General features: G+C 40.6%; 1 protein-coding gene across 4 annotated transcripts; it reads right to left on the bottom strand.

The window, feature by feature from the left end:
• Positions 1 to 55,365: 55,365 nt before the first annotated feature.
• Positions 55,366 to 71,164, bottom strand: MFSD1 (major facilitator superfamily domain containing 1). 4 transcript variants are annotated; one of them, XR_004079643.2, is made up of 17 exons: positions 70,965 to 71,163; positions 70,836 to 70,888; positions 70,540 to 70,652; positions 70,126 to 70,168; positions 69,533 to 69,600; positions 68,662 to 68,770; positions 67,643 to 67,745; positions 66,803 to 66,901; positions 65,952 to 66,063; positions 64,327 to 64,383; positions 63,583 to 63,739; positions 62,409 to 62,506; positions 61,857 to 61,969; positions 61,274 to 61,321; positions 60,481 to 60,541; positions 56,902 to 57,206; positions 55,366 to 56,349 (listed from the first exon to the last, which is right to left on the bottom strand). XR_004079643.2 is itself a non-coding variant. In XM_031042690.2 (17 exons), the coding sequence occupies exons 1-17, from the start codon at positions 71,131 to 71,133 to the stop codon at positions 56,784 to 56,786; spliced, it is 1,578 nt and encodes a 525-aa protein (XP_030898550.1). In that variant the 5' UTR covers positions 71,134 to 71,164; the 3' UTR covers positions 55,366 to 56,783. The 4 variants fall into 4 exon arrangements, 3 of the variants coding, with proteins under 3 accessions (XP_030898550.1, XP_030898551.1, XP_030898552.1); XM_031042690.2 differs by having other exon boundaries at positions 55,366 to 56,843; positions 57,092 to 57,206; positions 70,965 to 71,164; XM_031042691.2 differs by lacking the exon at positions 56,902 to 57,206 and having other exon boundaries at positions 55,366 to 56,843; positions 70,965 to 71,162.
• Between the last annotated feature and the right edge of the window lie 925 nt (positions 71,165 to 72,089).

Raw genomic sequence — 72,089 nt, 5'->3', positions numbered from 1 at the left:
TTGCCTAGTAGCATTGTTTTTCCTCAAAACTTATATACTTTTGGATGGATCTGACCTTGCTAAATGAAAATGTCTCCACATCTAGCTTCTGTCAAATCCAGGGAGAGCAGAGCTGACTTTATCTGTCTTGTGACCAAACTCTAATTAAACTCCCTACATTATCATTGTTTCATTAGAAATTTTTAGACTACATCTGGTGTTGCTGCGGGTGATTTTGCACATTGTATTTACTCATCCAACCTGTTGTAGGAGAGTGTATCTGAACTCAGTTGCCCCTGTTGCTCAGTGGACAGCACAGAGACCTGGGACAAAATCTGGAGTCTACACTTCTATCCACCTGAATTACTGCTTTTCTAATGCTCTGAGATGTGAAAATGCAAGCTTTTCAGATATAAAAATTGTTAACTATTGGTTTTACTGTAAAGCTTACATACAGCTACAAGTCTGTATGATAGTTAAAGGCATTCTGAAATAATATTTCACCTTCAAAGAGCATACTAACAAACTATGTCATTTATTACTGTATTTTCTTTGGGAAAATCCAGGGAAATTACTGTAAATGCAAATATTTTCCTTGCATTTGATCTAATTTTTGTATTTCAAGCTTTTAAACAAAACAAATGATCTAGCCCTTAGGCACATAAATAGCCTTCTTGGTTTTATTGAGATTACACAAGTCCACAAACTACAAAAGTAAGAACCTGCAAAAGTAAGGACCCTCAAGTAACATAGAATCAGAGTTTTAAGAGGCTAGATATTTAGAGCAAGTGAAGATCTCATATAGTATCTGTACTTGGAATGCATAGTGCAAGCAAGCATTTGCCATGTATTTCTTTTGTTTGTAAGACTACCTATACAGTTTCTCTAGCCTATTGGAAAGCTGAAAAAACTTGAAACAGGCAATAAAGGGATCAAAATACATCCAGCTCTAGGTAAATTAGATACTCCTAATGCATTCTTTTTTCCTGTGTAATTTAGCAAATTAGTTTATATTGTCTGACAAGTTGCCCTGGAAAACAGAAAAGCTCAGATTAATTTTAGCTTTGTAGAAATGGTAATTCAATATTTGCTTATTTACATCCACCCACACTAGAACTAAGAACCATATCTTCTAGTCATGTCAGATATATCAATATCAACATGCTAAACCTCCTCCTCTTTTCCCACTGAATTAAGAAAAGCAGCGGATGCTACATGGTGAAGAATTACCTGTGCAGGACATATCCTCACCTGCTGCATCAGAACCCTCACCATAAGATGCCTGAGCTACCACTCACAATTAGCTTTACCTTCAAATGTTGTCTCAGAAGCAGGTTAGTCTGTTCTATCTCTTCAGAGTTAATAGCACCTAGTTTTATTTTTTACCCTGTGGTGTTTACATATAGTCATTTCAATACATTGCTTTCTGATGGATAGCTCTGTAATGAGGCATAAAACATTTAAGCTGTCTGTTTGTAAGCAGAAGAAAATGAAAAAGCCTCGTGGGCTATTTCAGCACTATACTGAGATGATGTACAGTTTATCATCAGGTATAAAGATAACACACTGTTTAAGCTAGTCTTGAGGGAAGTCTTGCTGAAGGAAAATAGGCAGAATTTGCTCTTAAAAGAACTCTGATGCTAAATACAGATAAGTAGCCCCTCCAAACTAAATCTCTGCTTATTACAATTACTGTTCTAGGAACAGAAAAAAAAATTAAAAAATAAATCTGAGATTAATTACTTCAGTCCTTTGACCACTGTCAGAGCCAGGACTGGTCCCCACAGCTTTTCCTGGATGACTTCATAAGAATCTAGGAAGCTGCCTGTACTGCATCCGATGAGAGCTGTGAAATTTTACATGTTGACAAACAGCTGAACTCCTGGCTACAGGAGCCCTACACTGATCTGCTTACTATTCAGAGGCTTCTATTTAGAGGAGCTGAAATGCCTGATGAATACCGAAGCTGAAAAGCCCTGTAGGGTTACCCCATGAACCCATAGCCACGTTATTTTCTAATAATTGCAGAGCAAAAGAAAAGGGCAGTTAAACCTAGGGAAATTCTGCTACAGCAGCATGACCACTGCTCAGCAGAGCCTTCTGAATCCTCAGGCATCCTTTTCAAACACTGTTTTAAATTGTTAGCACATGAAGACGATTCTTTCCTTTCTGAGCCTACAGCATAACACAGCCTTAAATTTCAGTTTCACTAATAAACTTACTGCAGCTCTGTGCACATCAGAAATTTCATCTACTAATCTGTATTTGTTCAAGCTTCCTTATCTAAAGGAAAAAGTGCTGCTTGATCTAAGATTCCTTGAGGAAATCTGCCTCTACATCTCTGGCTGGAGAGTAAAACAAACAGCATCCATGTCCCAGTAGGCATCCGCCACCTCCCGACATCTCTTCATTTAATTAGTTGTGAGAACGCCGGTCTATCCAAAAGCTGACAAAGCTGCACGAGAGGAATGCTTAAGTATTTAGAAAATTAAATACATTACCAGCCGCATTGTGAAGTTTCTGAGTCACCTGCAGGGAAACAAGGCAGAAATCCGATGTTCACACACTACTCCTGACTGTACCGGCGCCCAGGCTGGCTCTTACAGAATAGCAGACAAGAGCGAAGCTGCAACCCTTTGAGTTGAGCTCACTCTATAGGCATCAGAAAAACCTCAAAGAAAAAAAAAAAAGAAAGAGCCAGAGCAGGAGCGAGCAGCCCACAGACAGCGAGATGAGAAACTTCTGGCAAGTCTCCAGCGCAGGAATGAATTTGCTGTCATTCAGAGACGTATAGCGGTGGAAATGAAGGGAAACTTGAATTTACAGGCGGATTTGGATCCTGCTCTAATCGTTCTGCAAAGATGTGCAGGTTGCAGCTCAGCTCATTTCACAAGGCTCATCTAGCAACAATGCTAGATCAGAAATTAAATAGCATGGTAGGTATGTATACACACACATATAAGCCAAAGTGCCAGCACAAACTTCAAATGGCTCATACTATCAGCTATTTGATGTGAATTTAATTAAACCCAGCACAGAGGTACAGTGGCAACTCAAATTCCTGTTATGTATCAAGGCAGATTCACAGGAGTTTAGAATGCTCTTTAGTCACATAAACAAATTTGTTTAGGCTTTTTTTGAGTATTGCCAGGAAGCTAAAATACATTTTACAGAGATAATTCAGATGTGTTCAAGCATGTGGCAAAAGTGTCAGTGCACTGAGACTAAACTTGTCCAAACATTTATGCATTTTCAGCCAACAGAAGGAAAATAAACAACTCACAGCTGAAATAATAAGCAAAAAATATGGCTAGTTGCAGATTTTTTATTGGTTAAAAGACTCCATAAGGTATAAGCAACTGTGATCAATAAGAAAGTGTTTAAATCTGAATTTGTAGAAAACACAAAAATTGGTGGTAGTAAATACGGTTAATTTTGGTGTTGTGCACTGAACCCCAGCTCCAGCATGTCTCAGGGATGTGCTGTCTGCTGTGTTTAGATATTTTGCAGTAGTGTACGCAAAGCGAATGTCAACTCATGAAAAAAAATTGTAAATAAACACTTTCTTGGCATGAAAAGGGAAAAGAGGCTCCACACAGTGTGGGTTAAACTGTGCAACTGAATTCATATTCTTTTATTCCCTACCTTAATAATGCACTCATTTAAAATCTGGTTACATGTTCAGACAGTGTCTTGGTAAATATAGCTCCTAATAATTACAGCTCTCCAAATTAGAAGTAAGGTTCCTGTAGATCTGGATTGTTTCTAATTTAGCTAACAAAGAAGAGTAAGAAGTCAAGCTAAGCTAAATAACTGGAGGGATTCTTCATTGCTTGTTTTCTTCCTATTAATAAATCAGTCCTCTGTGGGAAGAAAATCAAACAGTAACAAACAAACAAGAATTAATTAGTGACACAGAAGGTGATGCCATGGAAGGCAGCAGAGCTCCATGACAAAGAGCAAAATATTTGCCGCCCATTTTTGTATATATAGAAGCAGAAGCATCCTTAATGTCAGTGGCGCTACAACATTTGGCTCATTTCCAGTGTTTAGTTCCAGCCCTGCAGATGGAGCGGCTAAGAGGTGCCAGCTGTGCCCAGCTGTGTGGATGTCAAGTTCAGCAAGGCACCGTATGGCTGTCGGAGCCCAGGCTGTCCCCACTGACCCAGTGCTGGGAACATGGCTGTGTCTGGTAATCACCAGCCAAGTCCATCTGCCATCTGAATAAGCACAAAGGCATTTTTCAAATAATCCCATTTCTCCTCTCCTCTATATATCTCCCTTCACATCAAAAGGCAGTGGCACGCTGCAGCTGGATGGGAGCATTGGTGAGGTCTATGCTGCAGGATGCAGATCCTGAGGCTGGCTGGGTGTCCTGCTCAGGATCTCAGACTATTTTTTCACCACAGACACACGCACTGAAGCCCAGCTGATGCCATGGGTGGGCTGGGACAAGGAGGTTTCTTGGTGGTGGCTGAGCAATCAACCCACTACAGAACATCTCCTAAGATGTAAGATGAAAATACTCTCCAAAACTTCCTCTCTCATTTGCATTGCAAATCTGCATTTCTTAACAGGGAAGATGGGCATTTATAATGGTAGATAACATGTTTTTTTAATAGCATCATTAATACAAGCTAAAGGGGGTGTCTCTAACAAAGCAGGAAACATCAGGCATTTCAGGACATGAAGAAATTGGCCCAAGCCAATTATGGTTGAAGGCAAAGGTGATGATTTGGACACTACCTGTACCATCACACTCAGGTTGGTACTGGACACTTTGTCTAAGCCTGTCAGCAAACTCTACTTTGATTATAGGGCTGATGCCATTTTCTGCCTCCAAGCTGGACTGAAGTTACTGAGCAATCCACAGGCTGGCAACACAAATGTAGGAAAGTGAAGACTGGTGCAGACGCAGAGAGAGCATCAGTGGGATGGCTGAAACCTGGAAATCTGGTTAAAAACTGTGCTTCATTTCCTGGCAGAATCCCAGATTGGCTGCATTGGGGTCAGAGCCCAGGGTGCTGCAGCAGAGCTAGCTGTCTCCTCACCTACCTTGCCTACAGTACAGTCACCCACTGGCTTCTCAGTGGGTATGTTATTGCTGGGAGCAAGTTGGAAGCAGAACCAAGTTTGAGTTCCCAAGGCCAGACTGAGCTTGTAGTGCTTGAATTTAGAGCAAGCCTGCTTTGAGTGGCACACAAAGCAGCAGCAAAACCCCACTCCCCTATTTATTAGTAAATCAATAATGAAGGTGAAGGAATTGGCAGGAGCTGCCCCAGGAGCACACGCCTGAGCCAGGAACAGCAGAGAGAGGTCAGGCAGGTGGGGGACAGCATGTGGCTTCTCACAGCTGCTTGATTTTGTGGTTTTAGTGTGAAACCATGCTGACTTTCAAACAATTCCTCATGCTGTCATTTACACCCACTCCTTTTTTCACATTTCCCAAAGTTTCTCCCCAAATTAATTTTTTTTTTTAGAATTCCCTGAATTTAACCTTTCATGGGAATATTTCTTGTCTCAAGTTAGCTTTTCCACACATCTTCATTCACCTCCACCAACCACCTGAGAAATGTTTTCATTGGCAGTCTTTATTTGCACCACACTTCCAGCCACCCTATTTTAATTTTCCCTCCCTAACCTTATACGATAGCTGCACTCTCCCGATTTTCCTTGCACAGCACCATCAGCTCCCCCCAGCCCTTCTTGTTGCCATGGTAGGAAAGGACCTAAGGACAGAAGCAGCCAGTTTCACCATCTAGCAAGCAACTCCACCAAAAATTAAGAAAACATATCAGGGCTATAAAAATGGAAAGACTCCCTGATTGCTTGGAGGAAGTGAAACCTGGGGAAAGGCAGGAGCATAAATCTTTATTTCAGCAGCTCCCTGACTGTACAGATGCCTCACACTCCTGTGACACAGTGAGTTTCTCAAGGACTATAACACTTGGGTCTGACTAATATCTGTGAGCTTAATACAGAGGCACAGGGGTGAGGCTTAATGGCCTGTGATGAGGAAAAGGTCAGACCAGGTGATCAATGGTCCTTTCTAAGGACTGAGACTGAAAAGGATCTCCTACCACTTGCAGGATTTAACCTGAGGAGTAATTGCATGTCAGTAATTCCTGGGCTTTGTGTAAGAGTCCATCAGGTTTAAAGCATCCCTCAAAAATGACAGCTCCACACCTGGGGGGAGCCGGGAACAAAATCTGTCCCAGCAAAACCACTCTGGATTTTGCAAAACTAAATCACAGAGTTACTTCTTTGCACCACAAGACTTTTCCATGCAGAGCCCCTGACATCTGAGATCCAGCCACACAGACCCAGCATGGCCTCATGAGGAACATGAGTAAATATTTAGAAAGTATCCTGCCCTCAGCTGCATTCCTTGTTGCTACATTTGCACATTTAGAATACCCATTTCTGTCAAATATCTTGGCATGTGGAAAGAAACAGGCACTTTTTTGACTGGGAAGATGCTGAAGCTGTCTTAACATGTTAGAGTTACAGGCTCCAAAGGACTGGGCAGAGGAAGGAGCAGTAGCAGAGAGCCAGTGTGTGAATATTAGCTAGACAAGGGATTTTCCTAAGCTGGATTCTGTCTGAATTATTGCTGTGAAAGTTTGAAACATGTAATGTGCTCAGTAGATTACTATTTAATTTGTCCTCTGTCTCCCTGTGACTAAAGAGAGATCATCACCAACAGGTAATGAAAGTTGCCAAGCTGATGAAGCATATTTTGGTCAGAGCTAATGTCATTTGAGGTTGGGTTTTTTTGCTGATTTTCTATCTGCTGTCTGACAGCCCACTGCACATCACTTCTCTTAGCCAGCGTGTTCCAACAACCATGCCAGCACAGCCATAACTCCCAGCTCCAGCACTTCTTCATTTATTCATGCCATTGTTTTTCTCACAGCAAAGGCAGAACTCAAAACAGCCTGTCCTGATACTGCTTTAAGGTCTCCATTACACATCTTTTCTGTGCACCCAAGTTTGTCTTTTTCTCAGAGCATTAGATTTCTCTCTTTAGACACTTCATAAAGTTCTCTTCAGTTTATAACAGCAGACGATAGACTGGAAAGTCTCCCTTCTTTGCGCAGGTTTGCAGAGAGCTATACAATGGATACAGGTATATATAATATAATAGCAAATGAAAATGAGTTGTTTGCACTCTTTGCATGATGACAAAGCCCAGTTCCAGTGCCAAAAAGTTACAGTGCCAGGGGCTTGGACAACCATGAGGGAGGACAGGACCCTTTCTCTGGGAAGCCTGGGGACACTGCCCACCTCCTCACCCCCCACCCCTCACAGCTTTATTAGCACCAGCGACAGTATTTCCAAATTCAGTCTTTGGTTTACACTTTGACTTCCAGGCTCACTCACTTTTTATAAGAACACAGAAGTTCTGTCCACAAAAAAATATGTGTCTAATCTGGATAATACTGATTAGAGAAAAATTCAATTCTTTCCCTCAAATAATAAGATAACTGGAAAGCTGCTCTTTGAGCCAAGTGCTGTATCAAGATCCCAAATCTCATTTCTGTCATTTGCTTATGCAAAAAAAGGGAGGAAACAAGATACAAGATCTTTGGCAGAGCTGCAGCTGCCCTGACCCACGTATGCTTACCCCCACGCCTGCTGCACTATGGTCAGCTCAGTTTCATACACTCTGCTAGAAGGATTTAGGTTTAACTAGGTTTTGTTCATAATTACTTTTTCACCTACTAAAATAAAAACAATTTAGAAGAAGAAATAGCAAAGTAAACAGCAATCTTGCAACCATCTGCCTACCACGGATGAGCCATCTTGTGCACAAATCCATGTGCAGAGAGGGAAAAAGACTTTCTTCTGGCCTCACTGTGATAAAACTAGGTGCCTCCTCATGGAAGCAAGTTTTTGTCTGGACATCAGCCCTAAATCTTTTTATGCAACTGATGATGCTTGTTGCTTCTTCTTCCAGACATAGGACCTGAACTGCGTGCATTGTCACCTGCCTAAGGCTGGAACCAGTGGAGCTGCTGGGTTCTCCCTGTCCCCACAGTGAGTTGTCTTTGGGGACCCAATTGCAGCATCCACATCCTCCTGGCAGACCTTGCACACCCCATGGCTGCAGGCTGCAGCCCCCTTCAAGAGAAGGATCAGTGAAATATAGTTATGCAAGACCTATGGTGGTAAAATGTACCAATCTGTTCTAGACAAGTCTATCAAAGAAAAGAAATATGGATTTTCCTCTTAAAAAAAGGAAGACCTGGGTATCTTGGAATAATTAATAAGCTGAATTACTCTATCTGTAAGATAATAATGCACTATTAGAAAAAGATCCAATTTTTATTATCCAATTTTTATGAGAAATTAAAATTAATTGTGGTTTAGTATAATTCAAAGTCAGCTAATTATAGCTCAGGCAAGGAGGAACTATTTTCTAAGAACATACCAGTTCCATCAGGCACAGAATGAACTGCTTCCCCTTGCTATGTCCTCCCTCCAGCCCTGCCTGGGGACTGTCATACACTAAGCCTCTTGCATGTAAAGGTGACCACTGTCTATGCAGTGCAATTAAGTTCTCCTTTCTATCTAAAGCAAACCTAGTTTTTCATAATAAACTGTGTGAATTAGGAAATAAATATCTACACATTCCTGCAAATGAAGCCTGAGCACTGCTGCTTGACAGCCACTGCAAAAGTTCAAAGTTTTTTTTAATGCCCAGTTTGTTTAAAGGAGGAATGAACAGAATTACTGAGCAACTTGGATTTTCCTGTGGCTGCATGCTGCCTTTCTCTGCCCTGCAGTCACCGCAGGAGTTAGACATTGTACAGGTGCTGCAGATGATGCCTTGCAAGAGTTTAGTTTGCCACATTATATCTTGATTTTAAAAATTAAAAGAGAGAAAAAATCCATCTCTAATATTACATCTTTAAGCCTTTTTCAAGAAAGTTTGCAAGCCACACCATGAAATACTCCCCAGCAGGCTGGGCAATTGCCTCCCACCATGCCACACAAAAGGTACATGTGCATCCATTCTCAGCCACAAACCCTGATTTTTGAGCACAAAATAAAGCTGGAAAGATTGACAGTTCCCACATTGGGCAGTACATTTCTTAGTTCATTCTCAAGTCGGATGCCAAGAGGAGAAAACCAACCCTCAGTGCTTCTTCACGCCTCCAAAAATCCAGTTTTCCACGGAGTTGTTTGGTCTCCTGTGCTTCAGCCTCTCTTCCTCACCTCTCCATGCACGAAAACTCTCACTGCTTTCCCCAGGAGTCATGGTTGCCCTTCCCAACATTCCCAAGACCTGGTGGGTCAGCAGCATAACCACGGTGAGAGCTTGATGAATGGACTTGGGACAGCAGATGGAAATGAAGAGCTGTTTCCTGCTTTGTGCCTGGTAGAGCAGAAAGGATGCAAACAGCTATAGCTGTGAAAATGAGGGTCTGTGCAAGTTGCTCGTACCCAATCTGCTTAATTCCTATTTGCTTCTTTAAATAACGAGGGATTTCTGCCCAACAAGCAGATTTTAAGACAGCCAGTCAGCCAAAATCCAGGAGCTCCTGCATTCTTGTGCTTGTAAACCCTCTTGTAAATAGCCTTTAAACCAGGAGTTAAATTAACAAAGCTAAAGACATATTTTCCTCACCCAACTAATTAGTCAGATAAGAGATATGCAATGTGGTCTACAGAGCTAGTACTAAATATATATCCATCCGTACATGTATATACATGTAATTTAACTAGGGACAATATGGTTTAACCAGCTTTTTATGAAGAAGCAATTCCCATCTGCTGAAGTTAACTATATTTCTGCTATGTTTTACAAGCCATGGTGCTTTGGCCCTCACTGCCTAGGCAGAGCTAGAGCAGGGTGATCCTGCTGGAGCAGGATGCAGCTCCTTGGCATTCCCAGGCACATCTCATACCTCTTCATCTGGGCATATCTGTGGCGCAGGTAACTCCTCCTGAGCCATAGCCAGGGCAATCTGTCACATCTCACAGAAAAGTGGTTTTTAAGTTCTGTCCTTGACATCATCAGGCAGGATGTGTGTCATATATGCTGTGTCAACACATCTTCACAAGACTGTAAGGCTACATGATAAATTGTTTTAGGCTTTTGACCAGTGCCAGACCTAACAAGCAGTGTTTCACTGTAATCTGGTTTTAAGAGCCTTGAAAGGCTGACTAAAATGCACCTATTGCATACTGAAGAAATTGTATACTATAAATAGCATATTAATCATTTATGGCGATCAGCTATGGCTGGAGATTTTAAGCTATGCGCTCCTTGAATGCCAATGGAAAAGAAGAGCAAAGCTAGCTCCCTCTGCTCAAATCTCATACCTCTTGGGAGCTAATTAGCTTGGAAACAGTTGCTGGAAATTTTCAGCAACCTCTTCGCAAAGTATTTGTTTGGGATTTCAGCCCTTAGATACTACAGCCAAACAAAAGCTACTGGACAGCTCCAACAGCCTTCACCAAATTTCAAGAATCAGCCTTTAACATATGTAAGAACGCAATTATTAAAATAATTCAAATATTGTATTAAGGAAAAGTTGTCTCATCCTGTCTGCACTCCGTCACTTCCAAATATATCTATCCAACAGAAAATAATTCCTGGATGAGGCTCGCTGCTGTGTTATCACACAGGGGTATCTGTATGAAAGTCTCCTTTCAAAACATCTGTTTTCATTTTAAGCATGAAAAATGCAGTTTCCCAGCATCTCTGAAGATTCTGGTATCTTCTTCCATTTTGCAGATGAAGGGGATTGAGGGAGCCAAGCACTACACAAAAAAAGACACCTTTTCTAATAGAATGCAATGTTCCTATGCTGCAGAGACCCAGTCCCAGCTCCCCCAGAATTTACCACTTTTAGACCACAGATTTTGCTTCAGATTTCCTTGTCTGGATGAAAACATTCATCTATTTTGTGCATGAGATAGAAGCAACTGTGTATTTGAATAAGATTTTATAATTCAACAATTATCTTAAAATAAAATAATTCCACATAGAAACATCTGGCAAATACTGGATTTAGACATTACAGCACCTGGAGATGACTTTGGATGCTCCCATCTACATCAGCATTTAGTGCCTGCATTTTGGCGGTGTGAAATTCCCCTCTTCAGAGAGGGAGACTACTAAAACCTGATGTTAAAAAATGTGTAATGGCTTAAGTGGAAACTGGTTTTATTTTCTCCACAGACAAAGAGCTAGGATTTAATGTATAAAAGCAGAGGCAAGTGGCTTCGGCCATGATTTGCAGCTCCCTGCTGGCTGTTTGGTAGCTCTGATTGATTGATGTGCATGTAAAGATTTACAATGCAAAGTAAAGAATAACTGATTAATCCACAACATTTCAGGACCTTAATGAGTTGTTGGAGGAAATCAATTTCCATGTTTAATATATGCGGAGACTATGAGGAAATTTTAGAATTTAATTAATCACAGCATAAAAAAGTTATTGGTTATAATCGTAAGTAAATACTGCTTAATTATTCTTCTAATACCATGGCTAATTTAGAAGTAATTTCCCCCGATACTGTTCCTGGTTCAGTCTGCTATGTATTTATTGGTCCAATGATAGTCTCCACATTTTTTTTAAATAATGATACATTTTTGACATCTCCTCTCTAAAACCAGCAGATTCGCAGCACAAAACCCCTTTTAAGCCCCAGAGCAGATCTGTATGGCGCAAAGCCCAGCCTACCCAAGAAAAGTGGCAGAAATAATGCAGATTCAAATTAATTTCTCTTTAATTTCGGTGCTGTGATTCCTACCCCTTTTCTTAGTTGTCATTTGTAATTAACTAGCCTGCTCAAGACCTATTCCAGCTATACTTCCTCTTTCTGATTTTATTGTGAATACTGTTCTATTTAAAGCTTTACAGTGCTTATTTTCTTCATTCAAGAATCTTCCCAGAGCAATGATAAACTGTACTTGGAGTGATATATTTTAGAAACTTGTTTATCTCAAAAATGTTTCTTTTGAATGTTCTTGCACTGTGCAAGACAAGTGGAAGCCCTTGGAAAGTATGAAGTTCATCTTCCTATAGGCTACTCAGCAAGATGCCCTTGCTCGTTGAAAGCACAATCCCAACTGGATCCCATAGAGCTCAGATCAAATTCAGGCATCTCATCTGTCAGTCTGAAGTAGGAATGAATGGAAAAACCTCAAAAAACATCCTGTTTCATACTGACTCAAGTTGTTTGTAATACCCTTTCCTGCCCGAACTTCCAGGAGTACGGGAATTACAGCGAACTGAAACACCAAAGCTTTGCAAGGGAACATAAAGTCTTACATGTGGATAAATGCTGGTGTTGCATTAAAAAAATGGTTTGGAGGTTTGGCTGCTGTTGAGTGACAAAACCCCTAAATAACTGAGTATATACATCATTGTATACACGTGCAGGTATCTATTGTTTTTAGGGCAGGTCTGCTTATTACTTCTCTTGCTTTAGTAATACCAACCGAAGTCCACCATCCCTTCTGATTTTTTGAGCCAAAATTAATCTAGAAAAAATTAATCATCTTATTTATAAACTAAACCTTAATGTTGGTGAGCAAAGTACAAGAACAGAAGTCATTACCTTGCCTATGTCAGCGCACTTTTCAGGCCAGCCCTCAGGGTGCAAGTGTGTGGGGAGATGCAATTCCAGGTGGTGGGGAGCTGCATTTCTGCTGCCTTGCAATTTCTCCTGGTTTTGCTCCAGTTAATTATGGTTTTTAATTAGTCATTAGTGGTGCCTGGGGAATAAGATAAATGGTCTCTTCTGACTTATAAAATTTAAAAGATTGCATCAGTCTAAACAAAGTAAAACCTTGGATTATCACTAATTGCGCCTGGACCTGACAAACGCACTGCTGCCGCAGCCTGGATGGCATCAATGGGTGCCTCCTTCAAAAGGCATGGAAGTAACCATGACAAGGAACTCCACTGCCAGCGTGGTATTCAAGACATATGGGAAACCCCCCAAAATAAGGAGCAGGGGAGATTTATCTGCATTCCCTAGAGCACATGCCAAGTGGCAGGGCTTGTACCCAGCAAACGAGACAGGGTGCATTGCCGAAATCACTGTTTTGCAGTGCAGCAAAGACCTCAACGTCAACACAGCAGCAGCCACCAGATTTGCAAACAATTTTTCCTGGTGGTAATGTGTAACTGAACCATAAAGGGCCACCAGAGGCTGTCACGGAAATCCACTAGACAGGAAAGACAATGGCAGCAGTGCCAGTCCCCTTTGCAGCAGGATGCTGCTGTTTTTTCTTTTTTATAGATAGACATTAGCATCTGCCAAATCCAATTTAACATGGTTCACAAGAACTGTGATCAATACCCACACTTAATATATAGGATAGCTACACTAAAAATAAAACTATTTGGAATAGGAAAAATAAAATAAATCAATGTTTTCCTTTGAAATATCAAACTGAAACTTTTAATGGAGAATATTTCCTAAACAGAAGCATTTAACCAAAATTCACAGGAATTCATAAAAACTTTCCCTTGATCCACACCTACCTTTTCTCTGGGGAAGGAACCATAGAAAACATTTGGTTTTGTTGTTACAGGGACGATTTAAGCATTTTGTCCTCAAGAGACTGCTCAGGTGACACTGAGGTACAGGGGGACAAGAAAATGCTGACCTGTACAAAATACAGCATTCATGCTATGAATAAAATTAATTTCAACAGAAATGTACCATTTGTACCCACACTTTGCCTTCACATACATTTCTCAAGTAATGAAGGACTTGGGCACCACTTTCCACAACTGATACACTGACATGAGAAGCCCATTTCTAGGCCTGATTTTGAGGGAAGCATGTCCATGCTATGAGAAAGGGATGCAGGCTTGCCTCCTGCCCAGCCCCAAGCATCACCATTACTTGTCAGCATCTCTTGGCCATCCTCCCCGGCAACCCTTCTCAAGTGAAACATAAACAAATCTTCTAGGGAAAATACAAATCAAACAAACAACTAAAGGTGCAAATATCACAGATTAGAGAGAGTCTTGCATTAAATGAGAACTTTGCAAACAGGTTTGCAAAATCAGTAGCACAGATGCAGTCACAGGTAAGAAAATGACATTTCATTAACATGATCTTTGTTTTCTTTGTAACTAAACTCAATGCAGGCTACTTCAGACAGAAAATTTAAAAAAATGTGCCACTTTCAGATCATTTTGTGTCTGCCAAGGACCATCTGAAAAAGTAAGTCCTGTGAGGATGCAAAGCCCTGCTTCTCTTGCAGAGTGGCAACTGCCATGCTGATTTTTTTCTTCATATATAAAAGATGAATTCCTCAGCACATTTCTACACACAGGTGCAAGCAACAGAGCCTGCACCTGAGCAATTACTACCAAAACATGTTCTTCTTGCTCATACAAAGAATAGAGAATTAAGAATATCGCAGTAAAGGCTGGTTCTTGCAGCACGCGTAGGTCTGGTTTGTGGACTGACTTTGGGTTCATACTGTGATCAGTCCACTAAACCTACAGAAAACACTGCACCATGCAAAGCACAGAATCCAGCTTAAACTGTCATAGGAAGAAACCTGCTAGAGAAAAGCAAGGCTTTTTCTTCCCAGAACCAAAGAGCAGCTGGAGAGCTCCAGTGCCAGGAAGGACTAAGAGGAATATTTTAACTGGACTTACAACTTCTCCTACTCAAACAGAACTAGAGGTGCCATGGGCCAATGTGCCTGTAGAGCAGATACTCCTCTTACACATGAAATGGTGCAAAACTCTACAGAGGACTTTGTGGCTTCATTCCTTTTATTCTAGCTGGCTTTTCTACTCACAGCTACACTGCCTAAAGAGAAAGGACACATATATCCACTGTGCTCACTTGCTCTCTTATCCCTACACAGAGAGGTACTTTCACAGAAGTCAAACTGAGGTTGAGGAGAAGAGAATCCCTACATCATCCCAATATTTGCACCAGCTAAAGTATTTTTCACACATCACAGGACTATGTACTAAGCTGCCAACAGCAAGCTCAAAATTAAAAAATTTAACTTTCAAAGGCTTCACCCTGAAGAAAAACATAATCTTATTTGTATTGAATTAATTTGTTTTTTGAAATTAACTCTGTTGAAAGAAGCTTTTTTACAAGGCTTCTCTGATAAAGAACACCAACCACTATATAAATATAAATTATCCAATTTAAAAGCCTGTCTTTTGGCTCAAAGAAGCACCACGACTACTCGGTAATTCCCCAAGGTGAGGCTGGGAATATAATGCACTGGTTGATATATAATAGCTATCTTGCATGTGAAGAGCAAAGAGCCATTTATGGGATTTTAGCATGCAGGAAGACTAACATGTCTATTAAAAGAAAAATGTGAACTCTGGGTCTCTCATGAGGGACTCATCTAAATGCAATTTTGTAAATTAGCCGCACTAAGGAGCCAATGGAGGAAGGCCAACTGTAAACCCAGATGAAATAGTACTTCTTTGGTAATAGCAATTCATATTAAAGGACTCCAATGGATAAGCCATCATTAATAGGTAAATATAGTTTTAATACAATATATCCTAAAACAAGCCCCAAACTCAACACCTCATTCTGTTACCAGGTAAGCAGAGGTTTTAAGTATTTCACTGAAGAATTCCAAATGCATCATTTATATCTAAGCCATGAAGGGAAAGAGACTGGGACCTGATTAATCTGACCTCAAACATATGTGAGACTTCTAAAGAGATTTAAAAGGCAAGAATGCTTGGAAAAATGGGATAAAAGGCAACGTGTGTTTACCAAATGATATTAGATTAGCACAGTACTTACCTTTGAGAAATTATTGCTTATATACAAAAGAAGCATCTGTATAGGTAAAGGTAAGTGGGATGGAAAGCTTTTTTCCTTACAATATTTGATAACTTGCCAAAGCCCACCTGTTTGTGGAGGACCCAACATGAAAGCCTCCTCTATCGTCCCACTGGTTCCAGGGTCTGCAGCAATGGTTATCATTTGCCTCATATCAATATGCCTCCAAAATGGTGGCAGCAGTGAGAAGGCATATGCTAAGAAATAACTATAATGTAAATATCCCATTTAAAGTGATGCCATGGAAAGTTTTCTGTGCCAGACAGGCAAAAAAAAAATCCCTTGGAAGGAAGGGGGGCTGTTGCCTGCTGGCAAGTGCTGTGAGATGCTTCAGGGAAACAAAAGTGATATGCCCGAATGTCCACTGAATGTAATTTATTTTAATTGGTTCACACACAAGAACATTGGCATACTATTCATAATTAATAGCAAGATGATGGAAGAACTCTTCACGGGATCCAAGAGCAGGATGGAAAAATCATCAGAACCAAAGGAGCAAAAGGGGGGATGAAGCTTTCCAGAGGGTGTTCCAGCAAGGAATTTCCTCATGACTGATGGGGACAGGTTAGACTCAGCCTGTCTAAAGCCATAATCCTCTGTACTGACTCAGCAACACTGCCTAGGCGGTATGGGTGAGATGGGTGGGAAAATTCATGCCAGGCTTTCCAGCTGTAGCACAGGACTGGGGTTTCACCCTGCCTTGGGCAGGATTTGATATGCGTGCTTAGGCTACAACCCCAAAGGGGTGCTAGAAGCTCACAAGGACATAATCCAGACCAGGGAGTAGGAAAAGGGTGGTGGTACATGCCTCCAGGATCCCTGGCTGCTACTCCAGCAGACCAGGCAGACTGGGCATCTCCCAGGCATCACCTAAAATTCAGAATACAATGAATTTCTATTCATACTTCACATGTATTTTCACTATTCCTAAGCAAGGCTTCTTCAAGCTGATCTGATCTCACATATACAGAGCTGCTCAGTGGGCCAGGAACTTGGCAGCTATGGAGAAAAACTGACAGCATACAGACACAAAACAAAACCAAGATGACAACCAGAGTCTAACAGTATTCTTCCCAAAAACACTGGTCTGCAGGTTTAGCTTTATTTCTAGCCTGCAGACACCTGCATGACCTTGGATAACCTCTATGTGAAGAAGGGACACCAAGAGGAGAAGCACATAGAAGGACACAGGACTTTCCCCATCTGCCCAAGCATAGAAAGTACCCACCCTGGATCCAGCAGTCTCAAGATATTTTTATGGGGAAGGACATGCATATTCAAGCCTTTTCATATGTTTTCTGAATTAGGGCTCTAAAAACAAGCTTTCACATTTCCTGTCTGCTTTGCATTTCAATTATAAATATAATATATTGGATTTCACTTTTAAGAGAGCATTTCCTCTAATACTATAAAAACATGCCCCTCATTACCTTCTGAAATTTAAAGATGGCAACACTTGGAGACAAAAAGGTTTATTCAAAGCACTGGGCAGTTACTAATGATAATCATAAAAGATTAAATTTTCAACATAATTAGCCAGTGACAGGTCAATAAAAACCCTGGGCCAGATGGCTTCTTAATTGAGTTTTCAAAGAAATTCGGTAATTATAGGAACCACCCTTAGATAAACTCAACTTTTCTTTTTAATGAAATTGCATAATACCAGATTATGCAAGAAAGACCATAATGAGTTTTAGCAAACTGAACAAAGACCTTTGCATCACCAGCTTCTGTACGCCTCTTTATACCCATCACCCCTGCAAGAAACTTTCCTGTTATCTAAGGCTGAAATCAATACATCAATCCATATAGATCAGTCTGGATTAACACGAGAGACTGCTTTCACATCACAACACTGATAGTTTTTCCTAGAGGCAATCTGTTACTACATAGTATGTGATGGGCTAAAAAGAAAAAAAATCATCATTTCAGATGGGTGAAACTAGGGTATTTTGATTTGCATATAAACCTATACAAAACATAGCACCTCTATATAGGGATTCAGCCTTTTATCCACAAACGTTCCAAGCAAAGTCTCCTGTCCCAGAGCTGCAGCTCCACATGGGTCAGAAAAATTTCTGACTACTCGTGAATGAATTTACATTACACTGGCAACAAGTGGGTTGATACAATCAAAGAAAAAAACCAAAACAACACAGCAGCAACACATTTCACCTTGTTTTATGGAACAGATGAGTAAACTTTGAATTTCTTATCTTTTATGTAAATTAAATGTCACCTGGGAAAAATTTGCAATTTGCTCTGACTTAGAAAAATACTGGTGAGCTGTTTTTTGAGCTGTGGTTATATCTTTTCTAATTCAAGCCTTGCTCGATGTTCAACAACATGTAATAATCTCACATTAGGACATCCCCCTTGAGCCTCTTTTCATTTCTTGAAGTAAAATTCAGATCCCAAGTTATAATCTGCTGCTAAGCAGATCCCACCAAGCAGAGCAGTGAGCTGCAAAATGCATGTGCTCCCACACGGTCTAATGCCGTGCTGCTGAGACCCACTGTGTTTTATGAAGACATATCACCTCCACAGACATCAGCCAGAAACAAGCCCTGAACACAGCATGACCAGTGACAAGGATCTCTCAGCAGGCAAATCCCCAGACAAGGCTCACTGCTGGCCTTGCACCAGCCTGGACTGAGACATGGAGCATTCGCGTCCTGCATCGCTGCCCAGCATCTGGCAGGCAGAGAATCACACTCAACACTTGCTCCTTGACATAAACGAAGGGGAAAACGAAGCAAGATAAGCTGCAGCACAAACTGTAGAAATTAATACACACCCACAAACTAATGTGAGTTCAGATGCAGTCGAACTGTCTTTCCTGTCCACCCTGATTGAAACTATTCCTTTTCTCCCTTTGTCAAACGAATTTCAATGAGGCACACACCTAACTGTTGAATTTACACTCCCCTGTGACTACCCTGAAAGTTAATTTCTGAGCAGATGGTAATCTTCCGATAATCTTCTTCCCAGGCCCCTAGTCTGGCAGGGACCTACTCCCAGTCACACTCCTCAGCATCCTCAGCATCCACCACCCTTGGGCACTGAGCAGTAACCAGCACAGAGTGCTTGGTATTTAAAGTCTTGTTTAACACTAACAATTGGCATATTATCCACTGTATTCTGAATTTTCTACCAGCTCCTATATTTACAGTAAAAATTCTGCCCTTTCTCTTTACAATAACTTCTTTAGAGTACTGGATTTTCTTTTGTTTCTTTGTATTATTGTTTTCATTCTGAGGACTCTTATCATTTCAACATCAGATTAGCCTGCTGTGCCTGTGTTGTTGAACAATCCCTCACAAAATTACATACGAAATCATCTGTTGTAAGGGTTTGGATGAGAACCATAGACAATGAGACAAAGTCTCTCCAAAGTCAAGCACAAAAGATCAACATAGTCTAACAGCTTTGGCAATACTTAATTGTCTTAAAAATTTACTACATGATTCAAGTACCATAGACAACAGACTGGAGATTATATATCAAATAAGGGGTTACCTGAAGTTACACTAGATATTGATAGTATTCAAATGGAGGACTACATTTAGAAAACAGATGCTTCACTGTGTAGGAAGAAATAGCTGGGGATTGGGTTGCATTAAAATTCTCATGTGTGCTTCAGAACAGAAATCCCCATCGATAATTATGTACAGAAGCAATCTTAAATAACAAGTTAATTCATGTATCAAAGAAAATTGTGATAGCTTGTTTATTACCTTTTTATCTTAACTCATTAAGAAAACTACCTGTCTTGCACTGCAAAGCAAGTGCTGCATTTATTGCTACTGACATTTCATCAATGCCAACGTGAACTAGATCTCACTTTCTGTAAATCCTCACAACTCTCATTAGTGAACAGTGAAGATTCATATAAAAACCTAGAACTGTCTAGTAAGAAATAAGATATGTGATGAACTGTGGTTTGAACAATAAATCTCTGGCTGACTGATGACAGTTTGACTGTTGTATGTTAAATAGGGCTTTATAAACAGAAATGCAAAAGACTTGTAACGACAGCATGTATCACTAATAGACTGAGGTATAATCAAATTTGTTTAAATTCACACGATTTGTAAGTCAGCAGTGAAGATCAAAAGAGAGTTATACTCATACTACTCCTTCCTGTCACATCATTTATTAACGTTCTCCTGACGAGAACAACCTGCCCCCAGTCTTTTTGTTCTGCTCTTAGTGCCACTTACCAATTCCCAGAAAGTCATCTACTTTCCAGACACGAAGATGCAAGGAATGAGAGCAAAACATGCAAATGGTCTCCTGCTGTCAGCTGAGGATGCTTTGACTGCAAATGCTGGTCGGGGTTCCCAGGCCAGCTTGTGTCAAGCACAGCACTGAAACGCTTTCACCCCAAAAAGAGAACTCAATGCCCATTTATAAATACATATGCGTGTGACAAATTTTTTCATAATTTTAAATGCTTGTAATGCAGCCCTGGTCTTGCTGCCATACAGGAATTAAATCTAAAGGTCCAATAGAAGGCACATGTGCCCTGTGCACACTGAGGTGTGTCAGGACAGCTGCAGCAGCTCCTTACTCCAAGTGTTGTCTCTCCTCTAGGATACGGGGGGTCTTGGGGAGGCAGTTTGGGAAGTGGCTAATGTTAGGTGCCCAAAGCCCTGATTGCTTGAGGGTTGAGCACCAGATTGCCCATTCTGCTGCAGCAGAGGAAATGCAGGTGAGACCTGCAGAAAGTGCAATAAGTTATTAAGCTCTACAGACTTTCTGAGAAGTGTGTGCTGGAACTCCAAAAAGTGGGTGGCACAGCTTCCCATTAGTCTTGTGCTTTATTCTCAGGAGAAGTGAGCAGGTGCAGCTGCAGCCACAGTCCGCTCTCTGCACCAGCACTGAAGCCAGGCAGTGCTTCTGTTATAACAAAAAAAAAAAAAAAAGAAATGGAAAATAGGCACCCAAACTCAAGCTATGGTCTCAAATGCCACTGTGATATCCAATCTGCTGATCCACCTTTGTCTTCCGAACAGTGTGAAGAACAAATTCTTTCCCAGTGAAATAAAAAGCTGTATATTCCTTTGATTTTCACCTCCAGAAGGAATCCTACACAAGTACCTCATTACTCTCCCATCCAGCCCAAAATGCAGCACTCATCTTTGAAAGCTCTTACAACGTGGCAGCTACTGTGGAAAAGAGACTGAACAGAGAAAAGAGGGAACAGAATCTCTGCCAAGAGGAAACACAAGTTATATTCTAGGATGAATTCTGTTTCATCTCTGTGTATATATAGACATAGATAAACACACATATACATACGTACAAGGTCTTTGTCTTTATTTCTGCATATAGATACATGTATATATGTATATACATACACATATGCTGGATGCAGGACATATCTCACTAACATTCTCATTTATTGCTGCTGGAAAACTGTTTAGGAAACCCTCTGTTCAAAGCTGGAGGAGACAGCAGCAGAAGTCTGGGTGCTCTGGTGCCATCTCCATTCCTCAGTGCACAGAAATACGAGTGCAGCCCATTGTGGTCCAAACCTACAGAGGGGAAGATGTGCCATCAGTCAGGAGGAGATGGCCAAGACAAAGTTCAGAAGCAGCAAGTTCTTACATTGCAGAGGGCAAATATCTAGTGATCTGCCTTCAAGCTAGACCTTCCCAGAAATAGATAATAAGCACTGGAAGATCTTCATATTAGCTTAATTTAGGGGAAAATCTGCTGGTACCAAGGAAAGCATCTATCCTCCCAAGTAACGCCTCAGTGACAGGATCTGTCACTTTTAGGTGGGAAAATGGGAATGTGAGTGTTACAGTGATTAAACGCTGTGTCCCTGTTCTGTAGAAGACTTCTAGAGGTTGTAAAACTCTCAAATGCTGAACTGAAAATCCAGAAAGTGAATAAAATTAGGAAATAGCCAAGTACACAAGCAACAAAGAAACTACCATTTTGTTTTTAGAAAATTATGTAGTCTTAGACTGGTGAGTGTAACGTGCATTACACTCTGAGTGTTCAATGTGTAGTATCCAAAAAAGACTTTCAACCTCCCCCTTAATAAGAAATATTTATTTCAAAGAGTCCCCCTGAGACTAGAAACTTCACACACCAACCATGACATGATCAGAGTCCTCCAGAGTTACAATGCCACACCAGCTAAAAGAAAAGGAATAGCTCTGACACAGAGCATAGCTAAATGCACTTTTAAAATACTTAATCATCTACAATTATCAGTCTCTCAACAACACTTGGATTTGTTTTCAATTTCTTGACAACATGTGAATAAAACACAGTTATTGGGAGGGACTGTATGTTTTGGGGAGGGGACAACTCTATAAGAGTCTTGCTGAGTTTTGGGGGGCAGCTTGAGCTGCCTGTCCTTAGGTACATGCACATGGACCATCCCACTGGATCATCTCAAAGTACCTTGTAAATGAGATTGTTAAATGATGCTGCTAATGGAAACACCTTTTCATTCTTTTTTATTAGCTGATCTTTGCTATTTGGGACTTGTAACATAAATTAAGACTTCAAAAGCCACAGGCATGCTGAAGAAAGTGCCTGGGCTAACTTATATGACACTGAATGGACATTTTTATTAGTTTTACTGATGACATATTTTTAATTTCAGGAAAAACCTTCCCATCCCCATGAAGCATCATGCTTGCCCTGTGACATGCTGCAGGGGGCTCATAGGAGTCTCGTTAGTTTAGCTTCTGACTTGAAAGGGAAGGACAGCATTATTTCCCACCTTGGTGTATCTCTGAATGCAACTAAATCATACCTGCATAAGGGAAGGCACACAAATCATCTCTCATCTTTGTTTTTCAGTTACCTTCTGTGCTTTCTAAAAGTCCTCTACTCACAGCCTTTACTTCAGATCAGGTCTGTGTCCCTCTGATCATAAGGAAAATCATTAAATCTTCCTGCCTGTCACACAGTCCATACCAGTCAGAGGGCTTTTACAACATTTGGACAGCTAGCATGAAACTGTTACTTTGCAAGCTTCTGAGCTAACATCCACCTTTTTTTTATCAAGGAGTCAATGATAAATTCTGTCTAACTGAAAATGAATGCTTAAACCTCATTAACGTTATAAGCAACACTGAAGTCACTGGTAAAGGACAGAAATCCAATACTTCAAGACCACCCGAATTTACGTAATGCTGTTTTTCTGATATCTCTTCTCACATTAAGCAGGATTATTTCCCAGTGACTCACCAAAACCATGATTTTAAGTACCTGAAGGATTAAAATGCTGTAAGCATGCACCAGTACCCTCAAATCAACAGGACCAAAGCGCTTACTCAACATAAGCAAGTATGTCAGGGTCTAGTCTTTGATTTAGCATAGGCTACTTTTATGGGGCAGTTCCACAGCTTGAAAATGTCAACAAGAGGTTTTATTCCTCTGCACATCTCTTCCAGAATTTTCTCTCCCTTATCTTTCCTGTAAGTTTTTAAACCTTCAGAACTACACAATTCTACAATTTTGGTCCATTAAGTATTAGGGTATAAAGAATAATTTAGTAGTTTACATGTATGTATTTGATACAGTCTCCCATAAGCTGATGCACCATGAATCCCACCTTGATCCTCAGCCAAGTTCAAGCAGCCATAGCAACTCATACCAAATTCTCACATATGACTGGAGAGATGGTGGTCTTAGGACCAGCTAAACATCTAAATGACTTTTTCTAGCTAAAAAAGCGACAGAAATTTTCCCTTTTTAATTACTTTTCCTGAAGACTCTTTATAATTCCTCCCACTGTTTTAAGTCAAGCATTTGTGTCAAGTTCTTTCTACCTTCCTCCTCAATTATAGTGAGCAATTACCCCCTCCACCAGGCTTCTCAGCCATCTGATCATTCTTATCTCTTCTTTCTCCCTAGATGTAATTCTTTTGGCTTTTTGGAAGCAACTCCCAGGAATTCAGCAACAACATGTCACACCAACAACTCCACAGACATTAGCTTTCCATCTCATTTGCCCTTCAATTAATTTTAGAGATGAGGTACAGCTATCATGACTTGGATCTCTTGCCTCTCAGGGGTTTTAAAGCCTCTGTCATCAAAAATGTGTTTGCTCCAATATCTGTATTTATAATTTCCCCTCCCAGCTGAAAAGCATTCAATCTTTCTTCCCAAAGAGATTAGCACTGCACTGCAAAGCCTTCATTCAGAGCACCTCCTGTAGTGCTGATGCATTTTTAGCTGACTGCTTGACATGCAGAAAAACTATCCCTCCCCTTCCCCATGGCAGCTCAATAGCAGCTGACAAGGTGATGAAGCAGGAAGCTAAAAAGTGTGCATTTTTAATGCATGTTAAAGCTTTTGAAGTCCTAGGGATCCTCAAAAGAAAACATGTGTCCATAACAGTGAAAGAGAAAATGAAGACCACATCTGCACAGGGACAGACCTCTTGAAATTAGTTCCAAAATACATAGAGTTCTTCATGAGAGCATCCTGTTGACCAACATCATAGTCTGTTTGACATTTATGGTTTCACTGCACTGAGACACATCTTCAAATATGTCTTTTACTCTTGATGGCAGGTAAACTATGATCTACCTCTCATCTCAGTGAGTACTGGATTCATTGATGGGCCTGAGTGCACAGAGAATCATAGCCTGAATGGCACACTTGAGCCACATAATGTATCATTCCTTGCACACCCACAAACCTTTCTCACATGCATTGCTAAAGCCAATGCTTTGCATGAACCACCATCTTTTCAAGTGACTTCCCAGGATCCAAACACCCCAGCACAACCTGCAGAACCAATGATCATGCCTCTCACAAACCCAGGCAGCTGTGTCTTTCCTCACTAACAGGATAAAGAAGAAACCAGTAACACATCTGTGCAAAGCAGGCACCACCTTGAAAGAGCTGTTTCATGGCAGCGACTCCTAACTTTAAATAGGGCCATAGTTGGCTGCCCTCCTCTAAAGCCAAGGGCATGATTTGCCTTATGGTGGCAAAATGCAAGTCTTTTGTGAATCATTAAAGCCAGGGTGAAAATTAAAGCCATTACTTCCAAGCTTCTACATTTCCACAAATACCTATTTTTAAGAGAGGACATGTAATGGGATTACTTTTTTCTTTTTTAATATAATTAATGACCCAATCTTTGTAATAAGAAATTTTGCAGAAGGTCAAAAATTAGTGAGAGAAATGGAATAATATTTATTCAAACACAGTGCTGTTCATCCATTTCTTGTTTCCAACTCCTAAATCACTAAGTGCCTAAAAAAATAGCATTCTACCTCATTGCACGCATCAAGTTCATAACTTTCAATATCCACAAAATTCAGGTTTATTTCTGCTGGAAAAAATAGTGGCAGGCATGTTAGCTTCTTCAGATTGCTATTGTGCAGAAGAACAGTAACTAATTGGACCGTATTTAATACTCTCCAATTGAGATGACTGGAACAAATATTACTTACAGGAAGAATCTGCAGTATCTAAAAAGATGATTTCTTAAATTTAAATATTTAGTGAATGTGTATACAGAAAATTTGTAGTCCACTATGTTCTGTTTAGCCATTTACTGACTTTTCTTTTTTTTCCTTTGAACATGAAAAATAGGAGACAGGCAATGACACAGGATAGACCCCAGCAAGAGATCACTGCAAGGATTATAATGGATAGGTCTGCGAGCAGCCACTGTTTTCCATTTGCACTTGCCGATTAGCTCCAACAGGCCAGAAGAACCCTGAGGTGTGACTTTGGTGTCTAACCCTACAACACACAACCATTCTAAGCATTGCTCTATAAAGCCTTTCACACCAAGAACATCCTTGCTCCTGTAGGCACAAAATTCAAAAGCTGGCAGGTTTGACATTTAAAAGCAAACATTGCTGATCCCAAATACGCAAGTTCTGGCATTATGAACAGGGAAAAAAAAAAGATATTCTTCATCAAACAATAACTCCTCATTCAAAAAACCAGTTCATTGAATTAAGTACGGACGTTGGATCCAGCAGCATAAAAATTTATAGTCACAGTCAATACATTAGTATCAGAATTGTAAGAAGAATTTCAGCTAAATAAACTGTGCAAAGGCAACAAAATGCATGTTATTCAAATATAGGCTAGTTAACAATTCTGTTTCTATGTCCTACATCTCATTAAAAGTATTCTGTTTGCTGTACTTTTTTGTCAGTTGTTGGAGCTCTGTCTTCCTGCTCCAGCCTGAGCCCCTTTCATGGCATCCAGCTCCAGGAAGGGCTTTCTGTGGCAGGGTATATTGCTACATACCAGCAGTGGGAAAGAAAGAATTACAACAATTTTGCAATTCCTGAGCTGGGTCCCAGGGGTGTAAGGATGGCCATGAGCCATGGCAGGGGGCAGCACTGGGGATGTAGCCACTGCTCCCTCTTGGTCACTCGCTAAAGGAGGAATTGCTGCATTGATCATCATTCCAGCTTTGTGCTGAAAATAACATTTATTTCTTTTTCTTTTTTTTTCTTCTTTACCTATAGATTTCCTTTTTTTTGTATTTCTTTCTTTAAAGCCACGAACTGGGCAGTCAGCTGATCCAAGTGTTCCACACTCAAATAAAGATTTTATTTCACACTGCACAGATGTACTCCACTTGAGTCACTGCCAGCTTTTAATGATCATCTCTCTTAAGAGCTATTTAGCAAGGTAGAGGTGAAGTCTTGTGCTGCAGCAGAAAGCAAACCAGATGCTGTGTTTGCCTTCTTTTTCAATTACACATTTCCAACCTTCAACTGTTACCTGTTGTTGCCCTTCTGAAACAGGCTGCAACAGTCCTGGAGGTACTCAGAAAACCACTTATAAACACCTGAGTGACCTCCACAGTTTGCATCTTAAACAAACTAAAATCCTGCTGCTGCTGCTGCTCCATGTCCTAACCATCAGAAGAAAGACAGACGCCACAGAAGTAGATAATAAACAAGGTTATTGTGTGCTTACAAACACATAGATGGGTACAATGCAATACCCTATGGATAAACCCTAGATTTGCAGGGAAACCACAGAAAGAAAAATTAACATTAACTAAAGCAAAATTGTTTCTGCTGTAGTGCCTCCTCTCGTCAGTCAACAGTACCACTATTTCATCCTGAATTAGGTCCTTTCCTTGAGCTACTCACCTACTGCAGGAGCAAGGCTTCTGAGCGAGAGATGAAGTTCAGATAAGATTGTGTTTACAATTTTCCTTGGCATGCAAATATGTTCTGTTTTTTAGAACCTCCTGCTGCCAAATTAATTTAATACTCACAAACCCTTGCAGGGAAATAACACAGCAAACAGGAATTTACAGAAGATGTAAAAGGCAACTATAATCAGGGATATCTCAGCAGTAACACCACATAATTTTTATGTCATCTTTCAATCACAGCTCCCTTAATGCATCCTTGAAAAATAAGGACCACATCAGTTACAGCGGATTTAATAGCCAGGTATATATATACAGGAAAAAAGCCAGATGCAACTTCATATGTGAAATAGCAGTGTTTGGATTATTTTAAATATTATTACCCAGCTCAGTTTTGGTTTTAAACTGTATTAACAACCCCAGGGGATTCTGCAGTATCACAGACTCTTATAAGAAAAAAAATACATATATATATATATATATATACACATATATATATATACATCAGTGCTACCAAAAGCACTCATTCAAATGCATTTATTAAAATAAATGCTAACATTTTCCATCTTGTGCATGCTTAGTTAAGTTAATTGATAGCTCTTGGCTGCAGGCAGGAGACAGGGACGTAGCACCAGGCTGACAGGGGATGGGTGGCATTGAGGCACAGACAGTATCAGCAGATCTGGGGAGAAGTGAATGTTATGTAGCCTCTTTCTTTATAGTACCAAGGACTGGAGGAGGAGTGAATAGTGGCAGAAAGTCTGCTATTAGGTAAGCCCCCATTAAAACTAACGATCAGATTTACTTCTTCTGAGCATGCAGACCAAGCAAAAAGAGTTTTTTTTCTATCATAAACATTTCTTACCACACAAAACAAGCGCTTGCTTCCCAGTGTGTCAAAATGTCACTTTATTATGTTGTGGCTAATTACGCCACATCAGTAGTTTGCAGTGAAACACATCAGTGCTCTTTGCAGTTAGCAATGCTGAGCACAAGGCTAACTCACATGTGGCAACGTTATGAGCAGCTTCAGAGGGGAGTGGGAGCCTGAAGAGAGCAGAAAACCACCTATAACCTCAGAAATAAAGAGCAAGTAAATAAAAATCACTTTTCAAGTGCTATCTGGTCAGGAGGGGAGAACTCACAGTGATCCCCAACTCCAAAGTTTCAGTGGCTTCTTACAGAATTCATCTTGCATGTTTCATGTCCACTCCCCACGTATCCATAACCAACAGGTTTGTTTTGTATTACAATCCTAGAAATTTCAAACTTGTTAGCATAACTTTTTACAACATGTGCAAATAGAACAAAGCTGTCCCCAAAAAGGCATCACTCAGTTGCCCATTGTTAGCATGTCTCCATTGCTAACAGTGATGGAGAAAATGGTGCAGTGGGTACAGGAGAATTAGGTTAGTATCATCCCTCCCATGTCTCAGGGACAAACTGCAAAAGGATCTCTACCACTAACTGCAGAAAGGACCCAGCAACTCAGTAAACAGTCTCTGATATTGTTTGATGAGCTGCATGGGTAGAGTGCAAAGGGAATCTTTAGGGAAAGAGATTTTCATACAAGTGGAAGATTTCAGTACGTCACAATCTACTTACGTGCTTTGGGGGAACATGATGTTGCCTATTAATTCAAAGACACATTGCATTTGTATATTCTTTTCACAGAGATAAAAAGAAGAATTCAAGTCCCATAAAAAAAATTATCAATTGCAGAGAAATACATGAATACACGCAGCAGTAGCCAAGGCAAAAATTTTGCTTACAAACTCCATTCTCTTACTGTAACTTTCTGGACTGAAATTTTAATACTTTGACATTTGAGATGTGAAGCTTAAATGAGCAAAAAAAGACAATTAGTCACAACATCTGTTCCCTTTTCCATTACAGTCTCTCTAAAAGCACAACCATGACAAGCCTACATCAACTTCCAGTCCTTGTGGAGGGGAACCACACGCACAATGTTGTTGCTGCTAACAGATGTGGCAGAGCCTCTTGATACAAACAAATTAATGACTCTTCTACTGATGCTTTCTCATTAAAAGCAGGTTATGCCCTAGGGCTTCCCAAACCCAAAGTCAGTCCATCAGCTCTACTGCATGTTATTAACAGTTTGGAGGATGTGCAGTAGACTATGTCCACGTTCAAACCATCATAGCTGCAACAGGGGGAGGCAAGAAGAATGACTATTTTCCACTGCTTTTGTGGTCATAGCAACACATAACATTGAATCCTGCTCTCTGAGAACGGTAGGGAACAAGCAAGTCTGTTAGCCCATTGACAGCTGAGCAACAGATTTATCCACAGCCTGCTGAAGATGGAATTACAGGGCACTTGCCTCATGTATGGGTTCAAGTATCTACTATGCTGCAAATTTCCCATATAACCCAAGACCAATTAGTTAGGTCAGTGTCCTAACTTGCCCATCACTCTGGGAAGCAGGAAAGCATTCAGTCATCTTTAATTTATGTTACAATACAATGATTCCCAGCTTGGGGCTGTATGCAGACCTGGTTGATCTGCAAGAGCAATAAAAAGAAAGGGTTAATTTTGGAGCAGGCTTTCGAAGTATTTTCTCCAGCTTTGGGTTACTGAAGATGCAGACTGAGTAGGGTTCATTGCAGCCTCGGCAATAACATAACAAGCCCACGGTTCTCTTGCAAATCTAAAGATCATTTGGCATGAAAATGTATGAAAAATTTTGTTCACAATGTTCATGAGTGGTTAAATGAATTAAATACTGGGGGGAGGGGGAAGGATAAATAAAAGAAAACACCAGGAGCTGTAGGCAGCCCTATATTCCAGTGCAAGATCCAGGCCAAAATTGAGTATCTGCTCAGGTGGAAAGCAATCTGGCACCCAACAGGAACCTCAACAAAACCTCTCACTAAACTCAGATACTGACTTCTATTACAGAAGTCTCTCTCTAGACCGCTGCTGGATAAACTTAACTCACCTGCTGAGTCAAAACACCAGGAGTTCTGGGAACAAAAATAATTGCTGAGTCAAGAAAAGTCCTTCTTCATTACTGTCCTTGATGGGAATCCATTGAAGGGAACATACATTTGTTTCTTGACCTCTGGAGACATACCAGGTTACCATTTATAACCCAAGTGATTTAACAGACATGAAGAGGAGCATTCCTTTGCACCTGGCTTTGCAGATCTCCAACTCCATAGGTCCACAGGACCCAAAAGTCTAATACATACATGATAAATACCGGTTTAATAAATGGTTTTCAGCCACTCTAAAAGCATTTTTTCAACTCTGTAGTTTTCAAAAGCCTCAAGTAGCTTCCTATTGAAATAAAGTATGATGAAGACACTTCATCATTTAACAAATGATGTTTCCAGATGGAAAGTGAAATTAGTATGCATTCACTCTATGTCACTTAAGCCACTAATACGAACACAGTTGTATTGAATTTCACCACCCACGTGGAAGGAAAACAACTTTTTTATTCTCTCCTATCATTTGTAAAATTTATTTCAGAATCTTAGCTGGTTTGGATATTTTCAGATTCGGTACATGACTTCTGTGATAGCGTGACAGCTGTCATTTGTATATTTGGGGTTTTTTTTAGTTGGGGTTGCTTTGGGGTTTTTTTGGAAGTCACAGATTTTTCTGTCTTCTCCACACTCTGCTTTGGTGAACACAACAGTTACAAGACCAATGTGCAAAGACATCCCAGGTCTTTTTATGTACTGCCTTCTCCATTTCACTTACAACAGGTTTATCTTGCTGAACAAAGTGAACTACAAGTACCTTGGGGTCATGAGAGATGGCAGATGCAGCAACTTACCTTCAAACTGATGAGCTTCCCTTGGGATTTTGTAGGATAACATATGAGATGTGGTCAGGAGCTCATTCCCACTTGGACAGAGCTCAGTGTCCAGCCCATTAGTGTCATTTCCACTTAAAGCGAGTTATGGCAATACGCTTTTCCAGAAAAAAAATCCCAACCAAATAAAAAGCATGTCTTCTGCAATATTTAAGTTGACAGCTACTCTATTTATTTCTCCCTCCTGATTTATATCCCTTTAAATCTATGGCCTGAAATTACAGCCTCCCCACAGGCGTGCAGATCCTGTAAATTTCTGACTCTTAACACTACTTTATTTCAAGAATGGCAAACATAAAGCCTTGTCAGGGAGGGTAATTAAGAAAGTTACACTTGGTGTCACTGGTTAGTGCAGAAAAGTGCTTTCCTGATGTCTCAGCATGCCTCTGCCAGGCACAGGTCTCCAAGGAAGCTCTGGCTGGATTTGGGGTGTACTTCTACGGCCATGTCAGAGATGAAGCTGAGATGGATCATAACCCCTCCTTTCCTATTGCCTGCAGCTGCTCCTGCATGAGACCCCCTCATTTGGATACCAGCCTGTGTGCACTATGCACAGACCCCTCCTTCCTCCCCACACTCTCCTTCTTCCCCCTCGCAATTAGGTCAAGTTGTGGAGTTTAATAGTACCATACAAATGTAATTTTGAAAAATCAACAGTATCTGTTAGGCTATTGTTGTAATTCTGATTACAACAGAGCCAAGGGCTGCACATGCACTGGATTTTTATTACATATAGAAAGACTTTGTATTCGGGTAAGGTGCCTTCTCCATGAATTATTACTCTGCAACTCCTTTCCTCATGAAAGTCTTGACCTCTAGAAGTCAAACCCTGGGCAGGAGAGCTTTAGTCTTTATTACTGTGCTCCTTGTAGGGGAATGAATTACCTTGTGATACCTGAAGCAAGTAGGCTGTTTTAAGGTTTCTCCTTAAATCTGCTTCATTTTCCACAGTGTTAGAAGAGACTATTGTAACTGTTCTATATATATTTTCTTCAGGAGTTTCACACCAGCTGTTGGAGACATGCTATGCAAAATAAGATTTAATTTACCAAGTGCTTTATAACATAATGATCCATCTGCCTGACTCGTTACAACAACTCTCATGTGGGAGGACTGCTCTATCACTGCCCAATGATGCTACAGCCTTGTGAGGGAGGAGATACGGACAGCCAGTCACCTTCCTGCCCAAGGAGCTAGTACATGGTGTCAGGGGAGTTTTTCTGCTATGGGTTTGGGGTTCTGGTTTGCTGTTTGGAAACTCATGTAGTAAATCTACTGCCTGATGCCATGCCCACACCAAGGTGCAGAGGCAGGAGAAACTCTCTGAAAGCTGACAGTAAAATTAGGCTCTTGGAGCAAACCAAAGCCATTCCCATCACTAGGACTGCCCTCAAGACCTGGGATTTTTTTATCCCTTCTCTGTGATGCTGGAAGTTTTTGGCCACATACTCACTGAGCAAAGAAGAGGTAAGAAGACATTGAAGCTCAGGACCCCAGTGCCCTTGTCCTGGCTCTGACACCCACCCATAACCCCCAAGCTGGATTTTGTGGGGGATTTCTTGGGGGTTTTCTCTGCAGAAACAAGCATCAGTGGCCAAACACAAAACTTGGCTGTCAGCTTGCACTTTGCCAAAACCTGGGAAAGCTCAGCTCACATAGCAACTGGGGCTTTCTTCAAATGTCATTTTTAATATTTAATCACCCTGGATGGCCTCAATATTTACAGCATAAGCCATTTCATTGGGAAGTTAAATATATAGCCCAGATATTTAAGGAAACTGATTCAGAGCCACATAAATGTAATTGCACTTAACGTGACCTGGGAATGAAATCACATGCAGTAGGGTTTTTTATTTCTGCAGGATGTTTAAAACCTATTTTGAATACATTATGCTAAGGGAATCTCTTTCAGTGTGTTGTGTGGACAGATTTCACTAATGCCAAGTTGTGCAGGCAACCCAAAAAAAAACAACCCAAAAGGAACTAACGAAAAGTAGGTACACTTTACTAAATATAGACTTTACTGTATATTATAGGCATATAGTGGAGCTTTTGTAAATTGACAGCTGTTTGCTGAAGTGGTCTATTAAACATGCATTTCCCCAAAACCAGAACATAAGGGCAATAAAAAGAGAAATAAGTAAAATAAAGGCAACAAGTAATACGTAATACTGTTTTTGTAACGGCACAGATTCATAAATTTTCCAATGCTAAGCACTTGCGAATTGAGTGTTTTTCTACTATTTATGTCAAATTATTTCAACCCAAAATGCAAACTCCTCACACAGATATTTGCTTTGACAGGCACTACATCTCCCCTGTCTCCCCTCATTGTGGCCTCCAGCCCTACTCTAGCCCATCCCTCGCTTGCACTCTTGACTTTGATCACACCACCTGGAAAGCTGCTCCAGGAGAAGAAAAGGTTTTGCTTCAAACACCAAAACAAGCCTTACTGGTCTCCATGAAACAGTTTTCCTTCATAAGGGGCAAGGAAACACACACTTTTGTCTTCAATTAATCAAGAACTGAAGCAAAACACCCATCTGTGCCAACGTACAGTCTGCAGATGGTTTTGCTAATGATTTTGGGCCCATGTCTTCCAATAGTATTTTTTATGCATGGAATAGGAAAAAATCAAACAAAAGGTGGCCCAGAGTGGCCCATTTTCTTTCACTCTCTGAATTTCTAAAAGGAATATCCCAGCTGATATCCTAGCCTCCTTCCTCAAACATCTGGATTCTGTTTGATCCCATAAATATCTCAAAAATGGCAGGCAAGCAGCTGGAAGAGGCCAGGTTTTGCCTTCTATTTTGCTGTAAGTGAAACCATAACTTACAGAAGTATTTAGGAGGGGAGCAGAGATCTCAGCATGCAACCAGCCCTCTCTGTGTGCTTCGGGGTTACACATCATGATGAATCAAGACAAGAGCAAGGAGAGAAACGGGAGCCCTTTTTCCAGGCGTAATAAATGAAAGAAGAAGGGTATTTTTTTTCTTCTAAGTTGACAACCCAATAACACAGCAACATGGTCACAGATCATCACACAAAGAGGGATTTCTAATCCCTGTCAAAGCTCTGCTTTGTTTGTGGAGCTGTATGTACGATACCTCTCAGCATACTCACCAGAGAGTAATTTTTTTTTCAGATCAGAAACTAAAATGCCATCACATTTTTGACCCACTATTCTGCCATACTTCAAGGAACATATTTAATGCATTCTCCATATCAAAGCAAAATAACTCAAGTCAAGCAGATGATTTCTATTTGCTGGGGGCTAGGGAAGCAATTAAGGTTGGCAGAAGAGCCTCCCACTGGGGCTTGGATATGCTCCACTCAGAAGGACTTCCCTGGAAAAACTACTGCAGAAGTATCCCCCCTCCCTTAGGAGACATAACTGCAACCATGAGGTCTTCCAAAATCATCCTCAGTATTTCTGAGGAAGGCAGCAATACTGCATGGGGCTGGGAAACACACATTATTGCATACAAGAGAGATTCAACTGAAAACAACACATTCTGCAGCCAGTCAAGGGATGTTGCTCTGGATGATTTACCATTACTGGGTTTTATTTAACAGGGATGTGGAAAACTGTCAAATGCTTTATCACCCATGACAGTTACAGAATGATACATGCTGATATCAGCCGAAGATTATAAAGCAAGAGTATAAAGTCTCATTGGAAAAAGAATGGAAGCTGGAAATCCTGGCTAGCAATCATTCCTACCTTTGTAAGGAGTTTCTGGACCAGCAGGGGTGAAATTGCATGCCAAAACCCACGTATAATTTATCCCTTGTTTAAACACATACTGGCAACCCAATTACTATTTTCAGAATCAGAGTTTAACTTATCAATGTATTATTGAACAAGAGCTCTCTCTCATTTCACATAACAGCAGAGCATGCTTTAACAAGCAGGGAAATCCACATCAAAGCCACACAGCTGGGAAATGGGGAAAGTCACACAGCACCTGTGTGCACCAGTTATCACATTACTGGGATTGGCTGACTGATCCCAGACCTTGCTCTTCCCAGGACAAGGATACTGTTGGTCACCATATGCAGCACTGAGCGCAAGAACATAGTTTGTGCTGTTTATGCATTTGAACCTGAAGGTAAGAGAGATCAGCCATCACTGCCAACAAAATTGTGGCCATATTCCCCCAAAATGCACAAATCTGCTGAGGAACTAAAATCCTTAGTTTTCTTGAAAGAAAGGGGTAAACCAAGTTTACCTTCAAAACCACTCATCTAAACAGACAAATGCTTCTTTAACACAGAGATTAATTAATGAGGATGACACAGGATTCAAAGAACAAAGACTTTGTGCAGGAAGCAAACCCTTAGGGTGGCACAACACCATCCTAATACTCTACACAATACACTGAAATAATAATTTTATACTGAAATAACTTTACTAAAAAACCTGCAGAAAACAGGGTTTGGGTTTGTATCATTTGATTACCAGTTGTTTGAAGCAAGGACTATCTTTCACCTTGCTCATAGCTGTCAGCACAAAGGATCACAAGCAGAGTGGTATAAAGAACAGTTACATGACATGCTCCCACACTCCATGAGCATCATGGGGTCTTGCACAGACCAGCTGTATACATATCCCCAGGAGAAAATGCAATCACCTTGAAGCCAAAGGCACAACCTCCTCCAGCCACTGCAAGTGTTAAAGACAAGAGGTGGACAAAAGTAAGAAAAATATTAGCCAGCCTTGATATTTCAGCAGGATAAAAATATAAGGCATGCTATTTTCCCTGCAATGTTACTATGGTGATTTCACTAAGGACAAAATAGTGCAATGTTTAGTGGAGCCACGGTTATGAACCAAAGCTCACAAGCAAGATACTAACCTGCACATTAAGCGATACCAGGGTTTGTGAATAATAACCAAAAGGCAATTACACAACAGATAGACTATCAGAATTCACCCTGCTAAGCATGAAGGTCAAATGCATTACATTAACTAGGGATCTGCTCGCTCAAAACCTGCAACTTAGTATGCAAAAATCATTACTTCTAGTGGTATTAATAATGAAAAGGATTTCCAGCACTACTTTATCTACTTAGACCAACATGAAATGATGACATGCTTGGCATAAATATTGCACTAAATCACATGCAAATTGCCTGTATGCAGTAGATAGAATCATATGAAACTACTGCACAGTAGAAAATACATATATATACTTTAAGTATACTTTCCACAATTTATAAAGATGTGGTGAATTTCGCTGTTTAGAGCTCCACATTACTGAGAATTTATGACCCAAGTGTACACATTTTGCCACTTATTGCTATCTTGCAAATCACTCTTTCAACTAAAAAGTTTTGTAATGGTTTCCTGTTTGGGCTGTTTATTTTTGCACTAGAATCTTCTTGCTTTTTGCCAAAGGGTAAATACCTCTTTAAAACTCTCATACAAGCTTACAGGTGTCACAAATTCATTTCTTACCAGCATCAACACACTTGCACAAACACAGGGCTGAACCTCTGGTTCATAAACTACTCTTTTCTGACCTTACAAATTCTGTTAGCTTCTCACGTACCACTGGAAATTGAGAAATGTAAACCACTGTAAGCGAATAGAAGATTGTCATAGGGGAAGCAAAAAGTGGTCTGTATTTGGTCACAAAATAGCCTGGGATGGGGAGAGAAGAGAAAGATGCTGCTGACTTTTTCTAAGCAAAACTCATACAATTTACATATGATCAACTGAAGAGAATCATCCTACTAGAGAACCACTCCTTGGTAAAAGGGGAAATCACACTGAGTGTTACTAAAGGAGCCTAGACAAAGAGAAACCACATGACATTTTGTTGGAATTGCAGCCTGCAAGACAAGCAATAAGCTGTTATTTTCTTGTCTAACAGAAGTAACTGCTCTGATACCATAAGGAATTTATTTCCCCAAACCTCTGCTCTCTCCTCTCTTCTTACCTAATTATTTTTTCCTGGGAGATGCCAGCTGATACTGCCCAGGCTCAGAGCAAGGAGCTTCCTCATCCTGGGGGACAACTCTGAGCTGTGGGATAAATTCTTTTACAGCAAATATATATGTAACTTCATTACTTGAGTGACACAAACCTACTCATTGTTTACACCAGGACTGCTATTAAGGCAGTTATTTGGGATCAATGCAATATGGCAGCAGGCAAAGGAACAGGGTGTCCATAGAGGTCAAACACATAACACGTTTTTCCCTTTACAGCAAAGACCAAAGCACAGTCTCTTCAGTCATTGGTAATGGATCTGTATAAAAATGCTTTTAAAAGAATTTCCCAGCTAGACCATGTGGCTGCTACTTATATTCTTCCCAGTGCCATACCACAGAGGTTACACACAGCTTTCAGGATGATGTCCTGTAGATGCCAAGTTCACCCACTGCAGCTCAAAAGCTTTCTCCTGGGAAATAGCCCATGAACTCTGTCCATTGCACTGATGAGAGCACACCTCAATCGCAGCAGGCTGATTCAAGCAGAGGCCAAAGCCGGTGGGTAGTGATTACTCACACCACCACACATCAGGGTGAAAACATGCACAGGAGGGATATCTTCCCTGTGACATCAAGCCATATCCTTGCATTGTAAAAAAATGCTGGTGTTCTCGATGTTTACTTGGAGGACAAGAATACATATATATATGTATATATATATATTTTTATGAGAACTGTCAGATTTAATGTATTTAAAAAAAAATCCTGGATGAAATCAAGCTACATTATGATTATGTTTTAAATTCAGTGAGTTCTGTATGTGCAGATGCTATGACATCCACATGAGCTGCTGCAACTCAGTCCTCTCTCGGGCACTCCCCATCTTAAAAAAGCCTTGATGCCATGCGTCATATGATTAAGTATTCTCTAAAAACACTGGTAAACCTCTGAGCTTCCAGGCTTACAAAACCCCTTTTGATGTAGTCCACACAATTTGTTGGTTTTGTATCACTGGTAGTCATCAGTGGTGGCTTTTGGGAACACAGAGTTGCAGTGGAGATGCCACAGAGGCATGAAGGCTAGCACCATTACTGCCTTTTGTGCCACGGGTGCTTAAAAATATGCACAAAGCATTGCAATTGGAGCAATGGAAAAGAACCAGCTGGAAACCAGCAACCAGCTGGCAATTCCACTGCCATGGATGTTCTGGATTGTAAAGCATACCTGGGTTTGCCAAGGAAACACTACAGTGATGTCGGATATCAATTAACTACCCCAGGGGGATGTTCTGTAAGCTGTCCTCTGCTCCTCTCCTGGATCCCCATCCCTCCATTTCACAGGGCAGGGGCTGGGAAACCTTCCCCTGTGGAGGAGATCTGCAGAGACAGCATCCACTGGTCTAGGTCCAGAGCTCAGCAAACCTTTGTCTGTGCCTGGATTCCAGATGCTAGTACTGTTTTCTTCCATCCCCACAAATACAATATATGCTGGCTGGGGAAACACATTAAGTGAAATGGAAAATACTCAGGCAGAGCAAAATACGTGTACCTGTCACTGCTACAATTTGTCCTTAGGGTGACGCATGGTAAACGGCACCATTGCATGCTCTAAGCAGAAGGGAAGCTGGTCCATATATCATCTTCTCATTTTCTCATCTTTTCATGCAGTGCTTTTACTTAGCAAGCCCATTTGTGTTACCATAAGGGCATTTCCTAGGCTCTTCAAAACCCTCACAATAGGCACTAACCCAAAGAATCTGTAATTGCAGTAAGATCTGCCAGGAAATTCAGAAAACATCCATAAGTAGAAACACAAAAGCCCTTCAAAGTCACACAAATATTAAAGCAACCACTGTATTTTCAAATTCTTAAAAATACTTGCTATTCTTATTTTAAGTCTAATTCTTGGTCTGCTGACACCAGGGTGGTTCTCACTTCATGCTGAAGTTAGGGTTTAAAGATATTTTTCCTCATGTAAAGGGTCTCTGAAAACTTTTAAGTATTCAAAAAAGATGCATGCATGGATCCAGTTCATAAACTGGAGCAAATATTGCTCTATTCGTCCATCCACCACTAGCATTCAAGGCAGCATGGAAAGCTGATTGTTAATGCTTCTCAAATTTTGCTGCAAGTAGGGAAGATATTTCTTTGGTATTCAAGACGTAGGTGAAAGCAAGACAGACATCTGCTAACTGCTGGTTTCTTGGGAAATAGGAACTGCTTACATTTGGGCGTTGATGGGCTTTTTAATTAGTTCATAACACTTCTTACGTGCAGTAGATGATGAAGATCTTTCTACATACCAAAAAGAATGACAACACAGGCAGAGGAAAAGCATAAAGATTTCTGTGCAGTTCCCAGCCAACTTGTTTTTTATCCTGTACAAGAACACACACGCACCTTGCAAATATACACAGTGTCATGGCATCTCCCTGCAGCACAGGACAGCCACTTAATTTTGGGTATCAGACCAAACTAGCAGCATTCTGGACTCATGGGTCACAGAAAAATCTGCAGGTGAACAAACCCCAAGGAGGCAAGTGACATATCCCCCCAGTGCTTTTCTTCTATTCCTTTCCCACACACCCTCCTGGTTGCCCTTTACTTACACACTTTAGTCTGTGGGCAGCTGCTCAATATACACCTGAAACAAGCTCCCAGGGACAGTTCAGGAAGACATAAGAATGCATTTCTCCTTTCTCCTCACCTTCCCCCTTATCTTTAAAACCTCAGGATGTCAGCAGCCTCCAAACACTTTAAAGTACAGTATCTGCAGATCTCACGTATCGCTTCCATGTTAAAAGATCAAGGCAGCTTTAAAACAGAGGCCAAAGCCTGCAGCAGATACCATCGTAAGCTTTTTCTAGGCTACAGTTTATTTATATGTCTTACAATGTCCCTGTCATGTTTTACAGCTGGTGACCTTCATTTACTTCTAGCAGGTTTTACGATTTAAACCAAAATGCAAAACACCATCCCTGCAACCCTGGGGGCAAGCTGATATGCAAACCTATTTTTTTCCCAGCAATTTCCTGCAGAAGCATCACTTCTGCCATGCCAAGCCCTGTGACACAGCCAGCATCCCTCCTAGCTCCCCACCTTGGCCCCAGTGTGACAGTACAACTCCAAACACCCCAACTACCCTTCCCAGCTCATTTCACATCCTGTCACACAGCCTGTGTTCACTGAAAATAAGATCCCCATGCCCGCTTGCACATGCAATGCATACGGGCAACATGTATTTGCCCAAGCCATCCACAGAAAAAGTCAGCAAAGGATATTTCCATTTAATAGCTCCCAGTGCAGTCTGCTGCTAAGCAAAGCATTCTGCTGAAGAAAGACCTGGCCTTAGCAGAATGGCAATAATGGGAGGGAATGAAGGATATCATCCAAACACAACAGCAACGTGGAGAGGTGAGAGGATGAAGGATGGAGCTCCCCTACAGCAGATGGTGCAGATGTTCCCTCTCATCCATCTTCCATACGCTCCCTCTCAAAACCAAGCAGGTCTTCAGTTTTGCTTTGGTTGAAATCCCCACTCCCTGCAAGCATAAGGCACAGCACAACAGGCACCAGAGCATCGCACTGCTTCCTGGTATCGTGTCTTGCCCTACCCAATATGTCACCATGGCCCAAGGGGTCATTTTGCCAGGAGAGAAAATTTGTATCCAGTATTTATCCCTTCAGAAGTTGGGAGGCGAGACTCTCAGCTCCATAGATTTGCATGCAGGCAGGATAGAGGATGTGCCGTGGCATGGAGGTATGCTTCCTCCTCCCAGGGACAACAGATAATTCCTGAACCAGCCAGCAGTAAGCTAGCCACCCAACCCTGCCAGGAAACAAGGGATACAAAATTGAATCTAAACCACAACAGCACAGACCCCATTTTAGAGCCTGCTTCTCATCACCAGATAGAGTCAAGCGGCAGTGTAATCTGACTTTATTGGTGGTGAGAATATTCATCTGGGCTCTGTCCAATTTGGTATACTTAATACCTTGTACCTTCTCCACATGGATCAATTTTTGCATTGAGTTTATAAGGAGTAATTAATATTCATTCAGAATTAAGCAAAGTCAGATTCCCAATGCATGAAGATGTTTATTATTTATTCATATTTAAGGCTTGTTAGATTAATCTATTTTAAATTACCACATGCTGCCAGGCACAATTACTATAATTTATTAGGATAATTTTGGTGGTTTATTTCCCCCTGATGCAACCTTGCAGAAGGTATATGCTGCTTTTCAAATGCTCCTATAAAGCAGCTCACGCTGCTGCTAAGAGTGGCAGCACAGTGACAAGCGTCCCCTTCTCCAAAGGGGCTAAACTCCAGATTAAGTGTGCAGTCTACACCATTTTTTAAGCATTCTGTAAGTATGCAGTATATTAAGTATAGAAATCCTTACATCATGTTTGATGTGGGAGGATGCACTCCTTTTTGGCAAGACACTGGAAGAATCTACGGTGACTTACTCCTAAAACGTTAGATGGTGAATTCCAGCAGCTGGCTCAGACACCTTAATGTTAATATCCCAGCTAAACAGTGTAAAAGGAACACCTTCCTGCCTCTGTTTTTTGAGTGTAAATGTCTGCTTCTGGGACTTTTCAGGAGTGGTGCTTACAGTGAAATAAAGTCTTCAGCTCCATGCTGTGTAAAGATTTCACTTAATTTTTTTAAAAAAACCTACATATTTGCTTAAAAGCTGCAGTTACCGTTATTGCATTTAATTGATACCCTCAGGGGCCTAAAACGAGACAGGCTTCTATGAAATTTAATTATTTTTCACCAGGGCTTGTAAGGTAAAGGTGCAATTACAGCAGCAAGGGCTGCTACTTGCACCAAGGGAGGGCCAGCTTCCCTGACAGCCCCATGCCAGTGCTTACTCACTGAGCACAGATCTCTGCCTTATTAAGAGGCTTTGCCTCTGCTGCAGTAGTCACACATTGCCTTTGCTCATTTTAGCCTTTAAAAAGAATTTAAACCAAAACAATTTGACTCAACAATGGACAAAGTCACTCTGTGTATGAACTTGTTGTAATTACAGCAAGCAGAACTTCATTCAGTTACATCCTTCCTGCGATGCTAAAGTGAGCACACATCAAGCAAGGTGCAAAATTAGCATTCCCCCAAGCTCAAGTTGGGCTTTGGGCAAGTCCTTCCACATCATTATAATGAAGGAAATAACACCTCCACGACTGGCTGCAAATCAATCAGTTGATTCTTGTATATCACTCAAAATTATATTTTCTCACCTTTGAAAATGCCCCTCATTTACCCTGATGTCCAGGGAAGAGCATCCAATATGCTGATGCAGAAGGAATTGGAGGAGAGAGTCTTCTTTGAAACTGCCCCCAGCTGAGCTGCTGTAATACCCACAGCACACCTAATGATTTCTGCCCCCAAAAATGACTGTATGGTGCAAACTCTTTTGAACTGAACTGATTAATCAGAATCTCCTGAGAGTAAATGCAGCCACAGAAAGAAAAATAAAAAAGACCAACTTTTTAATACAGAAACAAAAGGGACCTCCTTTGAGTAAAACAACTGATTTTCTAACAAAGAATGTCCTGGGGACAGGAAGAGAACGTCATGCTTTTGATGATATAGTCCTGTATTTGAGACTAATGCTTTCACAGTTAAGATTTTACCCCAATTATAAATCTCCCATAGCAATAACAAAATATTGTTTAGTCCTCTTTAAACTAGCTATTATTTAACTGCCAGTTTTCAGATACAGAGCTTAAGAGCAATCTAACAAAATTATTCCAGTATTCTTTTCATCAAACTTCTAGTATTTAATATTACGCTTTTGATAATTACAGCATGCCCTATCAGTTATAAGGAAATATTAGGGTGTTTACATTTACTGCTTTGTGAGAAATCCTCATTTCCTCTATTTTGATGAACAGTGAGGGGAAAATGCTGGTGTCACCCATGCCCAACAGGGAAAAATCTGACCATTAGACTTTAATCCAGCCAATACAACAGTAACGCTGTAACTTCACCATGACACTTAATTTGCATGAATTAACTAGGTTATGGTTCCCCTTTGCAGTATGGAGGGTAAGCAACCTGAGGGAGCATCTGCATCTGATGTATGTTGAGGCCCCTTGAAATGACCAAAAATCAGAAGAAGCAAAAATTACACCAGTGCAGAGCCAGAGAATGGCATCCCTGTCACTCCTTCAGCCATCAGACTTTGCTTGGGAATCAAAATCTCTGCTTTTAACTCTTGCTTTTTCCCTCTGGGATGTTTGACCAAGCAAATAACAAACATAGCCAATATTTTTGACACCCAGTAAGATGTTATTTTAAACAGAGTTTCAATAAACTACAAAAGTTGATACTGTTAGAAGCTTGAAAATATATGTTCTCATTAAAAAACGCTGGCACTTAGAAAGATCTCTGGTGGCCAATCACGGCTTGGGGAGTGCTGTAATTTATAACTTTGATCCCCACAGCTAAACCATTTAATCTGATAATAAACATCAATCACTGATTTTTATTGCACCATTTTGCAGCCTGAGCAGAAAACCTTGCTCTCATGGACAAATTAGGCACCCCAAAGTGACTCTTGCAAATAAATACTGATTCTAATATTCAGCAATATAATTCCAGGGGATCAATTTTTTATTTAAGTGCTACTGGAGCTAGAAAGAAGTTTGCAATTACAAAAATATCTACAAAGGCAACTCAGCGCAGTGTAACAGCATCTGGCGAGCTGGAGTCTGCTTCTTTAGCAGCTCAGTGACGTGTACCTTGATGTCTGTTACAGTTGTCATCAGAAAGTTGAGTGTGTCCAGATATTCTGTGTGACAGTCTGTAACTCACCATTAAAAATTATACAAAATCGCATCATGTTCCCATGCAGCCTCTCTCATTGGTTCACGGTTCTAATTCACCACCTACCACTCCACAGCAGGGGAAATGGAAGGGTCACGTGTCATTGTGCAAGTAGACAACCGCTAGAAAAAAATAAATCAGACAGAGCCCATTAATATACAATGACTCTAAACTACCATTAATTCATATACTCCTTCCAATCCAGAGAGCTATTTAAGAAGGAACTGAAATAATTATTTCCCTTTGGACACTTTGAACATCATCATCGCTTAATGCTGGATTTTAGCACTCTGTGGAACAAGGCAGCTTGTCAGTATGCTTTCTGAAATGTTCTCCTGTAAACTAATATTTTCCACTAAAGATACATTATAGTTAAATTATTTATGAAAGTTCCAGTGCAAGTAAAAATAGAAGATTAAGAACATAAAGACAGTTCCAGTTGTCTTCACAAATACCTGCAAGAATCAAGCTGGTAGGCAGCAGCAAGAACACTGAGATCTCCTGGTTACACTTCTTTTAACAGGATTGCTCAAACCAGGACAAGGATTATCTGGGTTTCTGCTTCAGAGAAGACAAGCTAAACCTAAAGTTTTCCATTCAAAAATTCACTTAATAGACTAATGTTCATTGGGGGGGGGGAAAGGTCATTTTTGTCTTTTCTCCCCAAAAAGAAAAGACAAAACCAAGAATAGAGCAATGAATATTTGTCTTGAGAAAAGTACCAGAAAGGGCTGAAACAGGCTTTTATGTCAGGTTTTTAAACCAACATTCACACAATAGCTGACCAAATGTAAACTATTTGCCATTTCAATGCAACATTGAGCTCTCACAAGATCCAGCATGGATCCAGCCACCAGCCACAAACCAAAGCTTGGCTATCACAATATGTGAACAGAAAACGCATGCTCAGGGCAAAACTCAATCAGTATATATTGATCTTTCTTAATTATCTCCCGAGAGCATACTCAACTACAAGGAGCTTTGCTTACATGAAAAATGTATCACCTTTGTTCCAAGTGAAATATATGAAGGCACTTAAATTCATGCCTTTTAGTCTTGCATCTCCATGAATACATTTTAGTTACCGATTACAAGTACCAGAGCTACTCAAAGTGAACTTTCCAGTTGTCTCTGGTAAGCTCTCCAGTGTGTATATAAAATAGCTTTAACAGAGACACACATCAGCAATTTTGTAAGTGTTGCATTAAATCCAGACGGTGTTTTTCATCTCAAGACAGAAAAATGCATATTAATCCACCAGCACAGCAATGCATTGAGAATTTTAAACATTTCTGTCAGTACCGGTAAAGCCATAATACATTCTTTACTAGATGAGATACTGAATCATTTTGGTTCATTTGGAGGCCATTTGCTAACTTTATTAGGCAATATTCAGATGATGAATATCAAAAGGATATTCACTGTAGAAACAGGCTTTGTTTCTGAAGACAGTAATTAGGTTAACCTCATGAATAAACCCTTTATATCAGCAGCCTGTACAAAGTGAAAGTAAAAAAATGAAGGACGAAATGAGGAAGAACAAAATAAATTCATGCAAAGGAAAAGACTTACATCTATGTATCGCGCTCTCCATCTGACACTTCCCAAACAATTCATCTGTGAATAGAAATGCATAGTACCTGATGTGTCAAAACATATAGGTATAGTGTTACAGAAGTGACCATAATGCCATTATGATCATATACCATAACACATTTATGCAATTATTAATGCACCATTCAGTGGTTAAGGCAGTTCCAGCTCCAGATGGAAGCATTGCTCCTGAGCATCCCCACTCCCTCAGACATCCAGCAATGCCCCAGCCCTGCTACTAGGGCTTCCTATGCAGCCAGGGACTTACAAGTCCTCGCTTAGCCCTGTTCTTGACACCCTTTTGTGCAGTGGGCTAAACTCAACCTAAAGCCAACACAGACATGAGTTGTGGTGGCTGAGATGGAGTTACCTAGCAGTGATTTGCAGAGATTATAATCGGGTGGAGCTTTTATTGACTGCTCCTGAAGCTGCAGGTGCTCAGCACATCTGCACCCAGGCAAGCTGAGATATTCAACATTGCCAGAAGTACAATAACAGAAGGCTGCAAGCAAAACTGCAGGCAGTGCCTTGTCTCTTAGCTATAACACCAAGCAATGAACCACAACCACTTCAACTGTTAAACAGGTGCAGAATAAGTTACTAGAAAGATGTTAAGGGTGAAAAGGGTGTGAAAGGACACCTAAGCTAAACTTTGGCATAATTTAAGCAGACTAAGCATAAGCTAAGAAACAATATACACAGTAATAGAAAAGCCTTCATTTAACCCAATCTCTCTCTACCATTATGGTTCACAGGTTACAGCAGGACCACACCACACACCAGTGTGCAGCAGCCACCCTTGTGCAGTATCACCTCTATTTGCACAGCCAAGCTTTCATACTTACCTTGAGTGAATGCAAAGACATCAGTCAGCTGAATGCTGCAAAGTGGCTTTAGTGGAAAAGTGGAAAAGCAGCTACTTATTCAATGTAGGTCTGAAATGCAGGACAGTAAACAAGGGTCGCCCCGAGTCAGCCTGCTCACACTGAAACAATAGCAAAGCCAAGATAGTTTTCAGCTTGGGTTAGTGGCTTGATTTACCCAGAAATACTGACTGTAAAGGATCACCCAACAGTGACATTGACATTCAGTTTTTTCCTGCCCTTTTTGTTTTGCTTTGAATTGGTTGTTTGATTTTTAAAACAAAACAAATACAGAAGAATTTGGAAGATGTGAATCTAAATCACAAGGAGGCTAGAAGATTCTTCCAGGGGAAGAACAGGAGCGTGGGCTGAGAGAGGTAGATCTACTATGAACCTGTGGTTTCCACTGACTTCAGGTGGTTACAGCCAACAGCAGCTAAGCTGCTCCTGAAGGTCATGTTGCTTCACTTGAACATCTGGAGATTTGACCTAGAAAATTCAGAATAGAAGGTAAAGAACAGAGGCAGTAAAGAAAAAGGGTGAATCCCTTTTGCACTAGACTGTTCAGGCAATGAACAGCTATCCTTTCATCCCCAAATACCTAGTAGTTCCACCACCTCTAGCAAGGTTAGCTCCAAAACACAAAATAAAAAACTAAATACCTCAAAGCAAAATTCAAGTGAGGTCATTCAACATCTTGGTGTAGGCTGAGGGCAACAGCACATTGACAACAGACTTGAAAGCCATTAGTTTAACATAGTGCAACGTGCATAATGCATGGTATAGAAGTGTGATTAGCATTAAAAACTAAGGACCAACCTGCTGGGTAGTGTGGATGCAAGTTTAGGATATCTCTAAACATAGGGCAAAGGTGTGAGCCACACTGCTGGGCTATCCAGCACTGGATATGCTTCACATATATTCACATAGAGAGAGCCACAGGATATGCTTCTCCTGTTCAGTCTCCTATTGCCCTGAAAGCCCCAAAACAATTTCAGGAAACAGACTGCCCTGGGACAGGTCACCTCTGCTGTGACTCATTTTAAGAGCCATTACAAAGGGTCTTAAGAAAGAAGTTATTTGATCTTAGGCTTTCCCATTCTGCAGAACAAAGCATTATATTTCAGCACTAGCAACGAGATATTTTTCCTCGAGTCAGCTTTAAAATAATGTTGACATTACAGTCAATACATTACATATCACTATATTTATGTCAGAAACTATTGGCATAAAAATAAGTCAATCTAAATGCATAGTTCTTGTATTTGCCTGGCAATGCCATATCTTTCCTTCAATTTTCACTCAGCTTCTCATATGTGTATCAATCATTTCTGACAGTTTTCATACACTGAGATATCACCTCTAGTCTCACTAAAAACTATTTTAAGTGAATTTTACATAAAAAGACTGGAAAAATCTGCTTTTGGGAGCTCTTCTTATAAACAATATAGTTTCTGATAGCCTAATCATCACCAAGTGAAGTTTTACTCTCATCTACTTATTCAATGTAGGTCTGAAATGCAGGACAGTAAACAAGGGTTGCCCCGAGTCAGCCTGCTCACACTGAAACAATAGCAAAGCCAAGATGGTTTTCAGCTTGGGTTAGTGGCTTGATTTACCCAGAAATACTGACTGTAAGGGATCACCCAACAGCCACACAAAGCTATCCAGAATGGAAGAGGCCGGTGGGGAACATTGTGAAGACATTTTAAAAGACAATTCCCCAATAGACTTCACCTTGACCATCAGATTTAAGTTGACTTGTTCCCACTGCAATGCTATAAAATATACCCCCAAATGTATGCATCTAAAACCATAAAATAATAGTAATGAAAATATAAAATAATACGTAATGAATAAAGTAGAATTTTAAAAAGCCCTTAAGTCTTTAGTATTAAGTAAGTTAACCAATTTCCCATAAGCATTTAAGTGACATCTGAGATCTTTTTCAGCAATTTGCAGCAGCCATAAGTGAGCCATTTCACCCCAGCTGCTCTAAGGCAGTTACTTCACTTACCTTAATTTGAACTGGCCAGTTATCTCCAATCATCATTTCACCTGACAAGAGAAATGCAGGATGCCAACTCCACTCTTTCTGAATTACTGACATTAACAGCTGTTTTATATCTACAGACAGAGCTTTGTAAATATGTAAACAAGTTCATTAATTAAGATACTATAACAACATAGATTTTAATAATTTGAGGAACAGCTTCATAATTACAGATCCACAGATGCTATGTAAAAATGCCAGAAAGAGCAGAATTTGCATGTTCAGAGGAAACAGAACTGGAATTATTTCTTCCTTCTGTTTGCTGGAAGGTCCCTCCTTTTCCTTACAGAACAAAGAGGTTTCACCCCCAAATCCACAAAAACCCTAAAATGGATGCATAGATTTTTCTCCAAAGGTCAGCTCCAGCTATAGGACACATTTGAAACCTCTCCGGTGGCACTTTTCCAGCCAGATCACTCAAAGCTGTCCCACAACATGCACCCCAAAACTGCTCAATTACATGCTGAACAACACACTGTGTCCAACATGAACTATTCCCAGGCCAGCAGCCCCAATGACATGTACCAAATCAGTCCCAGTGAAATGGAGAGAACAAAGAATTTACCCAGCTTGGAAACATTCAGTTTAAGAGAAGTGAGGGTTTGGCAGGGATGCAACTACCTGGCTGGACCAAAATTCCATGCAGCAGAAACTTCTCTATCATGCTGCAACCCACCAAGACTGTACTGACAGAATGAGCTCTTCACAGAAGTGAAATTACAGAAAACAAGAGGGTTTTCTGATGGAAACATCAAGGTCTGATTATGAAAGGGGTCATCAGTGCTCCTTGTGCCTTGAACACACTGTATGAGAAGTCTCTAAGCACATGTAACACTTTTTTATGAAGAACAGGATTTAGGTCTTAGACTACAAAATGTAAAGGCTTTTTTGACCACACATTCCTTTCCCATCCAATCCAGAGGGCTGGATTTTTTTGATACAATGGATACAAAAAATTGGATTTTTTTTTATACAATGGATGACAGCAGGGATCACTCCAGCAATAATTTAAACCTACATTATCTCATGCAGCTTCAGGCTTCACAAAGCACATCCAATTGGAATCAAAAGGATTTTTGCTGAGGATGCCAATGCTGTCAATCAACAGCTTCATTCTGGGGAGGGGACTGCAGTGCCACCTGTCCTGTAAGCCAGGGCCAGTTTGCTGTGTGTCCACTGAAGAGAAGACACATTGGCCACAGCCCTTGCTGCATTCATACCAGATGGGATGGCAGAAACTTCAGTTGGTTCTGCCCTGGGCTGGGTTGGAGTTAACCAACATCTCCACCAGCTTATCCCACAGAGCAGTGAGGAGCAGGTGCTTCTTCCAAAAACTGGTCCAAAGGCAAGGATAGCAGAACACGTTTATGATTGCTCAAGCAGAACTATGTGATTCCAGAGGTCCCTTCCAACCACAGCCATTCTGCAACTCAGCTTTAAAACCCCACAAATTTGGTCACTTCATTACCCTACCCTGCTTTATTTGCATGAGAAGAAATAAAAGTGACCTCTTCTTGATAAGACTGGTAGTATTAATATTTCTCTTTCGACATGAACCTCCAAAGTAACATAAATAAGTGATAGAAATTAGTGATAACAGTTGCAGACTTAAAATATGACTTTTTGTCCTAATACATGAAACATTTCTTGTACATTAACATTGCAGTGCTGACCTCTAGTGACAGATAACCCAGAAAACAGAAGCATTTCTTACGGTAAACCTCACTCCTCGCCTCTTCCTTCCTGATCCAAATCTATGTCCCCTGCCTTCAGGGGGTGAGCTGGTCCCAGCAACCCTGGGCACTGGCCCCCAGTTAATACAATGGAAATAGTATCCTTATTGCACAGTTTTCAAAGTTTTCAGAGTTCAAAATATTAAAAGATACTTAAGTGAAAGTTTGCAGCTCAAATCATGTAAGGCAGATTAGAAAGAAATTAGTACAATAATTCAGAACCCAAGCAGTAAATTACTGCTTTTGAGATATTTAATTATTTACATCACAAGATAGTGAGGGCTAAAACCCTTTTCCAGGGTCAGTGCCTGGAGGGTTTTGCTCTAAGGATGAGGACCAGGCAGAAGCTGTGAAGAGAGGAGCCAGCCAGGACCCTCCCACAGCTGGACCCACTGCATGGCGTGGCAGTATCTCCACTGCATGGCATGGCAGGATCTCCACTGCATGGCAAGGGAGGATCTCAGAAGTGATGTGATGACCCAGGAGCCTGCAGCTCAGTCAGAGATTCTCTGAGGGGCCCATGTTATTGATTTACAACAGAAGAGAAACACAAATAGGGCCTACCCAGGTAGGTAAAATCACAGGGGCTTGCCAGAGCAAGCATGTCATCATTCCACCATGAGAAAAAGCTTTTCCACAGGTCTGGCTCATGTGACCACAACAGAGAAGTCACCACACTTTCAAAGAACAAAAAGAAATTCAGTTATTTCTTGGTTTGGTTTGATCATTGCCCTCTTTAGAACAGGATCACTGCTAATGAAACCCCTCAAGGTTTCTTTGCTGTCCTGAGCTATTCGAGAGCTATTGGGTACAAACTTCAAAAATAGCACACACACATTTTGAGCAAACACCTTCCCAGCCTGGGTTTTCAAGCGAGCCCACCTGTGACTAGCCACGGAGTTTGTTTTCTTGTTGCTGCTATGGGCAAGTTGCAAATTCACCTCTTTTTAGCCAACCTGCATGAAATGCCAAACCAACAGCAGTCTCAGGCACTGCCTCTTGCAAAACGGGTGCTCACTTGAGCCCTTCCCCCAAATGCCCTCCTCAAGTAATTGAAACTCAGAGGAATTTCAGCACATGGCAGAGCCTTGCATTTGCAATAAACTTCATTGAATCGCTCTTGCAATACAGCGTTGGTTGGTGCCCAAGGGCATATCACCAAGTGTTTGCAGCACTCACTGCTTTGGTTTAATTCAAACAGTAGCAGTGACACACCATTTCCATTGCAGTTTCACCTCTTCAGAAGGCTGTGTGTACTTTAATTAGGATTTTACACATTTCTTTGAGGTAGCAAGAGGCAAGGGCCAAGAGTGGCAAATGACTCTTGGGTGTTTGTGTTTCTATTTCTGGCGGGGAGAGCAAAAGCTTTAAAAAGCTTTAAAAAGCAACAGAAAAGCAGCACATAGTGCCTAAAGCTGCACCCAGCAATGGAGGGGCCGAAGGAAATGGAGAGCAGCGCCTCAGGAAAGTCTCTGTGCCCTCTTGTGGAAAGTTATAAATACATCTTATTGCACCTTATAGCTAGATCTTCATGCTGAGGCCATACTGTGCCTCAGCTGTTGCCATGCCAAGGACTAGACCTGCACTACCATTCACCTAGTGAACCTGGCTGTGACAGACCTGGCCCTATGTCTTCTCTTTGCCCTTGCTCATCATCACCTACATCCTGCAGAACTTGTGGCCTTTTGGAGAGTTGCTCTGCAAATTGGTACATTGCTTGGTTTATGACAACTTGTACAGCAGCATCCTGCTGCTTACTTGCATCAGTGTCCACTGCTTTCTAGGTATCTCCTATCCTGTTTGCTTCCTACCCCACCAGAGCTGGCACTTGGCTGCTGCTGGCATGGCTACATCCTGTGTATTGGTGTTCCTGCAGCTCCTATCCACCTTGATCTATGCTCGCAGTGACATTATCAATAATCATGCTGTTTGGTACATGATGAACCTTGAGACCCTCACAGCTATTTCTCTTATAGCATGGCTCTCATCACATCTCTTTTCCTCTCTCATTTTCTCATCATTTTAGTCTATTGTCTGATGATCAGAAGTCTCACCTGACACTCTGTAGACACTAACCCCACCTTACTGCCACCTGAGCCAAGTTGATCCAAACCATTCTCCTTGCCTGTGGGCTTTTTTCTGTCTGTTTACTGTCATTTCACATCAACCACAGAATTTACCTCTTCATTGACATGTATTGTGTAGCTGACTGCCAGCTCTTACAGTGCTAGTTTGCTTTATAAGATCCAGAGGCCACTGGTGGGCCTCAACAGCTACATCAACCCACTCCTCTACTTTCTTTCCACTCAAACTAATGGAGCCAGGCTCACTTTGGAGCCAAGACTGCCTAAAGTAGGTCCTTTAGCCAGGCCTACTGTGAAGAGATGCCCAGCAAGACTCACCCCTTGCTGAGGAAGCACATCCTTCTGCCCTCTCATAGTGATGCAGATTTGTTCCACTTCACCAGATGTGATACTTGGAGAAAGCCATAAAACTTACCTGCACAACAACTAAAAACCACCCCAAAAGTGTAATTTCAATTCTGCCAGAGTGAGGGCAAACTAATGAAGAGAAGTTTGTGGAGAAGATATCATATTTTTATGAAAGACTGAAAGGCAAGTTGTCATCATTTCCTTGGCCAGCTGCAATAAAATAAAGCTGAAAAGAACCCTTACCAAAGGCACAGACACTGCTTCCAGTTGTTAAGAGGGCTGTAAAGAAAAATTATAGTGAATAACTTAGGAAGACACCAGAACAGAGGCAAGCAGTTGTCTCCAGCCATTAGCTAGGTAACGAATTTTTTAAATGCTATGAGCATATTTCAAAAAGCTACTTCAAGGATGATCACCACCTAGCTACTATTTCCTTGGTAGATGCTAGCTAGGACTATTCACACTAAATGCACTACGGAAAGAGGTGTTTTTTTTAACTTACATGTAGTGCACTTCAGAAAAGGTAACAGCATCTCCACAACATCTTCAAACGCAGCTTGGCTGCCCTGCAGTCCATAACAGCTGGTGCCAAAGGTTTCAGGGAGTCCAGTAGCCAAGAAGCAGGGGTTTGCCTAACATAAGGCAATTAGAAACGTGAACACTCTTTTTGAACCCAAATGAATCTATGACCATATGGTCACATTTTAATGCCACACCTACAGCACAGTCACTGCCACTGCAGTAACAGTCTGGCTCAAGCTGTTCTGTTCTCTCTACAAATGCAGCTCAATACAATAGCTAACCCAGTGCTCAGAGGAGCATGGAGCTTCCAATTTCTTCCCTCCCAGAATGTTAGTTATGGGATAGGAACAAGCTGTCTGTACAAAGCTTAATGTGCAAGAACTTGATAAGGACCTTGACAGGTACCATAATAAAAATCTAATTTGAATTGTTGCTCCTAGGAAGTGCCAATTGCTTGGGATACAGGCAACTGCAGACCCACTGCTGCCCACAATGGCTGAGTCACACTTCTTTGCTCAAGCCAGCTGGGAGCAGCAATTATTGAGAGAGGAAGCAAGGCGAGACAACAGGAGCTGCCAGCCACAGGAGACCTAGAAAACACACTAGAATCATAAGAGGAATTGTCTTCAAGGCTGACAACAAATGACCCAACTGGGCACTGCCTGACCATATCCCCCACAAGCACCAGAATTAAAAAAAAAGACAGAAAAGCAGTCCCCTTCTACACCTGAGGAGCAGAGACAAGGTAGCAAAGGTAGCAGAAAGCAAGCTTAAGAAAACCCAAGAAACTGGGTCCTGTTTGTTCATAACTTCTTCATAACATTCAACTTTCAGGACCTTTCAGGTCATTTGAATAGCTGTGCTTTGCCTCTTTGCTTGACCATCTGCACAACAGGAAAAGTAACAAAAGAGCACCTACAGTGGTAAGATACACAATGAAATATTAACCAGTTTTTTTAAATGAGAAAACCTACTGAAACTTCCAACAATAACTCGAAGAAAGACATGTCGAAAAGAGAAAAGACATATAAAAAATAATAAAAATGAAATTAAAACCAAACACCGCACCCATTGGAAAGGAACAAAATCACCCAAAAGCCACTGCAGCTCTGGGAGCCCCCCAGGCCAGGAGGTACCTCACATGAGAACAGATGTAATAGCAGAGATGGGTAACACCATTTATATTCTTTATAAGTTACATCTCCCTTGGAAATGTGCTCAGACAAATTTAACAAAATATCACATTGAACTACTGTTTATCACCATATTTATTAACTCTTCTATAAATATCTCCAGACAAGTGTGCATATCCATCAGCAGATTTTAGTCAGACCATTACAGACCAGTAGAGCCCAATCCATAATCTCAGTATTCAAAAAAAAAAAAAACAAACATCAAAGTCAGGAAAGCCATTCTCTGTACTCTACCAACAGCTTCTCAGGCTGGTGGGAGTAGAAGCCATTAAGGGAAGCTTTGCAGGGGCAAAAAAAAAAAACCTGTCCATCTTACAAAGATAAACAGCTTTCAGCTCAAGCCATTCCAAATTCATTGCAGCAGGACTTGCACAGACATTGTCAACACTGCAGCAGCACATGCTCAGACAGTACCTGCCCTAGCCAAGGCAAGCAGCCCACTCACTTGCTGAAGCTGTGGCCTTATCCTTCCCACAACAATCACAACCCAATTTTCTCTATCAAAAAAGAAACTATTTCAGAATTTAAAAAGCCATTTTCCTTTCGAAGATCAACCTGAAACTATGAAGTACACACTGGATGCCTGAAGGACAAACAGTGTCATGACTTTCTAACGTAGGGCTGTAAGCAAAAGAACCATCAATAGAAAAAGGAAAGGCTTTATAAGGGAACAAAAGCCAGATGGCTCCCATGCCCCATAACCACAACCAAAAAAAAAAAAGGTAAAACATAATCAACAGGCTGAAACCCCTCAAAAGCAAAGGCATTTGGAGTTGAGCTGATGCAGAAAGTTACACCATTTGCAGAAGTCCACCACAATACTTGGGCAAGATGCTTAAGGATACAGAGAATTTAGCAACTTAAAGTTTCAAAAAGACAACTTCACAGTTGCTGTCTGTCATGCCACACACAAAATCCTGACCTACAGGTAACAGCAGAGGAGTTATCTACAACCATGAAATGTCAGAATTAGGGGGAAGCAGGAGATGAAGCTAAAAGGGGAAAGCTAAAGGAAACGAAGAGCAACAGAAGGGTTGTGAATGCTCCATCCCTGGCAGGGTTCAAGGCCAGGTTGGATGAAGCCTTGGGTGATATGGTTTAGTGTGAGGTGTCCCTGACCAAGGCAGAGGGGTTGGAACTGGATGATCTTAAGGTCCTTTCCAACCCTAACTATTCTATGATTCTAATAATCTAATTCCCTCCCTTCCCAAGGAGGAAAAATGCACCAACCCATCAGCAGGGGGGACTGAGGGAAACTTTGTCTTTGGATCCTCACATATACACTTCCCCAAAAATTCTACATATTTCTCTGGTAAATCAGAAATCATCCTTTTTTTTTTAAAAATTAAAATGCATATATAAGTCTCAACAATCATCAAGGGCAACAACACATCACTAACCAGCCTGGTAAGAAAAACACTGGTGCCAGGGTCCATTTAAGGCTTTTATTAATAAAGATAGAGCAGTCACAAGTCTACAAAGAAACACAAACTGACTTGGATGACCCAGTCTCAGAGCTGATAGTGTTCAGTTCTCACAGGGAGCACAGAAAGCACCAATAAGAATTATCACAGGTGAGTGTACTACTCCTCTTCAGCAGTAAGTCCAGCATAATTCACATAGATTTTCACAGATTGTTCTTCAAAATATAGAACTATTAACAAAAATAGTCCTGCTTTATTCTTTCAGGAATATGATCTTGGTTTTTCAGGAGCATGAAAGAAATCTTCACTAAAAAGTATCTTTAAAAAACCCCTTAAGACCATGAGTTCCAGAAGGTCTGCTTAAATTACTGAAGGCAAAAAAAAATATTACAAATATAACATTTTTTTATAACAAAGTACTCTCTCTGCAGTCAAGCAATCTGTCAAAGGCTCTTCAGCATTTTATTGCACACAAGGACTCCCTGAAGTCAGCCACAGAAAGCTCACTCCCCTGTGCACCTCACACTCTACTTGTACAAGCAGCAATTTGTTTGGGTTACCTAGCGTTCCAGCCAGATGCTCTTGCCTTCTAACGAAAGATTAGCTTAGTTTAGGAATAGTTTGTCCAATTACATCAGCAAGTCTTTATGAGTAACAACTCAAAGAATGCATTCTGCAGGAGTTACTAGGAACTAGCTGTTCAGCAACAGGCTTTCCACTGAAATTATAGGATAGCATTAACTTTTATTATGAACTTGAACACCACTTTTTCCACTGAAAGGCCAACTTCAGTTTGCATTTAACTCCTCATAGTTTTTAGTTACCAACTCTTAAAACTGTTATTTTTCACATTAATGAGGACTTACATGAGATTATTGCTAAATCCATGACCTAGCATTACATTTAAGAGCTAACATTTTTTTAACTGTAATACTGGAATTGCATAGTTTCCTCTGAAATACTTGAATGGCAGCCTTTCCTCACATTTTTTCTGTAAGAAAAATGAAACAGACCATTGTCAAATATGGAAACAAAGTTGTCCAGCTTGAGGATAAATAACCCAGACCTATACCAAAGCTCATTTCAGTACAATTTGATTACTGAAACAAAGCTTTCACATTTCAGACATCGTTGTGTACTAAGCTCAAGTCTTAGCTTTTGTCTCAAGCTACTCACTGAGCATTTTAGACAGGAGCATGTAGTACATAACTCATGGGTTCAAATAAACAGCCAAATGGTTCTTCATGAGCATCATGTGCGATAGGAGGAGGAGCTTAAGCCGAGTGTTTTAAAAATAGGATCTACGTTTGCAGAAAAGCATGGTGCATCACTCTGCTTTTGCTGTGGTAGTTGTCAGTACTGGAAACAAAGCTTTGTGTACCAGGAGCTTCCACGTATTTCTGCTTTTGCAAGTAGGGCAAGATGCTATTTCAACATGCTTCTGTGTGACATTGTTGATAAATAGGAACAGTAATTATCAGGTAGCTGCAAAAAGATAAAATTAAAAAAATCACGCATCATAATATGCCGCCTCTCTACTCACCAGGTTGACTCACTTTCTTCATTAGATTTTTAATTACCAGTGGTGAGACTTCATTTCTGAGAACAAGCATACATTTAGCATTTTAATCAGAGGTTGATTTCCTGGCTATTTGAAACAAGCTGAATTCTTAAAAATCACTATCTCATTGTTCTATTCCTAGTTATTAAACCCCCTACTTTGTTACTAATACCTGAGCGCCTAGTTTGGAGAGATATTTATTCCTTAAACTAAAGTCATCAGCTTTTGGCCGTAATTTAGCCAAGTCATCTTCATTTTGACGTCTGAGTCTCTCTTGTTCTTCTGCTCTGGAAAAGAAAACTGGTTTAAGATACTTGCACTGAGGAGTGCAAACCCAAGCAACTCATCTTCTGTATACAGTCTTATTTTTAATAACTAGAATAGGATTGTAAAATTATAGATGAATACTGGATATCAGATTAAGTGAGACTAATATGTGTATGGATTACTCTAATTCAGTGTAAAAAAGGAGAGAGGCTGTTTTCTGTAGTTTCCTTTTATTTACATTGCCAGACTTTGGTGGAAAGGTAAACTTTTTGGTTTTCACAGATTACAGTGTGCTCAGTGAGCTTTTCTAACAGTTTTTACTATTTCTTTATTAAACAAGTTTTCACTCCTTAAAATAAAGATTACAATACAAAAAGAATCAACTGTCAAAAATGCAAATAAAAGACTGCTCAGCAGTCTTCAGAATTAACAGCAGTCTCTTACAAGAGTAACTGACCAGAGCACAATAGCTCTTTTCCCATACCAGTCTTAAAGAGAAACAGAACCAAATGAAGCTCTAAATACACTTTGCTTAAGACAATGGTTTGTGTTAAGACAGTGATAAAGGCAATAAGTGACCCGTTTTTAAGCTCTGTAAGGCAATGAGCCCCATTACAGAATATTAAATGCCATTACATTTTGAAATCTCAACTCCCAAGATGATAGTGTTGTGCATAGAAGACACTTCATGCTAGCCTTTATCTTTAGATGAATATGTTTGTCTCAGGTTGCAGACTACCCTCTCCAATGACAGAGCTTGAACAGTGCAAAACCCTATAAACCCACTCTGTTCAAACTAAGAGATAACTTGGTATTGGTTAAAACTGGTTACAAAGCATAAAATTCAGCCATTTACTGTAAAAACCCCCTGCACATTTAGTGGTTTTTCCAAAGAGCTAGTGTGCAGTGACCAAACTACACAACACTATAATTCTTCAAGTTGTCATGATGCTGATCAAATGCTCCCCACTTCTGGATGATATTTGCTATTCAAATTTCTTTTCTGAAAAAAAATATTGTAATAAAAATTACTGAAAATATTGTTCTAAAGCACTATATCCCACAGCATACACAAATACAAAGCCTTCTTTCACAGTAAATACTGGAACTATTACACATCTAACATGGGCCAGACTGACAAACAGAATCACAGAATCCCAAGGGTTGGAAAGGATCATCTAGTCCAACCCCCCTGCAAGAGCAGGGTAACCTAGAGTACATCACACAGGCACTTGTCCAGGCAGGCCTTGAATATCTCCAACACAGGAGACTCCACAACCCCCCTGGGCAACCTGTTCCAGTGCTCTGTCACTCTTACAGTAAAGAAGTTATTCCTGATGTTAACGTAGAACCTCCTATGCTCCAGTTTACACCCATTGCCCCTTGTCCAACCACTGGATATCACTGAAAAAAACCTAGCTCTATCATCCTGACACCCACCCTTTACAGCTCTATTTGGACAGAGAACTCCTCCTGGGTACAAAGCTTTGGGGTTTGTTGGTGCATTTGTATTAAAAACTGCCTGTGACTTTTTTACTCCAGGATGATATTCATCACAACTAAGCAAGATGCTCACCAGGTCTGGTGAGGTTTTAGTTTCCTTGAGTTTTCCTCAAGACTGCTGTGTAAATAGCCCACAAATTAGGACAAGAAAAAAACTCCATGTTAAACCCCACAAGTCACCCAACTAGAACTTACTGACAGGTGTTTTCCTTTTTTCTTTCAAGACAACCACAGTTTCCTCAGCCATTTCTCATCAGACTTGTGCTTCAGGCCCTTCACCAGCTTTGCTGCCCTTTTCTGAATCTGCTCCAGCAACTCTGTATCTCTCTTGTAGTGAGGGGACCAGAACTGAAGACAGTACTCAAGGTGTGGCCTCACCAGTGCTGAGTGCAGGGGGATGATCACTGCCCTGGCCCTGCTGGCCATGCCATTTTTGATACAGGCCAGGATGCTGTTGGCCTTCTTGGCTGCCTTAGCACAAGCTGGCTCATGTTCAGTGGCCATCAGTCACCACCCCCAGGTCCTTTTCCACCAGTACATGATTAAGTACATATGTTAAGTACATAATGGAGAAACTGGAGCAGAAGGATCTTTTGTTTCACCTTTAAGGTGACATCTAAATGGACTTTGCCATACAATGCTTTTCCCTTCCTCTCCCCCAACACAAGGCAATTATTTTGAAACCCACTGTTTGACTTCCTTGTACAGCAGTCCATATCCATCAAGAGCTTTACCCTCATTTAGCATTCTCTGATAGCAAACAAAAAAAAAAAGAAACAAGTACACTTTCTACTGTGCAGAGGGGATAAATTCAGGAGATAGCCCAACAGTAAGGGACTGATACCTTCATGTTTGACCAAGCAACACTTAAAAAGCAATAGTACCCAATTCCAGCTGTTAGGGCTATGCACAGCAACAGACCTTTAACATGTCACCCATGTTCTGTCAAGACCAAGGAAGAGAACTTTGCAAGTTACTATTCTGAAGTGTCACTTTCCTTATTTTCTGTAGAGAAGGAAGTAGGACATACAAGTCTCCCACAGAATGAAATTTGCTTAATTGAATGAACAGTTGAAATTTGCTTATTTCAACAATTTCTGTCCTAAGCACACCTCAGGTGCTCCATCTGCTTTTACAGGAAGTGGATTCCACATTATTGAAATACCCCAGCCCCATTTTCTTTCTAAAAAATTGGAATTCTTTCACAGTAAACAATATCTGACAGAAATCTGATCACAAACTGTGTTTCACATTAGCACTGCAATTTAGGCTCAAGTCACAGTTTTCAGAGACAAGCTGAATTAAGGCTACCAAATAAGATAGCAACAGAAGCAAGCTGAAACTGAAGGGGAAGTGACTGAAGTGCAGTTTCTTCTGAAGAGAGATGTAGCTTTTAATGACACTTCAAAAAAAGCTGGTCTGTGCGTTACCTGACATTAAACCCAGGTCACGTTTATTGCTAACCGGGTCAGCTGTACACCATAAATGAAGCGCATTTTTAAATAAGCAATACAACATTTTTTAAACACACTTCAGTTCCACTCAGTTGGAAGGCCACTGAAACAAAGAAGACAGCAAGGAAGAATGCCGGGAAAGGACACCTGGTTAATTGCTACTTCCTCTAATTATCCATTCAGAGGAGGCAGGAATATGAAATCCTCCTACTAACTGGTAAGAAAGAAAATAATATTCAGCACAAATGTCAGACCTACAAGAGACTGACTTCAGACAGTAATCTACTTAATCACTTCAGGTTAAACACTTCCTAAGGACACTGTTCTTTATACTTACTCAGTTGCAGCTGCTTCTTGCAGTTTTTCCCTTTTCTTCGCAGACCAGTTGAGATCACCACCTGCAAAAGAAGTAAAATACACTTGAAACGTTTAAAATTGGTCTTTTTGTATTGTATCTTTGGTATCATACCTCGCTACAGAAGTTCTCTGAGCACTTTACAAAAGAAATCAGCAGAGTAATTGTACAAAAGTAGAAACTGAGGTAAAGAGCAACATTTTCATAATCATCACAGGAAGCAAAATCAGAACCCAAATTAAGCTCTCAAACCTGATCCAGTTTTCTGTTGAATAACAATGAAGTTTCTCTACAACTCACCATAACACTCCTGAAAACTAAAGAAAGTAGAAGAAACTTTGAAAAAAATAAATTAATATCCATTCCAGGTCCTTCAGTAGTAGCTGCTTCAAAAAACAGTTGAGAAAGAACACTGCTATTTGAAGAAAAGTCTACAGAATTAAGTTTTCGTATTTGCAGATATGCACATAGTCAAGTTGGATACACAGTTTAGAAAAAGCTGCAGAATATCCCACACATCTGTTCAAGCCAGCTGAAGGGATAGGTACCCCTGCCTTGTGACAAGATTTCACATCACAGCCAGGTTCAGGGCATTCCACACTACAGCATTGACAAAGATGATGTTACAGAGATTGGCTTCATCAAGAGATGCTCCTGGTATCAAAGCCATGAGCTACACAACACTACCTGCATATCAAGTTATCAAACTCAGCTTGATAACTTCAAGAATTATGAAAAAAATAAGCATCAAGACAAGTTGAAAACACTTACTTACCTCTAAGGTGGTTCACAAAATACAGCATGACTACAGCTATTAGTGACACTAAAAACAAACAAACAAAGAAAAAAAAACAAAACAACACCAAAAAAAACAAAGAAAAAAAAAAGAGGAACAGTTTTAGCTGACAAATTTACCACAGAACAGCAGCTTTAACATATAACTGAGCAACAATTAAGATTTTTCAGTTGTAACTAAGGGGAGATTTTTGCCAGCAGCATCTCTTAACTCCTTTGGAAAATTCCATAATGCATGTAAGTAGCATGGTAACTCAGGAAAGGTTGCTCTAGTTTTAGTTATATTAACAACAGCCCTCAGACACAGCCTTTAAGAGTATCATTTACCTACCTTTTAACTCACTTCACTTTTCTCAAAACACTGAAACTACTTACAGTAAATCACTTCAATAAAACCACAAAACACTTCACTAGGTTTCAGTTACTTTCAACGTCACCCCAGTTGAAACCTCTACCTAACTGTAAGAAAGGAGGTATTACCATCTTACAAGAAATATTAAGAAAAAAGCCTGACAAAGCTTCCTGAATGCACAGAATTCACTTTCAATGTTTTTAGTACTTACAGCAAACACAAGAACTGAAGAAGACTTCAAGAAACAAGTATCCTCTTGTGTCCAGAATCATCCCTGCTGCTATAGCAATAATTGCCAGACCGAGATTCTGGATGGACTGCATGCTAACACATAAACAAAGGATTACCACTGTGTAGAAATTAATTTTTAAAGAAAACATTAATGGCACTGCTCAAACAAGAAGATTAACTTCTCTCCGTTCACTATGACATATGACAGACACATGACCCTACATTTTTGCAGAAGTTTCTGTGCACTGGATAGGGCTTTGAGCTACCTGGTTGGGAAGTATCCCTGGCCATGGTGCAGGGTTGGAAGCAGATGGTATCTGACCTCCCTTCCAATCCTAACCATTCTATGATTCTATGATCTACACAACCACATGCTCTACTACACGTATCATTCTGAAACTACACTTCCTGCAAGACGGGACTTGGAGGAATTAGTAACCATTAACATGTAACTGCTTGATATTCAGTGGTTTAATAGTATCAGGACATAGTCACTGTAAAGCAGCACAGATGGACAGATTTAAGTACTTACAAGCCATAAGCAGTTCCCAACTGGTGTTCTGGAACAACAAAGGCCACCATGGGCCACAGGGCACAGGCAAGCAGTGAGTACGCCACTCCTAGCAAACACTGGTGAAATAAGAAGAAGTCAATAGATATTAGATGACAAGCATTTTTGCTGTAAAGTCATAACAAATGAACATATTGATTTTCCCCTTCTCTCAAAAGGGAGGAGAAGAGAGAAAAACAAATAAACAAAAAAAACCCAACACTTTTTGCAATATTGGTCTAAATACATATGCACATTTAGAAGGAGAAAGTTTTCCCAGGAGTGACTCACAAACTAAACCCTACCTAATTAGCATTAAGAGCCTGACTTGAATACCCAATGGAAAAGATCAATGCTGCAACTCACTAGAAAATACCTGAAAAACAAGGTCCCTGTTTTTAAACCCTGATACATTGGTAAGTACTGTATTTAAGCCTGTAAACCTTAGTTCAAAAGCAATTTCTCAGCGAATCTGCCCTAGGAAGGGGAAATCAATAACAAAGATTTTTATTGATGTTTCCCGCTATCCAATACAGCACATTAGAGCCAGTTTAAGTAATAGTAATAAGCAGAACTACAAAAAAAGAACAAGTTTCAGGAGAAAAGCAAGCATCTAGCATAGTAACCTAGCAATAGCTAGTGTAAGTAGTGTCCACAAAGCACAGGAACAGACCTCTGCAATAGAGCACCACCAAAACACAGATACTGTGATGAACTAAAGACTTCTTTGAAGGGACAAGGAATTGCCACTCCATACAGACTTCCAGTCTAATCCCACCCTTCTAAGAAGCTGAACATCTCTTTGCACTAAACAGCTATAGAGCTACTGTTACAGACAGCAGCTGCCAGTCTTTTCCACCTCAAAACACACATAAATAACTAGTGCCTCTCTCCACAAAACACCAAAACCCGAAATGTTATCTTTAGGCCACAGATAGCTAACAATAGTTTTGCGTGTATTACACATCCTTTGTTTTTTCACTGTCTTTATACTCACTTTCACATAGTGTATTCTTCTTAAAGTTGGGGATATCAAAACAGGCTTTGAAGACTTTCTAAAGAGTCAAAAGACAGTGGCTACTTATGCAAAACAATTCAGGATCAACTCTATTTCTTATTTTATCACATATAGCTATAAGTGACAAAGAATAGTTACCATTGCTATCCAGGGGTTCCAGAAGGTAAAAGCCAACATAATATGAGAGGCAAGTGTAGTTATTACAGCACACAAAACCCAGATGATATTCTTTCCAAGTTTATCCACCAGGAGTCCAAAGACTGGCGACATGGGTGCCGATATAATATATACAATACTACAAAAGAAAAAAAAATAAGAGAACTGAACACTGTCTAGCCATGGATAGCTTTAGGTGCTACACAGTACGGCTGTTTCCAGATAAAACACCGTATTACCTTGTTACCTGTGAGGCCATAAGAAAAAATACCCCAAAAATCCCCTGTAACAACAGACTCCAGAACTCAAAACTCCCAAAATATCTGAGGACATGAAAACACTTGACATGCAAGGAAACAGTGACCTACTCAGAGCTTTTAGAATCAGATACCACCAAGTGTTTTATTGTTTGTTTTTATTTCTTGGGGGGGTTTCCACATAAAAATTCATCTTCAGACTAGGAAAATTTATTTAGTGTTGCTATTAAACTGCTTGTCACTCAGAAGAAAACAATAGCCTTCAGACAGAGCCTTTTCTTTCTAATTCCTCAATATGAATACACAAGACAATTATTCCTTGAGACATCTGAAACTTATCTATCCACTTAATACAAGTCACTACATATAACAGCAGATCCAAAACCTCCCACATGGTCAGAGCCCAAAGATACACACCCCCCAGAACACAGCAGTAGCACATTTACTTACTAAATCAACCACAGTATACCTGTTAATTGCACTTGCTTCTTGAGGTGAGAATTTGAATTTCTCAATAAAGAAAACCCTAATGAAAAAAAAAAAACAGATTTAGAAAAATGCACACTGACATGAAAGAAAGATTAAGCTAGACACAAAATTAAAGACACAAGAACCTAGTGTACAAGAAAATTTAAAATACATATTAAAGATATACAGGTTTGACATTAACATTCCATCACAGATCGTCATTTATCATTCATTTAGGAGCTTATTATCAGACTCTAAAATTTTATGTCTAAGGACTATTCAAATTACACTTTGGGGAAAACAGCTGAAGTACCTAACCAAGATATAACCCAATAAGATGACTCTAGCAGTAAGAGTATTCTAAGAGAGTGAGAATTTTTAGAATACAGAAGGATGCACAAGCAAAAAACAGACATCTGCATTGCTGACTGCATTGTCTCTCAGACTTTTCCATCTCACTACAAAACACACATTGAGGTCAAGGGATCTGTTTCTAAATCCAAACATATTCAAAAGCCATTTGATGGAGACTGTAGGTCAAGTAGTGTGGTTCAAAAGGGAAACCTACATATGAATGCCCCAAGTTTCAACATGATAAATATATCAAAGTCAGCACAGTTAAGAGAAATTCAGTCCAAAGCTGTAACTACCTTTAAACCCCCATGTCTCAGTTAATAGCTTACACACATGGAAGGAGCTCTATATGACAGCTGTACACAGCTTCCCACACCAAAACTCATGCCATGCTTTAAATCTGTACCAAGTTTTAATCAGGAAATGGAGCATGCATTATGCTTTGGAGTTCTGACAGCCCAGCCTACGTTAATCAATGGCATTTCCCACAAAGCTCAGCAGATAAGGAAAAGGTAAGAGCTGTGTTTATCCGTAGCACAAGTATAGTGAACAATACCACAGAAGAATATAAAATCATAGAATAGTTAGGGTTGGAAAGGACCTTAAGATCATCTAGTTCCAACCCCCTTGCCATGGACAGGGACACCTCACACTAAACCATATCACCCAAAGCTTCATCCAACCTGGCCTTGAACACTTCCAGGGATGGAGCATTCACAACCTCCCTGGGCAACCCATTCCAGTACCTCACAACCCTAACAGTAAAGAATTTCTTCCTTATATCCAACCTAAACCTCTGCTGTTTAAGTTTCAACCCATCACCCCTTGTCCTGTCACCACACTCCCTGATGAATAGTCCCTCACCAGCAACCCTGTAGGCCCCCTTCAGATACTGGAAGACTGCTAGGAGGTCTCCATGCAGCCTTCTCCAGGCTGAACAGCCCCAACTTTCTCAGCCTGTCTTCATATGGGAGGTATTCCAATCCCCTGATCATCCTCGTGGCCCTCCTCTGGACTTGTTCCAACAGTTCCATGTCCTTTTTATGTTGAGGGCACCAGAACTGCACACAATACTCCAAGTGAGGTCTCACAAGAGCAGAGTAGAGGGGCAGTATGACAAACCACAGCACAGATTTGTTGGGAGACCAGGGATTCTGTATTCATCTGGTATTCTTAAATATTAGTAGCAATAATGCTAGCATTTTCACCAGTAGCTAGTTAAGCCCCTAGCCACATTCAAGGAAAATAGCTATATAGGTGGAAAATACTTACTTTCCAAGTCCAATGAAAGGAAAAACTGCTGCATAGTAACAGACACAGATTACGAATATAAGCCACAAGGACAAAGAGAAGTCCTTCACATCAGTTAGCTTAATCACTTCACCTGGAGTGGGGCAAGAGACAATACTTTTTCAGCCAGCATAAGCATAGCTAAAATTCATCCACATTGACTAAACATTAAGGTGATCACAAGTCATTACTAATGCCTGCCACTGTCTACTCTCTTGTTTAAAATTTACACAGTTAAGAGTATATAAGTGCTAAATCAACAATATCAAAGTCAAGAACAAATTTTCTCTTTCACATTAAGCTAGATTTGCGAGTTCTCAAAAGCCTCTGAAAGTCTTATGCACCAGAATTAAATACAAACCACTTTTTCAAGGAAATCTTTAACCAGCTAGCAAAATTCATGTCTGAAGTTTCATGTTAAATGCTCTTACTTGGACCTCAAATGGAGTTTATTGTTTACTCAGTCTGAATTCTCTCACACAGAAAACTCAAAACACCACATGCTGACAGAGAACAGCTGCGTAGCTTTGCACACCTACAAAATTCTAGACACAATGCAGATCAAATTGTTGTGAAGTGGGAGGCTCTCCACATGCTTTATAAATAAAGCAGATTACAGTGCATCTGCCTGTAAACTGGTGTTTAAAACTGCAAAACTTCCTACTGCTATTAAAATGAACAAAAATTATTATTAAAGATAACTGTAGAAAAAGACACAGCAGCCACTGAATTACCTAAAGCACAAACCTGCACAGTGCACACAGTGTAACTGAAAGGATTTGCTCCAGAATGAAGCTGAAGGCAAGCTCAGCCACACCACCCTCCCCACTCACCTGTTTTCCCTTGCTCTTTAGAAAGGAGCTTCTCTGCTCTCTTGTCCAGATAAGCGAGGATTAATGCACACATCAGTGAAAACAGACATGTTACACCACCTGCAAGAAAGCAATGCGACATGTTTAGTTGTTGAGTCAAGCAGCAATTTGGCTTTACACACAACTAGCTTAGCCTACCTTTACATATCTAACGAAAACTAGGTTTAACACCAGTTTGTCTTATGCATAAGACTCGATAGCTATACAACTCAAAGAATAAGGTGTAAATACTGAAGCCTGACACATGAGAGACATCTACCTTGAACTGGTGTACAAACATGTAACTACATTCATTTTCTTTAAAATATTTACTTAAAATATTATCACCACTCCCACTCAGCACAGCCAAGCTCCTTATATGCACCCTGTAGTAAGAGAAAAAAAGCCTGTGCCTTGTTACCAGCACCAGGCCCTCAATACCCACAACTGAAGGAAAAGATCCAAAGGCAGTGGAAATTTCACTTTTATACATCAGGCAACTACACGCAAGCTTTGACATGATACCCCTCAGAAGTCTTTTTCAAGTCTGTCCCTTTCTCAAAGCACGTTAAGTGTTTCATCTCCATAAGATATAAACCTGAATTTGGCAAAAAAATCACACAGCATTATAGCAGATGCAGTAATCATACACTCTGTATAAGAATATTAGCTATCAATACAAACAGTATTTGAATTGCTCTTCCTGGTCTCAAACATACGCATCCTACTTTCCAGTTAGTGAGAAATTATTAACATGTATGCATTCTGTTAAAATTCACAGGCCTAAAATAGCAGGTGACAGCAATTCAAAGTATTACTGACCTATCATGAGAGTTAACCCAAGAGTACTGGGACCAGTATACCCCAGAAGATCTCGAACTCTAGAGTATATCCATCCCATGATATTCATGTTCACTGTGCTTCCCTAGGCAGAACAGACTCATGTGAACAATAATGCATTTCATAATTCTACGAATTCAAAAGGAACATTAAGCAAACTGCTTATGGAACAGTGTTTCAAACAAACAGGTAAGACACTATGCAGGCATCATAAACTATCAGCACCAATCATAACATTATTTCCTGCTGCTTTGGTCCACATTTGTAACAAACTAATCATTGTAACAATATACCATCACAAACTGAAATTTTATACAACTGTGTTTCAACAGAGATAAAGTGACATAAAATCCACATCATACACTGTGCTGGCTCAGAAACTAATTTAATTAAATTTAATATCACATGTTAAAGTAAACAGGATTCCCACCTGACAAGCATCAGGAAGAAGCACCTTCCTCCGACTCCCTTCTGTCCCTAGAAAAGGTGCCCGTGGCTCCAAACTCAGAGCTAACAACAGACAGTTAACTGCAGCTCAGCTAAGATGCAACAACTGCTAGTTAGCAACAGCCTGACCCAGCTGTGGCCATCTAATTCTCTTTTACTGAGGTAAATAACCTGCAGGGGTTCAAGATACCACAGGCTGCTGGAGGAGCCCCAACAGAAGAGGGCTGTCTCTGTTCTCTTCATTCCCAGCCTGGTATACTAGTGTAAACCCAACTTAGCTGTGGTTTAAGTGCTTGTACCAACAATCAATCTGATGAAACACAGCAATGTGACTGTCCCACCCAGCAGTCTACATTAATAACACCACCAGTCTTCTAAAGAAGTTTGACAGGTTCTAAAAAATCTTATTAAACCATTTCCTTGTGTATTTTTCATCTATTTACTACAAAAACTACTCAGAAGCATTAGAAATGCTGTTTCTCACCCTTCTCACTACCCATACAAACCGCACACCCTAAAGTCTACAAATTAAAGCTACGCAGTTTTACACTTACAATTCTGGCCATGCTTAGCTGTAATCCAAACACAAGATTTAACTCCTTTCCTTTAAACCAGCTGACTGCATATGTGTTTTGTGCCACTGCTAAGGACTCTCCACCTATTCTAAAAAAGGAAGGCACAAAAGAAAACACGTTAACTGCAACAGGCAAAGCAATAGGAGGCAGTCCATCATCTTCTGGCAATATCAAAATTAGGATTTTAGAGAACTGTATCTGTGTGTAAGTAGATCTAATGCATATATAGAAGACAACAGAATTCTTAAAAGACAATTCAAAAAAAATAATTGCAAAGAATAATTAAGGGTACAAGGTATCTTAAGTAGTCTTGAAGTAATTATAATTGCCTTTGGTCATTTAGAGAAATTAAATCAGTAAGCAGCAGTTTATAATTTCTCTTCTGCAGTGTTATAAAACCTGACCTAAATGAAACCAAAAGCAGGCACCTTACCTGGAGTCAGAATTTCATGGAGTCATCTGCCCACCCCCCAGTTCAGTTGGCCAGATTTTCTAACATTTTCATCCTCTGGCACATTTACACCTTGGAGGCTTTCCTTCTGACATTTGCTCTCACTTGCTGCCACTGTAGGAGCCCTATTGTATTTGCTGTTGCAAAGGAAATTCTTACAGGAAAGTAAGAATTAAAAGGAGGAGTAACATAGTTTTATCAGCTTACTGAATGTACTATTTTTTCTGTTTTCTAACTTCAAGCTAGACTGGGTACACACTGAAGATCTTGCATACCTGAACTTTATAGATGTCTCAATATCCAGCAATTTTGTCTCCGAGTGTATACATGGTGGTGTTCTCTAGGACACAAAGCCAGTCCTTACCTCAGACAGCACATACTACACTCTTCTAGACTTACCCAAAAATGAATCTGCCTGCATCCATCAGCCAGAAAGTATTAAGGAGTGCTCCCAAAGCAAAAACTACCTGGAAAAATCATGATTTTATATTTGAAGTATGGAACAAAGCAGAACCATCTCAAAACAGATACAAAAACGCTCTTTTTTTTCCCAGATGCGCACAAATACTTCACACCCACTTCATTCTTAGCTTTTGGCCTTTGCTCCCTTGGCCTTATTCATCATTCAGCTGGCTAAACAATATCCAACCTGACCCACTCTGAAACTTAGCTCAGAAACACCGCTAAATGTTTGACCTTTACTATCATATCCAACCCAAATACACCTACATATTAGTTTCACAACAAACAAATAAAACATTTGGTTCCTTTACATTATTTCACTCATCTTCAAGGTCCTCTCCTCCCAGGTACCCCATCCGTTCCCAACTACCCCAATAAAACCCACAGCTCACCCATTTGATTCCTCTTCACCTGCCTACTCCCATCTGAAATACCAATCACTATGCAAAAAGGCATCTGGGCTTTTTCTCCCAGCCCCAGTAAAGAAGCTTCAGACAAGTATCACCCTTTACCCTCTCATTTGCACTTACCTGCCCAGCACAAACAAAGATACTAAATATTATAGTGCCCAACCTGTAAGAAAATTAAAACCACTTAATGCATAGCTAGAATATTTTTTCCCTACAAAATAGCACATTAGACCTATAGCAAGGGAACATGTGGAACTAATATGCAATTAAAGATCTCTGTAATAAATGCTACAACTTGACAGCCTCCTTAAAAAAAGGTAGTACAGACGGGCATTTTTGAATGAATTTTATTTAAGATAAGGAAGGTAATTTATACCAGTGGAATTTCAAGATCATGTGAAAAAAGTTTGGAAAAGCTTATCATAATTTGAAAATATCATAAACTGAAAAACTCTGTATTACATAGCCTATACTTCACATGCACTTTAAGTTCTACCATCCATTGAACACGAGGGACACGACGATCACACCTACCGTATTCCAAAAACTCTGTCAATCAGAAAACCTCCAAAGAAGCAGAGAACCACATTAGGCCAGGAATACCAGGCATACAGTGCCATGAACTGAGCTGTGTTCACCTTCATATCCTACATAAAGGAGGTAAAGGAGAAAGGAATTAAAAAATTAGGACTTACTCTTAAGGTAATTACAGGGACACCAAACAAGTATAAGCAAAACTACTTCAGGAGCAGCAGCACGCTGTCCGACCCTGCCGCTGCCCGTGCTTCCCTCGCCCCTTAACCCCGCTCTTGCCGAAGGCAGCCACTCACCCGTTGAACCTGCGTTTGGAGAGCCGCCGGATTGTCGTAGCAGAAGTAGCTGCCTGCAAGGAGAAGGGGATGCGTCCGAGCCCTGCCGCCAGTACCACAGGCACCGGCACCCCGCCCGCCGCCACCCACCAAAGCCCAGGAAACACATGAGCGTGAGGATAATGAGCCGGTGCGGCAGGCGCCGCGGGTCGCAGGCGGAGGGCAGGGAACGGAAGGCCTCCGGAGAACCGCCGCCATCATCACCACCGGCAGATCCCAACAGCGCCCGCTCTTCCTCCACCATCACGGCCGCCGTCATGTGACTGGAACGCACGTGATCTCCCCGTGGCTCACGTGAGGTACGCGTCACGTTTCCATGGTAGCGGTCCGGCGATGGGACTAAACCTGCTCCTGGGCTAAAACAGGAGCGTAACAGCGGCAAAAACTCCTTCAAATACCCCCAAACCAAACCCCTAAACAGACTTCATGGTATGGTGAGAGCATCAGCTACAGAAACCGTGTCCAGCATCGCAGCAGTGACAAAACTTTATCTTAGGCATGCAGCTGGTGGGACATTATTCCAGGTTTCAGCACCTGTAGCCTCCTATTCTGTTTAAAAGGATGTTAAGGGCAGGCCTGTAACTGACAAACGGCGAGCGAGGTCTGTGGAGAACGGTGCCTCTGCCCTCCGGCTGATTAAAGATAAAACCCGGGAGGTGTGTTTCGTTTCCCTGCTGGCAGGTTTGCCCATCCCGCGTGCTGCCTGTCTGGAGCTGGAGGTACCAAGGAACAAGGGCAGCCAGCACTTCAGCCTTGACGTGTCCTGGCCTCCTCCACAGCTTCATCTGGCTTTCTCCTCGCATGGTTGAGCTTTGGGCTTTTACCCCAGTATTTTTCTTAAGATACTCAAGAAGAATAAACCTCTTGTAACCAGTCTCAAACTAAAAAATCCCAAACAAACGAACAAAATAAACCCAAAACACCCACAAAAATAACAAAAATAATAAAATAAAAATAAAAGTAAAAATTAAATAAAAAGAAAAGTTAAAGGGTACATTGCAATAATCCTGCAATGAGCATACAGAGAGATGCAAAAGCTTGTAAAATTTCTTCATTGTTCACCCCTTTTGGATATCAAAGTCTTTTACTTTTTACTTTATTTTTTATTTTAGGTCCTGAAAGGTATTCCCATATTAGAGAAACCCTTGAAAAAGCTATTTATTTGATATAAAAAAGTCCAGTCTTCCATCAAATTTTATCTTCTAACACAAAAGA

The sequence above is a fragment of the Melopsittacus undulatus genome, chromosome 6 (genome assembly GCF_012275295.1).
Source record: "Melopsittacus undulatus isolate bMelUnd1 chromosome 6, bMelUnd1.mat.Z, whole genome shotgun sequence".
NCBI classification, from domain to species: Eukaryota; Metazoa; Chordata; class Aves; order Psittaciformes; family Psittaculidae; genus Melopsittacus; species Melopsittacus undulatus.
This window is presented reverse-complemented; position numbering and strand designations above follow the sequence as displayed.

Coding starts and splice junctions, on each gene's coding strand:
- MFSD1 (XM_031042690.2), bottom strand. CDS start 71,133: ATGACGGCGGCCGTGATGGTGGAGGAAGAGCGGGCGCTGTTGGGATCT. Junction 67,746..68,661: donor AGCTAAGCATGGCCAGAATT/GTAAGTGTAAAA, acceptor TGTTCTGCCTAG/GGAAGCACAGTGAACATGAA. Junction 56,844..57,091: donor TCTCCAAACTAGGCGCTCAG/GTATTAGTAACA, acceptor ATCTTTTTGCAG/CTACCTGATAATTACTGTTC.